The 60,967-nt window shown below is 40.9% G+C and overlaps 2 protein-coding genes across 3 annotated transcripts; one reads left to right on the forward strand and one right to left on the reverse strand.

The window, feature by feature from the left end:
• Positions 1-40,515: 40,515 nt before the first annotated feature.
• LOC110527877 (uncharacterized) lies at positions 40,516-43,805 on the forward strand. Its single transcript, XM_021609459.3, has 5 exons — positions 40,516-40,912; positions 41,275-41,914; positions 42,476-42,712; positions 43,006-43,258; positions 43,377-43,805. The coding sequence occupies exons 1-5, from the start codon at positions 40,737-40,739 to the stop codon at positions 43,451-43,453; spliced, it is 1,383 nt and encodes a 460-aa protein (XP_021465134.3). The 5' UTR covers positions 40,516-40,736; the 3' UTR covers positions 43,454-43,805.
• Positions 43,806-43,839: 34 nt separating this feature from the next.
• LOC110527878 (microphthalmia-associated transcription factor-like) lies at positions 43,840-48,562 on the reverse strand. Of its 2 annotated transcripts, XM_090240963.1 has the most exons (9): positions 48,341-48,562; positions 47,611-47,838; positions 47,289-47,384; positions 46,999-47,101; positions 46,629-46,712; positions 46,190-46,243; positions 46,001-46,076; positions 45,723-45,870; positions 43,840-45,583 (listed from the first exon to the last, which is right to left on the reverse strand). In XM_090240963.1, exons 1-9 carry the CDS (start codon positions 48,371-48,373, stop codon positions 45,194-45,196), a joined length of 1,212 nt encoding a protein of 403 aa, XP_090097089.1. In that variant the 5' UTR covers positions 48,374-48,562; the 3' UTR covers positions 43,840-45,193. The 2 variants fall into 2 exon arrangements, with proteins under 2 accessions (XP_090097089.1, XP_090097090.1); XM_090240964.1 differs by lacking the exon at positions 46,629-46,712 and having other exon boundaries at positions 48,341-48,487.
• Between the last annotated feature and the right edge of the window lie 12,405 nt (positions 48,563-60,967).

Raw genomic sequence — 60,967 nt, forward strand, 5'->3', positions numbered from 1 at the left:
TTAAATAAAGAGAGAAAAAGGTGTGGTAAATAATTTAGAATAGGCGGTAGAAAAATAAACATGTTAGAGCAGTCAAAGCAATACTTCATTAATAAGCATTCAAATAGGTCCATGAAAAGCAGATGAATCAACTTTTCTGTGCTCTGTAAAACCATACAAGATATAGAGAGCCTCCCAGTATCAAAATGAAATACATCAACATCGCTACTTAGCTCTCAGAATCAATAAGTTGTGCACATTGACAAGTTACAAAAAACTCCACTTCTCAGTGACTAGCATTGCTGTTATTGTTGGTACAACATACAGTGGATTCAGAAAGTATTCACAACGATTGACTTTGTTCCACATTTCGTTGTGTTACAGCCTGAATTACAAATGGATTAAATTTAGATGCTGAAATGTCTTGAGTCAAATATTCAACCACTTTGTTATGGTAAGCCTAAATAAGTTCAGGAGAAACATTTGTTTAAGAAGTCACATAATAAGTTGCATGGACTCACTCTTTGTGCAATAACTGTTTAACAGGATGTACGTACAGTCACTGTGGGGACGATGTCCTCGATGCACTTATTGATAAAGCCAGTGACTGATGTGGTGTACTCCTCAATGCCATCGGAAGAATCCCTGAACATGTTCCAGTCTGTGCTAGCAAAACAGTCCTGTAGTTTAGCATCTGCTTCATCTGACCACTTTTGTATTGACCGAGTCACTGGTGCTTCCTGCTTTAATTTTTGCTTGTAAGCAGGAATCAGGAGGATAGAATTGTGGTCGGATTTACCAAATGGAGGGCGAGGGAAAGCTTTGTACGCATCTCTGTGTGTGGAGTACAGGTGATCTAGAATTTGTTTTCCCTCTGGCTGCACATTTAACATGTTGATAGAAATTTGGTAGAAATTATTTGTTTCCCTGCATTAAAGTCTCCGGCCACTAGGAGCGCCGCCTCTGGGTGAGTGGTTTCCTGTTTGCTTATTTCCTTATACAGCTGACTGAGTGCGGTCTTAGTGTCACCCTCTGTCTGTGGAGGTAAATAAACAGCCACGAAAAGTATAGCTGAAAACTCTCTAGAGGCAAGCATTGTGGCCTGCAATTTATCACAATATACTCCACTTCAGGAGAGCAAAATCTAGAGACTTCCTCAGATTTCATGCACCAGCTGTTGTTTACAAATATGCACAGACCAACCGCCCTCGTCTTACTAGAGTGTGCTGTTCTAACTTGCCGGTGCAGCATATATCCATGTTGTCATTCAGCCACGATTCTGTGAAACATAGGATCTTACAGTTTTTGATGTCCCTTTGGTAGGATATTCGTGATCGTACCTCATCTAACCCGGACAACGCCGGGCCAATTGTGCACCATCCTATGGGACTCCGGTCACTGCCAGTTATTACACAGCCTGGGATCGAACCAGGCTGTGTAGTGACTCTGCAACACTGCGGTGCAATGCCTAGACTGCTGCGCCACTCAGGAGGCCTCTACTTCAAAGTATTTTTACTTAGTTACTTTACATAACTGCCTGAATACAAAGCAATATGTTTGGGGCAAATCCAATTCAACACATCACTGAGTACCACTCTTGATATTTTCAAGCATGGTTGTGGCTCCATCATGTTATGGATATGCTTGTCATCAGCAAGGACAAGGGAGTTTTTTTTAGGATAAAAAGAAAAGGAATAGAGCCAAGCACAGGCAAAATCCTAGAGGAAAACCTGGTTCAGTCTGCTTTCCTACAGACACTGGAAGACAAATTCACCTTTCAGCAATAACCTAAAACACTAGGCCAAACATACATTGGAGTTGCTTACCAAGATGACATGTGTTCTTGAGTGGCCTAGTTACAGTTTTTTCTTAAATCAGCTTGCAAATCTATGGCAAGACTTGAAAATGGCTGTCTTGCAATGATCAACTACAAACTTGACAGAACTTGAAGATTTTTTTAAAGAATAATGTGCAAATATTGTACAATCCAGGTGTGCAAAACTGTTAGAGACTTACCCAGAAAGACTTACAGCTGTAATCGGTGCCAAAGGTGATTCTAACATGTATTGATTGACTCAGGGGTGTAAATACTTATGTAAATTAGATATTTCTGCATTTCATTTCCAATACATTTGATTTTAATAAAACAAAAAAAAACATGTTTTCACTTTGTCATTATGGGATATTGTGTGTTGATGGGCGAGAAGAAAATTCAGGCTGTAACACAACAAATGTGGAATTAATCAAGGGTGTATGAATACTATCTGAAGGCACTGACTGTTCTGCCCCAAGAAAAATAATAGACTTACAACAAACTTTTGAATAATCATCTTTTTACTAGTAGTGCTCCACCCCAAACCCATAATGAAGTTGGTACTAGTTTGCACACGGCAAGGTACTGAAACTCCTCCTAGTGAATAACCTAGACCATAACCATCACAAGATTATGTTTTCGCTGGCCAATCTGTAGAGTGGCACCTGCTAAAGCCCCTAACTGCTGGAGGTGCAGGTCTGGTTCCATAACTGTGTAGATCTATTCTGTGGAAAATAGGCTGATGTTGGGGATAGTTTAAAACCAAGCCCAGCTGCTATTCTGTGCTGGTGAAGGGACAGTTGTCAGATTCAAGGGAGGTTAGTCATTCTAAAGTCTTTATAAGAGTTTTCAATCAATAATTTCACCCAACTGAATAGCTATAGTACATTGTTTTTCAGCGTATCTTGCTTCCCTGTAAGTGAGAGAGAGAGAGAGAGCGAGAGAGAGCGAGAGGGAGAGAATACTTATTTGTGTGGGTACTTAGAATACGTTCCTTCTTGTTTGACGGGGGGTTCTGAGTGAGGTCCCTGTCAGTGTCCAGAAGCTGAGCGTCATTGCAGAGTATGAGCCAGGTCCAGGGAAAGGTCGACGCAGACCAGAGCTCCCATGATCCTCAGCAGCCCATGGAGAAGGACAGCTCCACTACCTCTTTGTTCAGCAGAAACTCCTCCTCCTCAGACTCTCTCCTCCTCCTCCTCCTCCTCCTCCTCTTCCTCTCATCAAGCCAACACAGGAGGTTAGCCACACAAGCTTAAATCACATCAGCCTCATGGACTACAGATGTCGTATCTTAATAAGACCCTACTGCAGCAGGAGGATGTGAATAGATAAATATTGAATATTTAGAATTGTTTGTAGGCTATACAATAACTTAGTCTGCAGGTCCACTTTGGCATCAGTTCTTGTAGCCTATGTAGACAACGTACAGGCTACAACACTTCTCGTGTGAATTCTTATGTTGATGATAATAAATTGACATATTTGTATGGGGTAGAAGTATTTAATATGGGTTTGAATGTGGCCCACTGCCCTTTGTATTTTTGGAGGAACTATTACTTTAGTTACTGCTGTACTTGTACCCTTACTCAAGTAATTTCTGAAGAAAGTTACGTACTTTGTACTCCGTTACATTTCACCAAATCACTTCAGTTACATAGATTTATGTTGTTATATCGTCGCTGTCGGATGAAAACCACGTAACTCCACATTTTGTGATTTTCATTTTTACATGAATCGATGGTTCAATGACCAATGAAATGCATTCAAAGGAGCTTTTCATCAACACTCCTAAGTTCCTTGGCTCTCAAAGTCGTCCGTCGAGTGTTGCTGCTCTGTTCGAAACTGATGGTGGGTCAGGGGAAGATGACAGTACAGAGAGTGCGAACGAGTGGGCTACAGTCATGAAAAATAAAGGAAACAAAATAAGTAAAGTTGTGATGGAAACAAAGAAATTCCTAGATTCGTTTATAGTCAGAGTGAGGGTTTTGGATCAATATTAGCTGGGGGATCTGTTCGAAGTCACGAAGAGTATGATGGAGGCGTAGGGTGAGGGGTTGTTGGTGAGAGTCATAAGAGCTGGTATTATTCCGATTTTTTTTTGTGTGTCCGCAGAACAGAAGAAGCTTGCTTTGCGTCTCAAATTCTTTTGGGGGTGTATGGATTTCTGAAGCAGGGCGCCTGTCAAAGAGAGTATTTCTCTTAGGTTGCGCATGACGTGGATGCAGATGGTATACCTGAAGAAGTAGAGGACGTGATTGACTTTGTAGCATTAATTGCAATGGCCATAAACTGCACAGCTCAAACAAAGAAAAAATCAGAGAGCATTTTAATTACTGTGAGTTTGGCATATTGCTTTTTGGTACAGCCGAGGCATTGCATGAAATCATGTCAAAAAGGATATTCCACCCCCACAGGCTCATTTTTTTGTATTTTGTATGATGTCGGTTTTTCCCCCTTTATTTTTCCTATAATGTATATATTTTCTATAGTTTACCACCCGCACTGTAGGTGTAGGCATGTACTTCTAACGCTTGTTTGCCGACTTCCATAATACCATAGAAGAAGAAGAAAGAAGAAGAAGCCCATCAAAGCCTGTATCTTCACCACTGCTCTTGAAGTGAAGCCCTTTGGTTGGTATTGTCATCGGAACAATTTAGTCATTTTTTAATAGACTGAGGGTGATGTATCTATCTGACAAGCATTGGTGGTGTACCCTGGTAAACCTACTGTTGTTTTTTATTTGTTTCCTATTGATGCTATCCAAAAGTGTCTGGCCATTTCATTATCAAGATCGGGGGTAAAATATCCCTGACTGTCCATATTTGAAATGTTTAACTAAATCAATGATTAATGTGTATGGCTGCATTTCAGAAACATTTTGTACATATGAGTGTTGCAGTAAAGGTAACGTTTGAGCGAGCAAGAAGATAATTTGATGATCCCAATGACTCGACTGCCCCCGCATGGAGAGAAAGAGAACTGCTCATTTCAAGGACTCAAGAGGCTCATTTGAATTTCTTGATACAGCAGGAAAATTCTCAGCGAGAAGAGAGTGATCAAGTTAAGACACGACATCTGTATTCTAATACACTCCACAGTCCAAGTGACAAAGACAACGTTCCCTATAGCACTGGCCTCTGATTCATGGCTTGTCTTCTAGAAACAGGAAGTCAGGACATCAGTAATAGGATGTGCTGTAGCTGAAGACAAAACTGTCTACCCAATTCCCATCCTGTATGGTCAAGCCACAGACCTAGGTATTTGTAACCCTCTACTGTAAGAATTTTGAAATGTGACAAATTAGCTTTCACTTTGCTGTAAGCATGTTTAAATGCATTTTTTATGATCAATTATTGAAATGTATAAATCATTTAAATACAGAAACAACAGTAGAAGAAAATCCTATAATTTATAATTAGTCACAACAGTGGAAACACTTTTACCTAATGAATCAACACAATTGATTGCATACGTACTTATTAAAAACATAAATCAGTAAACATGCTATGCAGTGATTAGATAAATATTTGTTATGCAATTTACTCAAAATGATGTTTCACGGCATAGTTATAAAGATGTTGGAGTATGGAATAGATTATGAAAGTTACTCTTGTTTTGTTTGTCGTCCGAGTGTATTTGGACACTTATCCAACATGCCTGACATATTTAGCTAGTTATACAGTATGTGTGTTGCAAAGCTGTTTATATTATAGCATTATCTGCGTATTCTAACTGATTAACATATTTACCAAATCCCAATGCATTTCTCGCCAACTGAAATGATTCTCTCTTCATGGTTATCATTTTAGCCCATTGACCTCATATTTGATGGCACCCAGGGGGGTAGCATTTAGCAAAGGGTAGTGGAAAGGCCCACAGCATGTTGTTTCAGAGCAGCCACGGTGAAACTTTAAATTGTTCCTACTGAGAGACCCATAGAGGCTGATGCTAATTGGTTATGCCTCCAAACAGCTTCCTCAGTTGTCTCTCTGTATTGGAGTGAGAGGTGATTTCCTAAATTATGTAAAAGAACGAGAGAGAGTGGAAGCTTTTAAAATGTTTTTTAAAAAATAAGTGAGGGCAGACAGGTATTTTAGGAGCACAGAGGATCTATGTCCTGAAGACAAATCCCAAGGTAAAGGACTGGCTGTTTGAAGCATATATTACATTGCAGACTTCTCTTGGGAACATGTGCCCGGTTTCCCATCGTTAGAACCTTTGTAGGAGCATCTTTAAATCTCTGAGCTGTTTCCCAAAACCATCTGTATTAACGCTGCACTTGAAAACACTTGTAATCTAACACCTGCCTCAGACCACTCGTAGAACAGCTAAGTGCTTCGCTAAATGCTTATTTGCCCTCCCATATCACTTTATACACAGAAGATCTCCACTATGGTTTATCTGACATTTAAGTCATTTAGCAGATGCTTTTATCCAGCGTTACTTACAGTGGAGCGCATACATTTTCATCCCTTTTTTTCCCCAGACTGGTCCCCCATGGGAATTGAACCCACAACCCTAGCATTGAAAGGGCCATGCTCTACCGACTGAGCCACACAAGACCCTTTATCCAGTGCCGTGACCCTCAATAATTTCAGAACAAAGGTGACTACACGTACAAAGTTGCCCATGTCAGTTGATCCAAACAAGTGATGTATTTGAAGATTCTTCAAAGGAAAAGCGAGATCGAATATAAACAGTTGGTTGTCATATTGAAATACATTCCATGTTCAATCAAGGAAGTTATATTTTTGTTACAGGCTACTGTCTACTATGATGTGTAGTCTAACATGCGCAACGACGTGCCAAATCTGTGATGTAGTGTATTGTTCTTGGGTAAGCACTAGAATAACCGTAGGTGCCAATATCTCTCTGGAAGCTGATCTGTCGTCAGTATTGTGAAATAATGATCATGTTGAGGTAATCTGATCTGATCTGAGAGCAGCGCTACATTTCTTCGATCCTATCTGTATCGATACATGCTCCAACGATGCACTTAGCGACCGTTGTCCATGATATCTTTCGTCATGGTCACTTGAAATTGCATTTGCTGAAACCATGGCTTCTCATGTTTAGCTTAACACCTTCCTCTGTGTCACTGCTCTGTACATCTACAGCATGGCTACCTTGTGTCTGCACGTATAGATATCATGTCATGTGCCTGACCTGGACATTGACCTAGCTTGTTGCTTGTGTAATATTGCAAAGCTAGGCCTATGTGCTGAGGTTCAAACCACAGAGATCACTGAGGTACACAGTGGACAATGCCCGCCCTGAGAGTTGTGGATTCCATCACTGAAGTGTTGTACGGTACATCAACACACACTCCACCTTCTGCATGTCAGTTATTTTTATTGAAACACAAAGCCTTCTATGTTCACTAGGCCTGTTTCAGTTTGAGTGTCATTGTATCAACAGAACCCGTTGGAGACGGCATGCCTAGGACACTCGTCCTTGTGGTTCCCCCTCGACCTCCGTCCTCTGTTCGTGAAGACAGTTCCCTCAAGTGGCGGCTGACTGTTTGGATCACTTCAATCCGAAATGGGTCCTTGTCACATAATAGGAAATGGACACCGGAGTACCGGTGGGTACGTCCCTTTCTCTAGGTAAAGTACACCGCAAAGAGCGGCATGAAATAACGCATCATCTGTTTCACTGGGAGGTCAGGCGGAGAGGGGCCAGTGTACGCTACACCATGATCACCGTGTCGTTATGTTGTCTCCACTCGCTAAACATTTACTTTCCATTATCAGATGTGAGGTCTAACAGGGTAAGGCTTCTGTATCAACAAGAAGAAAGTCACACCCCAGTTGTCTGAGACACTGAGGTCTCATGTGTTGCTGTTATTATGTTTGCCACGAGAAAGCAAGTAGTGCTAGTTCGTCGACATGCATAAGGATGGTATTTGTGAAAAGGCTAAACTGCTGTCCAAAAACTGAACCTTGACGTTTTAAAAGGGTTTAAGAACAGCATGTGAAATGAGTGACACGCCTCCCTAGACCGCAGTACGGTAGCACTGACACTAATACTGTATGCAGACACCTAATGACCATGGATAGTAAGCACACTGTGCAAAATTGTACGTTTCTGGTCATATCTACAGGGAACGCTGCTTGTGACCAATTTGTTTATTACCTGCAGCGGCACAATTACAAAGCTGACTACTCTAGCTAATACGGCACCATAAAATCTATTGGAGGTCCTTTGTGATTTTCCGAACATAAAGTGTGTCTGCATAAACAGATGCCTGGCTTAAACTGAAAACATCTGCATGTCTTAAACTCGCTGGAACTCTGTCAAATTACCTGATAGCTCGGGGAGCAGCATGGGCTTCAGGATCTCTAATGCATTTTAATCACATCCAAATGGCCTGTCCTTTAGAGCCCCGGTTCACAGGATGTCCCAGCTAGATGTCCCAGCTCAGTCCAGCAGGAGAAGAGAAGGTCAAGTGGCTGTCATTGCTGTGTTCTGTACCACATGCATGCTTTCAAATGGCTGCTTAGAGAATAGTGTTGTCCCATTACCTTGCTTTGCCTACACTTTTGCAGAGAGTGAAACATCTTTTAACATCTGCTTTGTTATTGTGGCTGTATAATGATGTGCTGGGATAGTTCTCCGTGATTGTGTTTAGTGATGATAGACTTCCATTAACTCAAGTTGATCTTATTATATGCTGCGTTAGCTGGCATGTTGACATGCACCTCTGCTCTCTAATCGGATGTGAGTTTTTCTTTGGAGTTTGAGGCCCCAATCGCTTCATTAGCATGACGCAGGCTCTTCCTCCAGAGCACGCAGCACTAATACCATCTCCCCTCAGACCCTCTCACACAGCACAGAACGGCCTCATGAGGAACAGCAACATTAAATATTAACATCGTGTGTTTAGAGGGTTTTATTTCAAACAGCGGGTTTGTCAGCACATTACGTACTGTTCTTCAAGACTCGGTCCGTGTGGAGATGTGGTCCCTCCAAGGGGTTTATGTAGCGCTGTGCCTTTGGAATAATTTAGGCATGTTTTTCTAATGGTCTTTCTGTGTTAATATTGCCAACATATTCACTGTGATTTTTTAAAAAAACAAATGGAGCGTAATAAGTGAATTTAGGTAAGGCTCACTGTACCTTGAAGTGCAAAATGTAGCCACCAGAGAAGTGAAGACTGTTTGGGTGTGTCATCGGTTTACATCATCCCCGAGACAAATGTTGATGCATGTGTTTCTCATAAGGCCCTGTGTTTCCTCTGTCAAAATCTCCATTTTTTTTTTCCTCCCAAATTACACACATCTTGAAGAATGCACCGTCCTTATTTAGCCTTAACTGCTGTGTTTCTGAGACTGTTTCTTCACGGAATAGGCATTCTACTTATGGACGTGTAAAAACATCTCGGAGCATAGGGCAAACATATTTTCTAATGTTTCAATTCTTCCTAATACCGGCACAACAGTAATACGAATGAAGACCATTTCAGTAAGGCTTGCCGAAACGCATTAAACACATGTGTACCCCTGCTATTGTCCCAGTTTAGTTTACATGTCTGCTTTCACGATTACCCGTTTAAATGAACTTGACCTTACTCTTTGAGGAATGGCATGTGTGTGCTATGCGCATCCTACCCAATTAGGCCAGGGGCACTGGCGCAGTAGAAACGAACACTCCCACAGCATCCTCCAGGAATTGAGCATGACACTACTGCCTCTCTTGAATCTATATTTGGGCCATGTGTGTGGATGTGTGTCACTCAAGAGCACAGGCCCAATCTACAGTAGAAAAAGTAGAGTGAGCTCTGGGCCTGTGGGCTGCGTGTGCCAAGGCACAAAGGGAGCTCCCTCCCAGCAGGCACAGCCGTACCAACCAGGCCCTGGGCAGGCTTTTATGATACCTTTCAATCAGCAGCTAATTCCCATCTGAAATGACAGGTGATTTGACTCAGCCTCCAATTAATGACCTAATTTTAACAATTAAGAGCAGGAGGAGCAGGAAAGGAAAATACCATGTAGGGTCCGACTCCTGAATGAAGGCTGGAGGCATAGTGATGATCACCTGATAGCGCAGAACACTGCTATCTCATCGTCAGTCTCTCTCGCCGAAGATAACTGATGCCCAGGGTATCCTCCCAGGCTGGCTGACCCTACCACTCCACCAGGCTTTGTCCCATAGCGGGACCCAGATCTCTGTGAGGGGTGGGTAAGGGAAATGGAGGAGGGGAAGGGAGGGGAGCTTGAGTCTAGGGTAGGGGAGTGGATGGCAAACATGGCAGGGGATGATGGAGTGCATCAAGCTCTCCGTGCCCCTCCCGCCCCCACCCCCCACAGCGTAGGAAATTAAAGAGCTGTGTCGCAGGAGGAGGAGAGGGAAGGGGGAGGTGATTTAGAGTGTGGCACAGGGGGATGGGGACCCGGCACATTGGAGTTTATACTGAATAATGAGGAACAATTTATTGTGTTCTTGTTAGAGACATCAAAATGCTGGACGCTGTTAACAGAAAAAGAGCATGTCTCTTTCTTTACACGCTACTCTAAATACAGTGTTTAACTTGGAGTCATTCAAAAAAACGCACTGCCTTGCCTCATTCAGGCCAGCAGGGGAGAGTAGCTTCCCAGGGCTGATGAAGGAAACACTAACACTGTCCTAACACCAGGTACCTCCTAAGTGCCCTGTCCTCCGTTAGGAGAATTTATTCAAAGGAATCATGGGAACTGCATTAGCTGCAGATCGATCTCTCCCGTATCTTCCAGGCTTCTGCTGACGATCATGGCATAACTCCTCCTATTCACCTCCCCACCCGTGTAAATCTGCACAGGCCTTTTGTGCATGGTCTTGTCATTACCTTCAGGGAACGCGCCTCTTGTCATGTTCATGTCTGTTACGGAATCCAGACGCTGTTGGTTTTAAGTTGAAACATGTCGAGGAGAAGTTTTAGAAATACTGTCGTCCAGTTCGGAAGAAAAAAATGTACCATAAAAACCATTGAAGTATTAGCTACTGTGCATTAAAACCACGCCTTGTACCATATCTACTGTTTGTACTGCATTTCATACTTATAAGAAGACAAGCTAGCTGTTACATATTTATCTGATTTGTACAGTTTAGGTCTTTTATTGGGAGCATAATATATGCACCTTTATGATGTATCATAGAGAGGGAGGTCAACACTTCCAATCGTAACCTTGTGTCAGATGTGGCGTGTGAAGCAGCCATACTCTTTGGTGTGTTAAATAGGAGATCTGACCACAGAACAAGCTGTCAGATACAGACTTGATGTCAGAGGCAATCCCCGCCAATTACTATTGAGTATCTGTCACGCATGATTCAGAGGCTCCAAAGCTACTGAGGTCTACCTAAGGAGATTCTGGTAATAACATAACCTTGAGAAACTCTTTACAAAAAAAATCAACATCCCAGCGCTCAGTGATCTTCATCAAACTGTAGCGGAGGCCATTATCTCGTGTGATCAGCTGTGAAGATATTATGTATAGCATGCAATATTCACCTACAATGAAATGAATGGTTATTCATTCAACACTCAAAAACTCCTGTTCCTGTGTACACACTGCACAGTACATAACCGCTCATTTAGTCAATTGTTTTCCACCGCAGCACACAATAACCGTGTCATATTCTCATACAACTTAACGAGAGTTACATTCAATGCCTCCAATGACATTAAAAGAGAGAGGTTGCTGAATGTGGTGTAACCATGCTGTGTAGACCAAATAAGCATGTTCCGTGTGAGGCCGATGTAGCCTACGGAACGATCCCGTTAGACAGATGAGTGCTACTTGAATGTTAATGAGGTCTCCTTTAGACACGCATAAATTAAATGATTCGATGTCTGCAATCATGCAAGGACCTAAGGTGCCCCCTATTTATGGCATTTGAAATGTAGCTGGCTTTATTTACGACGTGTCTCCCTGCACAGGCCTCGGCACCTGAGCAGCCCAATGCTTTCAAAAGACACGGTTTCTTTTAATGACCTGCAAATGAATCACTATGGCAGAACCATAAAGAAGCGGAATCCCCTTTGAAAATGAACAAAACAAAAAGATGAAGATTCTGCGAGTAGATCACAGAAACTAGGCACAGCGGTGCCAAAGCAGAGGTATAGGAGGCAAGAGGCATGTACAAATGCCTTTCAGATATGTTGCTAATTATAATCATGATTCAGTACAGGAAACTACTAACCATTTCTCTACTACAGTGTCCGTCCATTCAATCACCCAGGGGCCCAAATTCCTCTTTGTGTTGGGGTTCCTATGATGCTAGAGAAGCCACGCAAAACTGTAGACTAACGTAGACTACTTGAAGACCTCAAATGGTTTTCAGCACAGCACAACAGCTAGCTTACGTTACTGTAACATAATTACAGCATAATTCATGTCTCTAGGCTCCAGTGGTGTGGTCCCTAAAGGAAACAACATGTCAACATCTCAACCAGGGATGAACACATGGTACAAAAGATAGAGATGGGAACTCATTCATCAAAATAACATATCTTACATAATGCTTTCAGTTTGATACTGTAGTGTAAGCCAAGGAAGTCACCGAATCAACTGCAGCTAAAATAAAATGAACCCTATTCTATTCTAATAAGGCATTTCCAGGAAGTATTGCTCATTAATGTAATAATCAACCAGGGTGCTCAAGAGACGCAGCCATGTGTATCCATATAACCCCAGCAAGCTGAATGCTGAATGCCTCATAGTGGAGAGGTGCTAAGTGATTGCTTTTCTATTGAACCATCAGGCATTTTTTTTTAAAGATGTCTCAGGGTCTTGAGAACACCCTTGTGTGCACAGGCAGCAATAATCAGAAGTGCATAAGTTTTAATTCTCCACTCCAGCCAAATTCAGGGCTTTGTGTGGGGAAGAGAAATTTATCTTAAGATTCTCGCTTATGTCCCTCTTTTTATTAGGATAATGAATTTCTGAGTGCTGTGCCAGTTCCACTGAGCCTGCTCCTCAGCCTAATTCTACGCAACATTTCCTTATTGCCGCTGGGGAATACTATACGAAGGCAGGGCTTACAATACCATCAATATGCCTAGGACGACAATTGGACGTTTCATAGATATTAATGGAAGTGCAAATTAAATCAACGTTGGAGTGGAGCTATCGGGGTTATGATCAATGCCTTTTGTGCAGTCAGATTCAATAGAGCGTTTGTAATTTGAGTATCCAAACAAAATGTGCATCTTAAATGGGGAAGATGAAAGTAATCCCACATGGGGAGGAAATTATACATTAGCAGCATTGTAATTAGAGAACTCACAGTACAAGGTTTCCCTCGTACAGTATTCGTGTTGAATACAAGCCTTATACATCTGTAATGCAGATACAGGATACGGATATTGGAATTGGTTTAAAGCAAAAGTGTCATTGGAGTATTGTATTAGATGCATGACATAGTCTGCCCATATGATTTAGCTAATTCAATGGGAAGCTGAATCAAAACAGCTTTGGCAATGGATCCCACTCATTTTACCGTTATGGTAGGGACAAATATACTGTAATCATCTTAGCTACAGTCATTAAAATAATGATAGAAAACAATAAAAAGGCACAGTAGTTGAATTATTCAAAAGTTTGAATCATTTTATAGAGTAAATTCCAAACGGACATGACAGCAATTTGCTTGGTCAGCAAAGCATTGGTTCAGTTGTTGCACCATTGGTAATGAAAATCATGAATTCATGAGTTTTACTGTAGATTAAAAAAAGAACTCAAAGACAGAAGCAATTCATAAGAGAAATGAGCAGAAAGGTGCCTCTCCAGATTATTTTTTTTTAAATAATGCATGTGTATGCATCTATTTTGCTACCTCCGTTCAAATATAATACAATATCATAACATAGGTTGACAAAATGTTCACCTTTTTATTATTTATTGAAAATCCACCTCACAGTACATATACACAGCAGCCACATAGAATGAAATTATGCAAGTCAGCAAGTGAGCATGATACCAGCAAACAGCACAACTAGGCCCCGATGAATAACACATGAGTTGACAAACAAGGCTAGGTCTACATACCACCACCTATCTATACAGCTAGTGACCACACACACACACACACATGCGCGCACGCGAACACGAACACGCACACACACTCCCTAGAGCACGAGACCTGATGCAACCCTCACCATCAGAGAAAACACAACTCTGTACTGATATAGGGGCAGCATTTCTCAATTGAAAATGTAATGAAATGTACTTGGAAAGAGCTTTAAAAATGAATTAAACAGTCTTGATGGCCATTTCCATCCCCTGGGTTTGAGCAGCTAGGGTTTATCAATAATTGCTCATTTAAACATGCATATAATTAAAACCACTTTTATTCCCAAGTTTGAATCAAGGTCCCTAAAATGTCAACCACTCTGCAGTTTGTAAAGGTTACTTGGCATCTGTGTGTCTATTATTTTCCTGCATTAGTTCCCATTGTTTTATCTCGCTGGAGTTGGTTGCTATTTGCTCAACTTTGAAGGACAAGGATTAACTACTGCTAACCCTTAACAGAGGTATGGCAGATAAAGAGGGTTGTGTCCATTTTCTATTATCACTAGGTTCTTGTTCTCCCCTTTTCTGATCTCCACCCCTTCCTAACTTTGACACAGATCTGACCTCAAATAAGGTGGAGATGAGGGGTTATTAAAAAGCAAATGAATGCAGAAAAACAACTTCTCTGGTTGAAAACAGCCTTATGTGACATCGATATTAGTCTGAAACATTTATTCCAGTGCCAAAATGTACTAAAAAGTTTATGTATGATAATTTTGGTCATAGTCAGTATATTCCAAAACTGATTTGTGCGATTTGTGTAACTGAGGTCGTCACGACTTACATGAGGGTTGGGTTTGGCCATGCCCACTTGCCCACTAACACGAGATGGTAATGCCTAGGGAGAATTGTCATGCACAGAGAATATGCTGCGCTGATTGCGCTCTATCAAATCATAGCAGCAGAACCTTCAGACAGTGAGACTGTCCTGCCCATTGCGCAGCGCCTCTGACTTGTTTACATAAGACGACGCGTTGCCAATGTTCTGTTGAAAGAACACTTGGCCCCTAAGCCCTTGATGGAGTGGCCACTTGTTGATGTGTTTGATAGGGATCACTCCACAGCCTGCCACTGTTTTGGGAAACTGCCACTGTCAATATTCCAAAATGCTAAACCCATTCGCAAGCATCTTGTGTTCCGCCACAACCTGTTTTGTAACATGATTCGCTATGAAACACTGCCAGCCAGATGCACACTGGTAAAAGTTGCACACGGCGTCACTCGCCACTGACTTATAAGCTGATTTAGCTAACGTGGCCTGCCTGCTCAATGTGCCTGCTAGCTACTACTGTGACTAGTGATTTTGAGAACTGATAAACAGTGTGTAGCATGTGCTTATTTACAACAGTTTGACAGCTTGCCGATGAGGAAGTTGTAGACATGTTCTCAGAAGTCTGTTCTGATAGCAGCCAACAACAGCTGACTCAATAACGTCACTGTCTGCAGTGCACTGACTACACTCTTTGAAAAGATTGTGCTATCTAGAACCTAAAAGGATTCTTCAGCTGTCCCCATAGGAGAACCCTTTGAATAATTATTTTTGGTTCCAAGTAGAACACTTTTGGGTTCAATGTAAAAACCCTCTCCACAGAGTGCTCATCATGGAACCAAAGATGGTTCTACCTGGACCCAAAATGGGTTCTACCTGGAACCAAAAAGGGTTTTCCTAGGGGACAGCCCCCCAAAAACTTTTGGGAGTGTAGTTTTTCCCTTCCCCTTTTTTCTACTTGAGAAATACTGCATCAAACACCTTAGCAATTGTATATGTAAAATTGCGTGAGTAAGACCTTGGCAAAAACATCAAAATGAATTACATATATCTTGATTTATCTTTCTTGACTATTTTGAGGAAGTGGTAGTGGCTATGTCAAGAGGGACAAACAACAGTAACTGCCAGGGTATGATATGTGAAAATAACACACCCAAGGAACACCCACATGAGCAGCAGAAAAACACGGAATCGGTGCGTTCGTACATTTAACTGAAATAAAGTAGGTTTTACTGACCTGTTGGAAATTAAAGCATTCAAAACATATTAAAAGCATGACTTTGTTAACACTAACATATTTCCTGTGTTGTATACAATGAGATATGTGATGACAGGCAGGCCACAGGTCTACTGCATTGGGAGCCTTTACAAGGCTATACATTTCATTTTCAAATATCTCACTCACTAGACTAGGCCTAAGGAACGATAAAATACATCAATAAAAGGGTATTGATGTTGTCAAATGTTAATATGTCATCTATAAACCCTGACATACTCTGTCACCCAGATACAGGCTGTGCTCAGTCCTGTGTTGTCTCCTCCTGTTGTCGCATCGACCCAGGGCTACTCATGAATCGCTTCTGCTGTAAAACGTTGCATGCCAGGACAGGCATGGACATTAATCAAAGTTGATTTGAAGTGTGAGGGCACAAGTGCTTTTGTGCCGAAGAACTGTTTAGCACAACACCGGCATGTTCGCGGGGCCCGCTCCTGAGTGTAATTGCAGCACAAGGAGGTCATAAATAATGTATCCAAGATCACTTACACCTCATGAAGCAAGCCATAGGTTTAGAGAGAGACCCCATTTTCAGCGGAAAATACTAGATTTGGCTCTTGTGGCTGCACTTTCCAGGGAAAACAAGACCTCTAAAAAGGTCTTTGAAACAGTTTAGGGCAATACGAAACATAATAACATCAAAACAGTTTAGATGGTGCCGCAGTTATACCATTTTTTGGCAGTTATACCATTTTAAAAAAACATTACAATACATTCAAAACAGATTTCACAACATATTAAGTGTGTGCCCTCAGGCCCCTACACTACTACAGCATATCTACAGTGCATTCTGAAAGTATTCTGACCCCTTGACTTTTTCCGCATTTTGTTACGTTACAGCCTTATTCTAAAATGCATTACATTGTTTTTTTCCCTAATCAATCTACACACAATACCCCATAATAACAAAGCAAAAACAGGTTTTTAGAATATTTATCACATTTGTTAAAAATTAAAACCAGAAATAACACATCTACATAAGTATTCAGACTCTTACTCAGTACTTTGTTGAAGCACCTTTGGCAGCGATTACAGCCTCAATTCTTCTTGGGTATGATGCTACAAGCTTGGCACAACTGTATTTGGGGAGTTTCTCCCATTCTTCTCTGAAGATCCTATCAAGCTCTGTCAGGTTGGATGGGGAGGGTTGCTGCACAGCTATTTTCAGGTCTCTCCAGACATGTTCGATCTGGTTTAAGTCTGGGATCTGGCTGGGCCACTCAAGGACATTCAGAGACTTGTCCTGAAGCCACTCCTGTGTTGTCTTGGCTGTGTGCTTAGCCATGTAGTCATGCCTCTATGTAGTATTGTGTGCCTTCAAGCAGTTTAGTCACCTCAACTTGCTCAATTTCCACATTATTCATCACATAATTTAGTTGAGGTTTAAGGTTTAGTGAATGATTTGTCCCAAATACAATGCTTTTAGTTTTTTATATATATATTTAGGACTAACTTATTTCTTGGCACCCATTCTGAAACTAACTGCAGCTCTTTGTTAAGTGTTGCAGTCATTTCAGTCGCTGTAGTAGCTGACGTGTATAGTGTTGAGTACTCAAAGCCAGTGTCATGTCGTTAGTAAAAATTGAAAAAAGCAAGGGGCCTAAACAGATACCCTGGGGAATTCCTGATTCTAACTGGATTATATTTGATATGCTTCCCTTAAAGAACACCCTCTGTTTTCTGTTAGACAAGTAACTCTTTATCCACATTATAGCAGGGGGTGTAAAGCCATAACACATAAGTTTTTCCAGCAGCAGACTATGATCTTTCTTGTCAAAAGCCGCACTGAAGTCTAACAAAACAGCCCCAAAATCTTTTAATCATCAATTTCTCTCAGCTAATCATCAGTCAGTTGTGCAAGTGCTGTGCATGTTGAATGTCCTTCCCTATAAGCGTGCAGAAAGTCTGTTGTCAATTTGTTTACTGTAAAATAGCAATGGTCAAACACAATTTTTTTCAATAGTTTACTAAGGGTTGGTAACAGGCTAATTGGTTGGCTATTTGAGCCAGTAAAGGGGACTTTACTATTCTTAAGTAGCAGAATGTATTTTTGTTTCGCTCCAGGGTTGAGGGCACACACTTTCTAGTAAGCTTAAATTGAAGATATGGCAAATAGGAGTGACAATATCGTCCACTATTATCCTCAGTAATTTTCCATCCAAGTTGTCAGACCCAGGTGTCTTGTCATTGTTGATAGACAACAATAATTGCAACAATAGATAAAAGCAGTTATTCCAATACTCAATATTAACTGGTTAGGTAGCATTTCAATTGCTCTGAACCTTGACAATTACTCTCTCATCTCATATATATATATATATATATATATATATATATATGTATATATATATATATATATATATATATATATATGTATATATATATATATATATATATATATATGTATATATATATATATATATAACAGACCAGTTGTTATTGCTCTCAGATAATGGCATACATCCTTTATAGCCCAACATTCAAACAGCTAGTATCCTGACTCTAGACCGCCCCTTTGTGGCCATCTGATGAAATGCCTAACAAAGAACGTGCTCTAGGCACATTTACATGTTCATTAGCTCATTCTCAATATATTCTCACATTCACTGATTACAGGAATCTCATTTCTGATATTTTCCTGTGAGGAAAATAAAATCATTCAAAGTTCAGAGTTGTGTATCTACCAAGCAGGTTTGAGATGTCTTCTACATCAAATCCAACTGAAATGCAGCGATCATCAGATCTTTCCATATCTAAATGGGATCCTCTCACTCACTAGCTCAGTTAATGACCAGACCCCATTATGTAAATCTGAGTACAGCCACTAATAGTGAGAAGTTGCTCACACAAACACGAGCACTGTCTCATTGCATAGATGGTGCTAATTGGACACTCCTTTGGTATAATTACAGTGACTGAGGCCGTGCCCTCAGCTAACCTCTCCTTTAAGTATTGTTTTGCAGCACATAAACAGTACAGGGAGCAATTAAGATGCAAGCACCACTTGGGGGACCAATCAGCAAAACCATGAGAGAGACGAGCTGAACAGGGGAGGGACAGGGATATGCTATGGTACCCAGAGAAACACACAACCACAGCCCAGGAGCCTGTCAAACAGGTAGATATTACACATTTCTATGCAACAATGTCTAGCCAGTTTAGAAACCTTACTTAAGTGTACAGTCCCCGTAAGGGTTACGTTATAGTAAGTAGAAACCATTTTCTTTTGATGAAAAAAAAAGAACGTTTATTTTTTACAGGTTTGATAGTGTTTATTTGAGGGACAGACTGTCTTGTGTACAGTATCTTGCCATACACATCTCAGTACAGTGGAGCCACTTTATAGGATCCCCTTTCTTCATTTACTTTGCCCAATCCAGTGCGTACTGTACTTGCTTGCACAGTCGAAAAGAGCATGAGTTTAGCGTATTAATATCTTGAACTACTGTATGAATCACTTTCAACAACTTGGCACCGACGAAACAAAATACCTCTGACGAGGCCAATGGTTTGAATACTTGTTTAGAAGAGTCACTCAGAGGCAAGCGAGTAAAGGGTTTCTGTATGAAAAAACAGATTTGCACCATGTAGAAGGGATACGATCAGCGTGTTAAGGATGTGCAACAAGGTGTGCATTACTGTCAAGAAAATCGATCATAGATATAATATAAGAGCACAATTGTGTCTAAATAAATATGACCCATTTATTGGAAGAGCACCGTATGAAACTTAACAAAAACCATCTCCAATCTGACATAATGCTAAACCAGTGAGGTAATCACCCTGACCTAATCTCTCAATGTTATTCTATTCTATTCTCCCCTGTGGAGATCATTCACAGTAGGTGCCTATTCCCAAGAGTGATCCAAGAGTGGAACAAAGAAAGTATCTCCCTCGCTGTGTGATCCAAGGGTGGAACAAAGAAAGTATCGCCCTCTCTCTACCACAGACTTTGCCCACCCTCTATGACTAAGTTATGCCCTGTCATGTAGTCGGAGGCGTCAGATGCCAAGTAGACCACTGCAGCTTGCAGGTCTGTCACTAGAGCCAGTCGTCCAGCAGGGATATCTGACAGCCAGCACTGCACCAGAGGCCTCAGACTCTCTGAGAGGATGAGAGGGGTGTCAACAATCCCCCTGAAATGAGAGAGGGAGAGACAAGGATGGAGGGAGAGAAAAAAAAATCAACAAGAGGAATCAGAGACATCAGACTTCAGAGCCAGGAGTGACAGCGGCATCGTGTTTCAGAGCCACCGCTTTGGTGACAAAAATAAACCCAATTATCCTCAGAGAAAGGGCACGGCGCAGCATCTCTGATGGTATTTACAGTGGGACTCGTGCCGTTTAATGACTGGCACATCGCAGGAAGCGCCACCGGGTACGATGGGACCCTGGGTGTAATTTGCCTTCAGGAGCCTGTAGATAAGCACTTTCTCTGCGTCTTGCTCACAATCTCACTTTGATTCCTGCCTGATATGTGCTTGAGCTGGTTTGATTTTCAGGCAGAGTGCTTGAGTGGCATTTAAAGGAAACAGGTGTGTTGGTACTGTAGGCATTTCCTCGTCTGATTTCCTCCTCAGAGACATAGGCACTTTCAAGTCTAGACGATGCCTCTTCCAGTCTAATGTCAGCATTAGTGTATCATGACCAATGATTTTCTCTCCACCTAATTAAATATATAACTTGGATAAACATGTCAACACATCTGTGTCTAATGTGAGAAGACTTCAGGCTTTTCACACAATCAATATGACAGTAGCTAAAAGCTTCACGGTCCACTCATCTTTAGCCCAGACCTAACATGTTTGGCCTACAGTATTCCAGGCTGTGCCTTGATACAAATTCCAACATTTGGATAAATTAGCGCCTCCAAGGAGCATGTGACACCATAGTTAACATATTCCACCTCAATTATATTTCTCTTCAGCGCCCTGTTATCTGGAACCTTTCCTGGCAATCAGAGGTGCTGTTTTCCCTCAACCAATTTTGTAGATAATGCAGCTTATCACCGGCGCGGCTAAAGTTGCCAATGAAATCAGGCTGCAGTCAACCTCGCCCTCCGCTAATTGTGTCCCTTTTTTTATGCATATTTACCGACTGTCACTTCAAAGAAATCAGCGGCCCATTGAGACAGCCAGTTAGCAGGGGGAAAGAATTGCTTCTTTGCAAATTAAAATGAGCAAACAAGCTGGCAATAAATAAAGCAAAGCGGCGACTGGCGCATGAATGGGCGCTTTGTTCTGGGGCCGTGAAGGGCCCGCCGAGCCGACTCACTGGACGGATTTGCTCAGGGATGGCTGTGGCTAAGGGATGCGCCACCGAACACACAGGCAGAACTCTTTCTCAGCCCTCGTCTTCCCACCGCACGGCTTCACAGGCAAACATACACAAACAACAAGCTATTGTTGTGGAGCCACTTGTAGTGATGATGCTAATTTGATTCCCTAATTGAATATAACAATTAGAGCAAGTGTTTGGTTGATTCATCCCTCAAGACGTCATCCAATTAAGCTGGAGCACATTGTTTGAGGACTTAAACTGGTGCCTCATTCTCAAATGGAGCCATTCCAGAGGAGGAAACCACTCAATCACTGCTCAGCACTATAGTTCTGTAATGATGTGATATACTGCACTTGGCAGCTCAATAAAAAAAAACAATGCATGGACTTTTTGTATGTGTGCATTCTTAATACAAGTGAGGAATGAAATCTTCTCCTTTTTATCCGTGCCTATAAGTGATGTGTAAACTGTTTTGGCATGTGGATACAGTCCCTGACATTGATACTATACTGTAGGTCTATTCTGTTTATAACAAACATGGGAGACAAACACTTGCGGCGAGATGCAGTTGACTCGGACCCCTCTGTCTTTCCACTCTGTGCCAAGAGACTGTGTCAGTTTGAGCACTCCTGCCTTTGAGGTGTTGTAGGCAAGCTGCTTCTGTGGATGGGGCACTGCAGAGGAGGGGGACAGGCAAAAGAACAAAGAGACCACTGTCAACCAACGTGAACATGTCACCTGTTTTATCTCTGACCATGTAAGTTGCACTCAATGTCTAAAAACCAAACCTTACCCCTTTAACAACCATGAAACACATTCAATACACACTTTCTCAGAGAGTACCCCTGCGTGTAATTCATTTGGAGCGTTGCTTCATTTCAATCATAACTCAGCTCCCTGCTTTCATACTGGATGCTACATGAAAACACCTCCATTAGCTGCTGGGGACCCCGTGGATGAAGCCATGTCAAATTAATTGCTTGTAATGTCCGGTTCTGCACCGTGTTCAGCAACAAAGGCAACACACCATTTGTTTGCCTTGACCATCACAGATGCTGCACACTGCATGGGATGCTGGGACAGCGGCTCATTTTCCTCAGGTTGATTAATCATCACAAGGAAGCCTCCAAGTTACATACAACTTTAGTAGTTAACCTCGTCGCCCCGTGATCTCACTGCCAAATTGCTTCGGTTGGGACTGAGATGATAAATATGACACAGCTGCAGAGAGGCAGGGGCCGGTCCTGGGGAGACAGACTGGACTGGAGCTTCTGTTTAGAAAGTAAAATAGCTGATGTGAGAAGAGAATGCTTCCATGGTGGAGTGAGGAGGCTGAGGAGGAGGTGCAGGCCCCTGGGTAGGGCCCCAGCCCAGGAGGAGAGGAAGAGCACGTGAGGAGGAGCAGAGCCCAGGGCTTACACCCAGATTGAAGGTGAAAGCCGATTTATCAGGACAGGAAAAAAAGCCTAACAGTGCTAATCCTCACTGAAGACCTGATGATATGGCTCCAAAATACCATTCAAAACAGGCCTTCATCCTTCAAATACACCTGCATTGATGTTTTCCGTCTTTAAGAGCAGTAATCCTTAGAGAGGTAGAAAGAGAGGCAGAAGGAGAGCACTCTCTAAAACCCTCTAACATTCACCCTGCTACTTATTGCCCATTCTAAGTGGGGGAAAACAAGCCCTTTCATCAGGCAGGCCTACACAGAGTCAAGTCCTCGGGACAGAATGATTGGCTCTTTATAAGAAAGGATACCTTGTGCTTATGTACATTAACATGCTGATGGCAACTGCAGGTACAGTGGGGCAAAAAAGATTTTAGTCTGCCACCAATTGTGCAAGTTCTCCCACTTAAAAAGATGAGAGAGGCCTGTAATTTTCATCATAGATACACTTCAACTATGACAGACAAAATGAGAAAAAAAATCCAGAAAATCCCATTGTAGGATTTTTAATGAATTTTTTTGCAAATTATGGTGGAAAATAACTATTTGGTCAATAACAAAAGTTTATCTCAATACTTTGTTTATATACCCTTTGTTGGCAATGACAGAGGTCAAACGTTTTCTGTAAGTCTTCACAAGGTTTTCACACACTGTTGCTGGTATTTTGGCCCATTCCTCCATGCAGATCTCCTCTAGAGCAGTGATGTTTTGGGGCTGTTGCTGGGCAACACGGACGTTCAACTCCCTCCAAAGATTTTCTATGGGGTTGAGATCTGGAGACTGGCTAGGCCACTCCAGGACCTTGACATGCTTCTTACGAAGCCACTCCTTCGTTGCCCGGGCGGTGTGTTTGAGATAAACTTTTGTTAATGACCAAATACTTATTTTCCACCATAATTTGCAAAAAAAATCATTAAAAACCCTACAATGTGATTTTCTGGATATTTTTTGTTTCTCATTTTGTCTGTCATAGTTTAAGTGTACCTATGATGAAAATCACAGGCCTCTCTCATCTTTTTAAGTGGGAGAACTTGCACAATTGGTGGCTGACTAAATACTTTTTTGCCCCACTGTATATCTAGGGCTGTTGCGGTGACCGTATTACCGCCACACAGGCGGTCACGAGTCATGATGGCAGTCAAATTCCACGTGACCGTTTAGTCACGGTAACTGGGCTTCTCCAAGCTCTGATGCTGCTGCTGGACATTAGTATCCTACCAAACTTGCTAACAGCCTGGTTTTCAGCACCCTATTGTCCCTCTAATCACTCTGACAATGCAAATGTAAAATAAATGCAAATGTTATCGAAAATCTAATCAAACACTTCATGAGAGCCCATGAGCTCAGGTTGCACAACATTTCTATAGGCTATGCAATTGTGTGAGAAAACAGGAGTCATGGCCTTTCCTAAAAAGAGGAGGATCCCATCAGCTTTCTATAGGCTAAGCCTATTATATGTATTTCTCAACATTCCTTATATTAAGCACATTGCTTATATTTACAACAGGAGTATAGCCTACCTAGTTGGCATGAAAATGAACCACTGGAAAAGCGTCCTCCATTCGCTATTTAAGTGCATACTGTAGATACATTTTTTTCCTGCTGCCCCTGTTTCGATACAGGTGTATGATAATGGTCCATTCTAAATCAAAACAAATTTCACTCATATATTATTTAGTATATGTAAAGACAAGATTAAATCAAGAATAGTCTGATGGGTGACAATATTAGCCTATCACTTGTGAATTATATATTATCACTTGTGAATTCTGCTTTTTTCCCGTGACTTTTTCGAATCATTGTCACACACACCATGTAGTCTAGCATATATACCTATATGTTTTAATAAGGTTTGTATCACAACTAAAGTGGCCAAATAATTTCTTAAAATGAAGAACATTAATCCACTTTACAAGGGGTGTAGGACCTAACTAGCATACATAAGCAGCGCATTTCAAGTTTGGGGAAGATCATTTGCACCATACATTTTTTTACCTTTATAATAAAAGCATTGCATGCATAATTGCATTTGTGGTCACTTGTGATATTGGTGTTTTTCCGCTAATGGAACATTCACGCTTATAGCTTACTGCCATTTGTGCATCGCTGAGCTTATAATGTGAAGAAATAGCCTAATAGTTGATCAACATTTTAAGCTAAATATTCTGATCTGTTGCGTCAGCCACATTGAATACACAAGGTTTTTGATACTAGGGGTTGTATTAATTTGGGATCTATCACATCGCACAGCTGTCCCAGACTCTGTTTGGAATATGTATTTCTCGCACAGAATAGAATAGGTCGACTTCTGTACTATGGGGGATAGTGTATTGACATAGGCTAGTGCTTTTGCTGTTCATTAAGCCTACTCATCTTGTTGGCTGACGAAAAGTAAATGTGGACAGTTCTTCCAATATCTTCAATGCGCATGTCAGAATTGGATAAGGACGCGCGCAGTTGCGTCCCCGGTGTCTGTCTTCACTTGTAGCCTATGAGAAAGACCCAATCACGTGATGGAGAGCCATGTGTGTGAGAACACTTAGGTCAAAACAAATCAAATCAAATTTTATTGGTCACATACACATGGTTAGCAGATGTTATTGCTAGTGTAGCGAAATGTTTGTGCTTCTAGTTCTGACAGTGCAGCAATATCTAACATGTAATCTAACAATTCCACAACAACTACCTAATACACACAAATCTAAGTAAAGAAAAGGGCACAATGGGCACTGGCCGCAAAAGGCATGTATTTTTTTAGGGTGCATTACGGCCATACAAAGGAGATGTCGCCGTGAGATTTGAGACATTATCAAGTGCTTGTCAAATTGTGAATGAGTGACTGATGAAGTGTGTAAAGACTGTGCCGTGTCTTTGGCTACGCCGGATTAAGTGATATGACATGATATTCTATAAAATAATTTCTCCGTAATTAATATTACCTGATTGAGCTAATCATGTAAATGTAATTAACTAGAGAGTCGGGGCACCACAAAATAATATTTATAGAGCTGTTATCTTCCGAATAAACTCTTAAAGACCTAGTAATATTTTACATCAATAGCAGTCAATATTAATCGTCATCTTAATTCAGTCTCATCTGAAAGTTGTACATTCTTGGTTATCTGCACAAACCCTGGCCTACAAGTTGAATCAGAAATACAAAATTGGGTTTAATTATTTATTTACTAAATACCTAACTAATCACACAGAAATACACATACACATAATTAAATCATAACTTGATTACAAATTATGTCATAAAGGAAAACGTCCCTAGCGGGCGGAACAGATAAGACAGCTTGTTACACAAAAGAAAAGGGATGGATTTGAGTGAAAGAGCGGGAAGACTGAGGGACAAAGGTAGAAGCTGTGCTATCGTAAATACAGTATCTTATGCATTCTAAATTACCGCCCTTTTGGAAAAGGAAAACGTAATAAATATTTACTCTGAGCTGCGCTTCGGTAGGTTGGTGGTAGATGGAAGGCCGTGTTGCCAAACCGAGTCCTTTGTCCTTTGAAGAATGTCTCTGGTGGTCAATTGGAGACGTTGTAGTAATGTCGTTGTGTGGTAGACGGGATACTCTGTCTGTTCCTTCCTAACCTGCATTTGCAGCTGCTGTTGCTAACTCAACGGCTAGGAGGTATCACTTCTGTAGTGAATAAGAGTTCAAAGTTCATGCCATTCGCAACCAAAGCTCACGCTGATGTTGGCTTCGTTCTGTAGTTATTATCTGAACCATTCTGACATCGGACCGTCGTACTCACATCCTCGGAACAGGAGGTTATATTGTCGTCAAGGCTTTATATAGGAAGGGAGAGGAGGGCGTGTTTGATGGTTTTATAGCCCATGTCCCTTCACAGGGGCGGGCCACTGATTGAGCAGAGAATGAAAACCCAAATCTCACATTTTAGAAGATAAAATCACATTTCATCCCATCACGAATAATTTCATATTCAAACATTTAAATTGAACAACAATTCCATGTAAATCCGATAACTCTGATGTGTAGACTTTCCACTGTAAAGTTTATGTCATCTTATCATTGATGAGAATGTCTCAGATGACAACCGAACTGACTTAATTCATATTCAATAAGTACCACCTCATATGTTCAATTGGTCAGTTTACCAGAATATAGTTCATTTCCCTCCACCTTCTGATGTTCCCAGAATCTCTATGTTAACCAAGGGTTTTGCACATGTAACATCAGTAGGTTAGAGAGAGGAAAAAGGGGGGAAGAGGTATTTATGACTGTCATAAACCTAACCCCAGGCCAACGTCATGACAACTGTGTGTCACAACTTTCCCTGAAGTCGCTCCTCTCCTTGTTTGGGCGGCGTTCGGCGGTCGACGTCACCGGCTTTCTAGCCATCACCACTCCATTTTCACGTATCCATTTGTTTTGTCTTGTTCCCTGCACACCTGGTTTTCATTCCCCAATCATCATATGTATTTATTCCTCTGTTCCCCATCATGTCTTTGTGTAGGATTGTTTTGTGTTAGGCTGGTTTGTTCCGTGTTTATTGTTTACATGAAGATTGTTACTTTGTTAACTTTATATAGTTTATAGTCTATTTTGGCGCATTTACACTTTTGCCTAATTTTGGTTGGAGGTTTTTGACACAGCTGCGTCTCTCCTGCCAAATAAAGTGGACTGTTCACACCTCTCTGCTCTCCTGCACCTGACTTCTCCACCAGCAGCGCCCAGCCTAAACACTGCAAAAAAACAACGCAGAGCTCGTCTTTCAAGCAACTTTTTTCTAATCATCACTAGTCGCATCATGCAGCCTTACAATGTATTATCAAAAAATATATCACAACCTTTGTAGAACAACTAAAGTTACATTAATAACTAAATTAAGCATATAGGAATACTTATTTATTGGTTAACCGCTCAACACAGAATAGTTGCATGTGTGCACTCCCTCAAATAATTTGGAGAAAATATCCTATTTTATTCAGCTTTGTTCAATTGCATTCTTTTTACTATAAAATACTGCCATGGAATTCTAAGCAAATCTTGTCTGCTAGAGGAACTAGTGTTGCCCACAGCCATTTGGCATAGGCATATCAGGACATAACATAACGACAACTATTTCTTCATATCATGCTTCTTTATACCTGTCTAAAATAAGTAATGGGTTTATTGTGAAGGAGAAGGCTATATTACATTGATTTATTAGACTTTTTTAAATGTAGATATTTTAAATGTAGATCTGCATCAGTGGCTTGTAGGCTATGTGTGGAAGCCAGGAGATGCTAAATGTGTTTATGTTAATTAAACGGTCAATTACCATGAGACCGAAAGTTATTTGCTTGACAATCACTGGCTGATGAAATTACGTGACCGCCACAGCCCTAGGTATATTCATTTGAATGACAGTTCCACTGCAATGACTCCCTCTATTCTGCTCACTCAGGTCAAACACTGCACATCCTCTTCCCAATACAGTCAAACAGCATGAAAAATATGACCATATATATTGGAATATATATTGTTAGCATGTATAAATGCACTATATATACAAAAGTATGTGGACACCCCTTCAAAATTAGTGGATTTGGCTATTTCAGCCACACCCGTTGCTGACAGGTGTATAAAATTGAACACACAGCCATGCAAACTCCATATGCAAATATAGAATGGCCTCAGTGACTTTCAACGTGGCACCGTCATAGGATGCCACCTTTCCAACAAGTCAGTTCGTCAAATAACTGCCCTGCTAAAGCTGCCCCGGTCAACAGTATGTGCTGTTATTATGAAGTGGAAATGTCTAAGAGCAACAACGGCTTAGTCGCAAAGTGGTAGGCCACACCAGCTAACAGAATGAGACCGCCAAGTGCTGATCGCGTAGCGCGTAAAAATTGTCTGTCCTCTCAACACTTATTACTGAGTTCTAAACTGCCTCTGGAAGCAATGTCAGCACAAGAACTGTTCATCGGGAGCTTCATGACATTAGTTTCCATGGCCAAGCAGCTGCACACAAGCCTAAGATCACCATGCGCAATACCAAGCTTTGGCTGGAGTGGTGTAAAGCTTGCCACCATTGGACTCTGTTAAAGCATGACAATCCCCTCGTGCACAAAATGAGGTACATACAGAAATTGTTTGTCGAAATCGGTGTGGAACAACTTGACTGGCCTGCACAGAACCCTGACCTCAACCTCCATTGAATACCTTTGGATTGAATTGGAACGCCGACTGCGAGCCAGGTCTAATCACCAAACATCAGTGCCCGACCTCACTAATGCTCTTGTGGCATAATGGAAGCAAGTCCCCTCAGAAATGTTCCAACATCTAGTGGAAAGCCTTCCCAGAAGAGTGGTGGCTGTTATAGCAGCAAAGGGGGGACCAACTCCATATTAATGCTCATGATTTTTGATTTTGGAATGAGATGTTCGACGAGCAGGTGTCCACATATTTTTGTTAATGTAGTGTACATTTAATGCTCCTCATCCTGTGTGTCTGACCATCATTCTCCTGAGATGGGGAGGGGGGAAAAACACATTTTATTCAGCAGATGGACAAAAAGCTGTCATTGTGCATTTTAATTGGACATTCACGGCTGCTTTTTGGTACCCTACTTGGCTAAAACAAGTCCCATCTGATTATGCATTATGACAATATTATAACAGATGTCCAGACCAATAAAGTAAATTCCTTCAGGACTGCTGGTAATGTGAGTAATTGATCACTTTTTTTATACCGGCCTCTATTTACCAGCATGGTCCTGTTTTACAGATTACCCCTGTAGTTGGGACTGAGGCCCATATGGTACAGGAGTTTATTGGCGATTTGACTATACTGCTGATGAAGTGCTGCTGTTCCTCTGGAGGAACCTGTAGTAGGATTTCAACTGGGCTGTGAATAACTCAGATTTCACAATGCACTCAGTAAAATCTGAAAGCATCTTCCGCTGCTTAAACACGGCCCTTGGCACAGGCAGGCAGGGTTGTTGCACAGGAACATCCTTTACATGTTGGACCTCAGGTTGCCTTTCTTCCACATCCTCCCCACAGCTCAGGAGACGGATGTTTATTATGATGCAAAACTGCCTTTAATGAGCAGCAATCACAACTGTGCGTTTGCAGCGGGAGAATAATGGGGGGGGGGTTGGATAAATCACTATAGCATTGGCCTGAATAAACAGTGATACGATGAAGATTAGCAGTAGTAGCAATTATACTGTTAGACATAGATTGCATTTGAGAAATGGGTCACCAAGTTCTCTTCCTCTAATGTCACTTTAAGCTCACTAAAAGACACTGACATGGCAATACTATAGAAGCCCAGTCAAGTCTGTTTGCAACGCTACAGAAACAAACGGTATACAATGGTGTTCTGGTGCAAAACAGCACTGTGATGTGTATTACATGTACTTCTCAGCGTAGGAGACATCAGTGCAGCAACAAAGCTCATCTCATTATTCTTCACTTGGCTCACCATTCTTCACTTGGCTCACAATACATGGAGATGAAAGGAAGACAAATATACAGGATAGATAGAATCATCACTCACCTATTAGACTGGCCATGGACGCTGTGTTATTAATCGTCCCATATCCTTGCTTCAGCATCACATGACCTGCAGCCTGAGGCAAGAATTCCGGGGGAATGGATGCATATTAGGAACATTCTTCACACTTTTAGTATTGACACCCTATTGCTGCATTTCCATTGAAGATTTACCCCAGTGTTTTACCCAAAAGGCTCAGACTTTTCTGTTTCCATCTTTGCAGGCCGGCACCCGTGTCTCACTGGACCATGGCTCTGACGGGAACGGATCTAACTTAAAGGCAAGGCCCTTACTACTTTTCAGCTTGCATTTACATAACAAGGGCTAACTGTGAACTTTGACACCTTCTCACGTAGCAACATTCCTGAAAGGAGGTTGTTGATTCTGCTCGCCACAAATCTTTAGTGGCCGACCACAAGTCTTTAGTCTTTAGAGCGACAGGTAGACTAGCGGGTAGAGTGTTGGGCTACCTGACGCTACCTACCCGAGCCACATCTGTCGATGTGCCCTTGAGCAAGTAAATTAACCCTAATTTACTCCAGCTGAACCTGTAAAACAACACATTTCACTGCACCTATCCAGTGTATGTGACAATAAAACATAATTTTTGTAAGTCCATTTTTGTGTGTGTCACAGTCCTGATAGAAACACAATATCACTAGAGCTGACATTAACGTAAAACCTTAGCGACCCACTGGTGTGGGGGTAAGTCACAATGGAAAAGCACCATTAGTGCACACTTTTCATTATTATTCATACTTACTCAAAGACCCTAACTCAAACTCTCCTATATATTTCATGTGTAATTTACAGGCCAAACATTCCCCCCAATACACTTAGACATGTAAGCTGAACTGAAATGCAAACTATATTTTTCTATGACACAGTTATGACTCTCTGAGTGATGGAATAGATCAAACAGGCCTACAGTAGTATACAGTAGAGGAGTTAAACACCTGACAGGACATGAAAGTCTCCTTCAAGTTGACATCAAAGGTTTGGTCCCACTCTTCCTGACTGGTGTCTTCACTGGCTGAGTTCATGTGTATCCCTGCATTGTTGCATGCTATTTGGATCTCTCCCCATTTGGACACAATGCTGTCAATCATCCTCTCAACATTCACGGATTTGCTGATGTCAGCAGTAATCACAATGCAATTGATCCCGGTATTAAATAGTAGTGGCTGTTTAAAATGTGACAATAGGCAACATGTCTAGACTATGGATTAAAAAGGGTAACCGGGGTCCCGGGACTGTCCCGGAAAACAATCTCCACATTTCAGCTCAAAAAATTATGACAAGACACAGGAAATTACAACATTTCCCCCAAACGTTGCACTAATGCAATTCCACAAAATGAACAACATGCGCAGCAGTAGATTATCAAAAAAAATTATAGCATATTATCCAAACAGGTTGTCGCATGGAAGCCTTTAGCCTAGTGTATTTACTTCACACAAAGTCACCATAAATTCAAAGCACACGCATAATTGACAGTGCCGGACTTCACATGCAACCTGAAAAAAGTTAATAAACCCTACAGGAAACCACTACAGTATAGCTCATAAAATAACATATCTCTTTGGGCTGTCATTGCGACTCTTCAGACAGTCCCAAATTTGACAGGCCTATGCACATTTCACTACATAGGCAAGTCTGTTAAGAATTCAGAGGCATGAGGGAAAATTCTATCATCTTCTCCTGTCCTAGAGCCTAGGCTATTTTTCTATCCAGTTCCAATCTAACATGAATCTCGCATGAAAATTCCTAACTTTATTCTGTAATCCATAGGTAGCATTATCAAAACAACGTCTCTCGCCTATGCATGTCAAAATCCTGGTATGACATTTCCCCTGCTTCTCTGCGCTGTCTCGTCCTTGCTGCCCATATGAGAGCTTCGGTAGAGAATGTGTGATCAACAAACTGTATGAGAGTAGACACAGATATTATTAAAAACAGAGTTGGTCCCCGATAAGATACCTTGATATTTAAACTATTTCCACTTTTCATCTCCATGTTATTCATGAGCTAATATGCTATCTGTATAATCATCAACTTGATCTGGACAAATATAGGAGATATTCTGTCATTAGTTCAAGGAGGTTATCTAGCAAGCTTTTTAGCAACTTTGGTCATTTGACTTTAGTTTGACTGCCGTTACAAAGTTTGTATGATTCGACAAAGCTATATTCGGGGTGCAATCTGTGTGTCCTGAGTGCGCTCTGTGTGGAGATAGTCTACTGCTGAAATGTGCTGAATTTATTGAGGAACATGATAAATAAGAATTTATGAAAGGCCTGTTTCGCAATTCACAACAATGTCACTGGCAATGAAAGATAGTTACTTTATCACTACGAAATATACATTTGATTTGCTCTGAAATCATTACATAGTGGCCCAGCCAAGCCAACAAGATGGCACATCGCCTCACTTATTTTGGGAGAACCCTGGCATATTGGCCATATCTTGGTTTTAAACACTTTAAATGGGCACTTCTTGTTTTTCCCTGGGACTCTCTGGATAAATATGAATTATTCCCGGTATTGAAACTTGGTAGATTTTTGGGAAAATATTCATCCCTAGTCTATACTGATAATATTGAAATATAATTTATATAATTCTTTGTCTCCATATGTAAAATATGGTGCACATGAAAGTTTTTTTGACATATAATATAGTCAGTTGGCCCTGGAATTTTACAATATACAGTATTTCCTCTACTTGTCCGTGAGAGTAGAGTACCATCTGCTGGCAAATACGTGGAAGTGTAATATGAAATGCCAACACTGTAACAAACAATCATAGTGTTGTTTTCTACTGACAAGTCCTTACCTTTCAGCCACGCCCTGAGCCTTCCCTTGATCCATGTCCACGACAGCCACCTTGGCTCCAGCCTCTCCCAGAGCATGTGCGAACGCCCTGCCTATACCCTGGCCTGCCCCTGTCACATAGGCCACCCTGCCGTCCAGACGCATCCGGTCCAGGATCGACCGCCCATTCACACCACGGAATATCACATCGTATGTTACCTTGCTCTGAGACACAAGTTGTGAGTAGTAAACGATCTGGGAAAAAGTCTGTATGAGCTGTTAAGTACTGTAAAGGCACCATTTGACTTATGGTAGTAGTAACCACCGTTGCCAATGAACAATGGAAGTACCAATGCTAAAAGTAAACTTGGACAAAAGATTAACTAAATGTGGTTCTGAGAATGTGTCTTACACTACTTGTACCTGCACCTACTCCGCGGATGATGCTGATCCCATCTCCGAGAGGAAGAATGACCTTGAAAACCAAACGCTTCCTCATTAACACAAGAGAAAATACCCTGTAATCATCCGCCACTTTACAAGCCACGTCTCCCCTTTGGCCTGCTCCACACGAGGATCACTTGTGACAAACTGGTTAAAATCTCAGAAGCGCCAGTCCATTTTCATCAGCGGTGTCCTTTAGGTAGACCTTAGCTTTGAACAGAGAGTTATCCACACATATCACACCACTCAGCCGTAGGAGCTTGTGGTCCAGGATGAACTTGTAGTAGTTGATGTAGTTGTTCTCGTCGGCGCCGACGAAGACCACGTCAAACTACTTGGCTGCTGCAGCCATTTCCTTTAAAAAGAGACAATATTATCGGAGCACTGAACCATTCACTGTCATTGAGCTAAATGTACGTGATGCAGTGTATTTTCATTTACCCCTACCAGACACGCAACTAATGGTTATGTTATATAGCATAGCCTACATACTACACTCATTTAATATTAATATTACACTTTTAATATAAATAGTTGTTTCCATTAAGTGACTTGGTTTGCATTGTATATCCACATGACATCATAACCTGGTTATTAAACAAGCAGATCAACACGTGAAATCACTGCAGGCTTATACAACATGCTTTAACTAGTCACCTTCATGGTATCCATGGCAGAACATATATTTACTGTTTCCTTCCTGCCATGTGGAGACTTGTCAAATATGGGCTGAGCAAATTCTTTAAGATGTGGCTCGAGCTCACAGGCAACCGGTGAACCATCCTCGGGCAGTCCTCAGCCATTGACAGAGCCCCATAGCCTGTGAACATGCCTATCTCAAGGATCATCTTGGCTTTACTCATGTGAACCAGCATTTTCAGAGTCTGGCCTGCCAATTAAATATAATGAAAGATAAATATTTAGCACATTTAAATATGTATCTCTCTAGCCATGCATCCACTCAACTCTACCCAATGCAGGTAATAAAGACAGCTCACCTTCCACATGCCCTGTGATGTGACGCACTCTTTCGAAAAGCCGAAACTGAGTTTTGCCCGACCTCGAAAACTTTCTCCCAGTTGTGTTCCATCGTTGTGTTCCAAGAGGTTCAGTAAGACTTGTGCATGAGAAACCATGCATGTGCACTGTGTTTGTGGGACAGACACAGGAAATACTCACTGATACAGTTCGGCAAGAGGTGCACTTTACTGGCTGCTCATTTCCTCCAGGTAGCCGTCTAGACCACACGCTATGTCCAGGGCCTTCTGTAGGTTGACTCTCAGCTCCTCTGGAATGTTGGCACTGCTATCTCTTTGGCTTTGGTTAAAAAATCCACCATGAATTCCATTAGGGTGTCAGAGACTGCAGAGAATACAATACAAACAAACTGTACACAAGCCTATACTGCATAGGCCTAATGAGTACTGTAGACCATTATTAGAGACAGGGAGGCAAAATTAGAGACAGGGAGGCAAAACAAAAACAAGGTGATGATTAAGGTGAAGGAGTGATTCTAATGATAAAGACGTGTTATAATCTGACAATTCAGACTACTCTGTGTCATAACAGAACTACACCACTAGGTGGACACAGAGCTCTACCAAAGACTGATGAGACCTGGAAGGAGGACTAATGAATTACCAAAACAGGTTGGGTTATAACCTTTGCATATTTGGAGCCTATTTAATTGAATTCAAATCAATATTATAATGTTTCATTTTTAAAAGCAAATATAACCCAGTGAGTACCGTCCGACACCCACATCCATGGACGTTGAAAAGATATTGTCATTTGGTCCGTCCTCCCTGGTCTCTATTTCAATGTCCACAGGTGTCGTTTTTCCCCCTTCTATAATTGGTTCAGATTTGGTCCGGTCCAGACCGGCCTTGATTTCAACATCCACAGACATCTGGTCCGGACTTGATTTAATGTTTACATACCCTACATTTTTCATCTCATATGTATATGTATATACTGTACTCTATATCATCTACTGCTTCTTTATGTAATACATGTATCACTAGCCACTTTAACTATGCCACTTTGTTTACATACTCATCTCATATGTATATACTGCACTCAATACCATCTACTGTATCTTGCCTATGCCGCTCTGTACCATCACTCATTCATATATCTGTACATATTCTTTATCCCCTTACACTTGTGTCTCTATAAGGTAGTAGTTTTGGAATTGTTAGCTAGATTACTTGTTGGTTATTACTGCATTGTCGGAACTAGAAGCACAAGCATTTCGCTACACTCGCATTAACATCTGCTAACCATGTGTATGTGACAAATAACATTTGATTTGATTTGATTTGAACATAGACGTTTATGACCAAATCTGAGCCAATCATAGATTTCTATGTTTCACAAGTTTGGAAAGTACAATAATGTAGAGTATAGTTCAATATAATACAGTAGAACATAGTACAGTACAACACAGTATAGTAAAGTACAGTATAATGTATTATATTGTACTGTACCCTACCGTACTTTACTGAATGGAATAACGGTGCCGGAGGGGATGGCTTCCGTTTTACGTGCTCCTAACCAATTGTGCTACTCACATTGTTTGTAAATTATTTTGTACTTAATGTTTCTGCTACTCTCTCTTATGACGACTGAAAAGAGCTTATGGATATCAAAACAGCGATTACTCACCTTGAACTGGAGAAATATTTTTTTTTATGAGTCTGACGAAGGATACACTGGTGCTCCCCGACCAGGCCCAAATCCATGAGTGGGTATCCCGCCTCTACTATCCGTTCTATTGGCCAACGTGCAATCACTGGAGAATAAACTGGAAGAGCTCCTTCAAGACTATCCTACCAACGGGACATTAAAAACTGCAATATCTTCTGTTTCACAGAGTCGTGGCTGAAAGACATCATGGATAATATACAGTTGGCTGGGTTTTCCGTGCTTCGGAAAGACAGAACAGCAACCTGTGGTAAGACGAGGGGTGGTGGTGTGTGTCTATTTGTCAATAACAGCTGGTGTGCGATGTCTAATATTAAGGAAGTATTTCGAGGTATTACTCGCCTGAGTTATAGTACCTCACGATAAGCTGTAGACCACACTACCTATCAAGAGAGTTTTCATCTATATTTTTCGTAGCTGTCTATTTAACACCACAAACTGATGCTGGCACTAAGACCACACTGAACCAGAAGCGGTGCTCCTAGTAGCCGGGGACTTTAATGCAGGAAAACCTAAATTCGTTTAACCTCATTTCTGCCAGCATGTCACATGTGCAACCAGAGAAAAAATAACTTCCACCTTCACTCCACTCACAGAGACGCATGCGAAGCTCTCCCTCGCCCTCTATTTGGCAAATCTGACCAGTGACTCGCTCAATACGGAAATGGTCATATGACACGGATGCTACGCTACAGGACTGTTTTGCTAGCACAGACTGGAATATGTTCCCGGGATTCATCCAATGGCATTGAGGATTATAACACCTCAGTCACAGGTTTCATCAATAAATGCATCGACGACGTCGTCCCCACAGTGATCATATGTACATATCCCAACCAGAAGCCATGGATTACAGGCAACATCCTGCTATGCTCTCAGACGAACCATCAAACAGGCAAAGCGTCAATACAGGACTAAGATTGAATCCTACTACATCGGCTCTGACGCTCGTTAGATATGGCAGGGCTTGCAAACTATTACAAACTACAAAGGTAAACCCAGTCGCGAGCTGCCCAGTGATGGGAGCCTACCATACGGCTAAATGCCTTTTATGCTTGCATCGAGGCAAGCAACACTGAAGCATGCATGAGAGCACCAGCTGATCCGGGCGACTGTGTGATCGCACTCTCCGTAGCCGATGGAAGCAAGACCATTAAATAGGTCAACATTCACAAGTCCGCGGGGCCATACGGATTACTAGGACGTGTACTCAGAGCGCTGACCAACTGGCAAGATCTGGGGACCCATGCCAAACCTTTTCAATCTCCTGAGGGAGAATAGGCGTTGTTGCACCTTCTTCCCAAATGTCTTTGTGTGTTTGGACCATGATAGTTTGTTGGTGATGTGGACACCAAGGAACTGGAAGCTCTCGACCTGCTTCACTACAGCCCCGTCGATGAGAATTGGGGTGTGCTTGGCCCTCCTTTTCCTGTAGTCCACGATCACCTCCTTTTTCTTGATCACGTTGAAGGAGAGGTTGTTATCCTGGCACCACACTGCCAGGTCTCTGACCTCCTCCCTATAGGCGGTCTCATCGTTGTCGGTGGTCACTGTTGTGTCGTCTGCAAACTTAAGGATGGTACTGCAGTCATGCTTGGCCATGCAGTCATGGGTGAACAGGGAGTACAGGAGGGGACTGAGCACGCACCCCTGAGGGGCCACTGTGTTGAGGATCAGCGTGGCAGATGTGTTGTTACCTACCCTTTCACATGGGGGCGGCCCAGGGTCCTAACCTTAGTGATAAGCTTTGAGGGAATTATTTGAACGCTCAACTGTGTTCAATTGATACCATTCTCACGTGGCTGTTCATTTTGTCCAGGTGGAAAAATGCAGTGTAGAGTGCAATAGAGATTGCACTTGATTTGAATTGAACTCTACTGTACTGTACCGTGCTGTCAAACTTGTGAGACTGACTAAATCGTTTTACATTTACATTTTGGGCTTTTAGCAAACGTTCTTATCTAGAGCTACTTATGGTCAGTGCATTCAACTAAGGTAGAACCAAATATCACAGTCATAACAAGAAACACATTTCTGTAACCGTTACTGAGAATGTTATTGTAGTGTTCTGCAATTTTTTTCTGTTGGTCTGAAAACTTTGAACATGATCATTGCCAGTTCTAAAGCTTTTGAAAAAGTTAACATAAGTGCATGTGACAAATGGGTGTAATAATACATATTCCATAATGCAATCTCCAGTTTGCTCCATTTTCCTATATATATATATATATATATATATATATATATATATATATATATATATATACGGTTGAAATTTGCCCATAGAAATAATGACGAAAAATAAAGTATTTTCAAGGTCAGTCAAATATGTATTTTCAATGTCCGGAGAATATGGATTTTCAACATCCGAAATAAAAGTATTTTTAACATCCGGAAAAGATGTATGTTCAACTTTCATCCAGAGACGAAAATGAACATAATTTCAACGTCTGGAAAATATGCATTTTCAACGTCATTTTGCTAACTGGGAATCGATTATGTGTAGACTATGTTCAAGTTTCCTGTCATCTTCCCAGCTGATATTTGCCCTCCTGCATCCTAAAGACAGCAACTATGTAGCCTAGCCTATCAACAACATCAGCTCATTCATGCCAGCCTGGTCTCATAGGCTAGACAGAACATAGTAAATGTAAATCAAGGACACTTAAATTAGTATTATATGTTACGTTTGCTATGGTTACAAAGACAGATGGTTACTTAAGGCAAAAACGAAAGAACGGTGTTTGGTCGGGTGGATGGGTGGACGTATATCCAAAGGTTGCGAGTTAGAATTTCTTCTTGGACAACTATAGCGTTGTAGCTAATTAGCAACTATTTACTACTTTTTACCTACTTTGCATGTTAGCTAACCCTAACCTTAAGAAACCCTTTAACCTAACTCCTAAACTTAACCCTAACCCCTAGCCTTACATTAGCCAGCTAGTTAATTTTAGAAACCTAGCCAGAATTCGTAACATATTATACATTTGACATATTTGTAACATAGTGTACGTTTTTCTACTTTTCTAAATATTGTACATTTAGTAAATTCGTAACATATAATAAATACTAAGATATACTAAGTATTGGGGAATAACGTACAAAATCATACGAAATGCTCTGAAACCAGGTTGTTCATTCGAGTTTCTACAATCACTATGTTGGAAAGACCGACAGAGAAAAAAAAAGACTGACAGAGGCATTTCAAGGGTGTACGCTCGGCTACGCAACGCTGGGATAATAATACATTAAAACGTCAACATAATGACATTGTATCTCGACCATACCTTTGGCAGCGTGCATGGTGAATGCCCACGACGTTCGTAAGACAAAATGCACAACAAGTAGTCAACTCAGTTAGGTCCCACAAAAGTGGCTTGCGAATCAGCAGAGACTCTCTAACGTTACCTAAAAACCCGTTTCTGTTTTGTAAATTGATTTTAATTGATGGCTTGCGAAACACGTCGAAACAACTATGCATTTTTCTTAGAAAACCGTTCCGCTCACGTGCCCGTTGACGAAGATTCTAACAGTAGCAAACTTTTAGTGTAAACCAACTAAATGTATTCTCCATAGTGAGGGTCTTTTTTACTGACATCGAGTGGGCACAAACCATTATTCTGTGTCAACGGAGCTGAAAGACTGCATACTTGCATGCCAAGTCATGCGCTCCTGTATCTGTCCTGCGACATTTGAACGTTACGAGCTGTCCCGTCGATCAGGCATCCACAAGTGCGACAATCCAAGTGTGTAAACAGAATTAGCTTGTAATACATGGCATCCACAAGTGCGAAAATCCAAGTGTGCAAACAGAATTGGCTTGTAATACAGTGGCTGGTAAGGTTGACCTGTGAACATGAATATCGTGTCACAAACACACACTTTGTCTTGTAACTGTTTCTATAATTTAACATACATCAACTAAACTAAAATGTTATTACCTTATAGAAAATTTGGCACACACAAAAAAATGGTAGACTAGAGCTGATAGAAAGATGTCAAATGATCCCCCAAATCTTTCTCTCATGTTCATCAGTTACCCTACTGATAGCAGATTTCCTGGATATAGGAAGACTGAATAGGGTCAGAAGTAGTTTAAATACATGATCCTCATATGCTGCCTACCAGCTATTCCATTTAAAAATATATATTTTCCTGTGTAATACATGTTCATTTATTACAAATGTTTGTACCTTGCATTTTGCATATTTTGAGGGAATTTAAAGACTTGACTTAGATATAGATGTGTGATCACATGCAATTACACATTAAATACGTATTGAAGTATTGATGTGGAGTAAGAAACTGCTTGCAATTAATTGCATTGTTTAATTTATTTAAAAAGCCTTAATATTTTCTATATAAATGGTAATTCCCTCTTTACATAAATCTCTACCTTCTTTACGTCACTGAACCAAATTGTATAAGAACCGATCACGTGGGGCCACGTGTAAGGTCCGTGTAGGCTACATTTGAACCGTTTCAGGGTTTTGGTAACACTTTCGTAAGCGCACTGATCATTATAGCTCCTCCCTTGGTGATCTTCTGTCGAGTGGCGAGTATATATACAGACAGTAATAAGAGATGGATATGATGCTCTATTTCTTGACTCCGCATCTGTCACGCATTGTCTTCCTATTCATAAGATGTCGTATGTTGCAATCACCGGGAAGACACATGTGGAAGAGCCACTGCAATGCCACAATATAGCAGTGGTAAAGAATAACGAGTTTCATTTAGTTCAAGTCAATGGTACATGGAAACGCAAAACGGTAAAGAATTTTAATAAAAACTTGAAAGGTCGAGTATCAGCTGCCAAAATGTGAGTAAAACTTTTATGAAAATATAATTAAGGTCTGCAATTGATTAAAACGAATAAAAACGTTATACGGTATAAAAGGTATAACAAATCTGGTTTATGGTTTATACATCTAAATTCGTTCTTTCTTAGATCCACTAGACAGTGATATACAGTGAATATTTATTTCACCATGTGAAGAGTTGTCACGATGTTTACCCATCCAGACAACACTATCATAGTCATTTGCAAACACATTTCTTCCACATTATTTAGTTACCACCACAGAAAAGTGAAATGGTGTGAAGTTACATTTACCCCCAGGCTTTGTGCTCCAAACATATACTGTACAATTTGGCAACTCAAACCAATACATCATGTTCCAGCTATGAGAGCACCATGGAGCAAGGCACCTCCTGGACAGTGATCAGTCCCATCGTCTTCACCTACAAGGTGATTGAGTCCCTGGGCCTGCTGGACCCCAGCAACGACACCCTGCTCCTGGGCCACATCAGGGACCCCCAGCAGCAGGAGGCCCTGAGGAGCAGCATCAGCACCAAGCCCCTGAGGCGCTTCGTGGTCATGGACCAGACCGTCTACAACCTCTATGGCTGCCAGCTCACAGACTACTTTGAGGCTCGTAATGTTCTCTACAGGATCCTGCCCTTGACCACCACAGAGGAAAACAAGTCCATGGAGCTGGTGATGAAGATCCTGGAGGAGGTCCATAAGTTCTCCCTGGACAGACGCACAGAGCCCATTATTGCTATTGGTGGAGGGGTCTGCCTGGACATCGTGGGCCTGGCGGCTTCCCTCTACAGGAGACGCACCCCCTACATTCGTGTCCCTACCACCCTCCTCTCCTATGTCGACGCCAGCGTGGGGGCAAAGACTGGGGTGAACTTTGCCAACTGTAAAAATAAGCTGGGTGGCTACATCCCCCCGGTGGCTGCTTTCCTAGACCTGTCCTTCATTCAAACGGTTTCCCGAAGACACATCTCCAATGGGCTGGCCGAAATGTTAAAGGTAGAGTAGCGATGCCTGACAGCAAACACATATGGATTGGATATATGACTGTACATGAACTTAAAAATAGAATCTTTCATTTAAACAAAACACAAAAGCGGTCACCCCTGCCTGTGTTTTGGTAAAAAAGCTGAGGGATGTAACCACTCGCAGATTCATAGACCCGGCTATGGATGCAAGGACTGGCCATCCATGATATCAAACGTGTAGTTTTAACTATACGTTTTGAGGCTATACGGTGTTTTGTTGATATTTACATTGTTTACAAACATTGGAGCTTGCATTTTGGGCTTTGATGGGTTATGACAGTTGAACTTAAAAATGCTTCATGAGCTTAGTTATCTTCTTTAACAAAAATCAATGGGTATATATACTTATTCAAAGTCCAAAAATGTATGTAACAACTAAAGATTTTAGCTTTAAGATACAATAATGTGCAATCTGACTTTATACTGTAGAGAGCAATATATTCTTAGAGAATATGTTCATGCTCATTTGGCTCTGTAGATCTGATTTATGTACTATTTCGTGTAAATGTAATGTAAACATATGGCCCTACAGATGGCCTTGATGAAACACAGAGGTCTCTTTGAGCTGTTGGAGACCCACGGTCCGTTCCTGTTGGACTCCAAGTTCCAGTCTGACAGCGGTCTTCATGGGGACAACAAAGACGCTGCCTCCGTGTCCACGCGCGTGGCCATAGAAGCCATGCTAGAGGAGCTGGCCCCCAACCTGTGGGAGGATGATTTGGACAGACTGGTAGACTTTGGTCACATTATCAGCCCAGAGCTGGAAATGGTACAGTAGAATCAATTATGTTCCTCTGCACCTTAAATAACCACAAAGCCAAATATTTACATGATCTACTGCATGTAACTGGGTTTGAACCATTATGTCACCCTGTCACGTTTGTCACCTCTTGTTCCATTTTGAGTGTAACTATGTGCCAAATGAGAATGGTGTCAAGTTTACTCACGCCTGTTCATGTTAGCTAGTGACTAGAAACGGTGTGGCTCTGTGCAACACTCCACTCTAGAGAGCTGTGCATGGATATAGTACTGAACACTGAACACTGACCCTCTTGATTGCAGAAGGTGCTCCCATCCTTGCTGCACGGAGAGGCGGTCAACATCGATATGTCCTACATGGTGTATGTGGCCCATGAGAGAGGCCTCATGACAGAGGAAGAAAAGCTGCGGATTATAGGCTGCATGGTGGGGCTGGAGCTGCCTGTGTGGCATCAGGACGTTACTTTGGCACTGGTGCAGCACTCACTTTGTGAGAGGCTGAAGCACTCTGGTGGACTGGTCAGGATGCCTCTACCCATTGGCCTAGGGCACGCAGGTAAAGGAGATAGAAATGAATTTGTCAACGAGAGTTCAGCATATTAACAAAGATTTTTTTAAAATGCATATATATTCAAAGATGGTGTTAACAATCCCGTTCCTCTCTCCATCTGCAGAGATCTTCAATGACACGGGTGATGAAAGCCTGTACAGAGCGTTTGAGAAGTGGTGTGATGAGCAGCGACTACAGTGACCTGAACTGGTCACAAAGACTTTGTATTGCTGTAGATGATTTATGTTGAATGATTGAAATGATTGGAACAAGGATGTGTCATTTCTGCATGACACTTTGGCCCAGATATCTGGAATGCTCAACCATTTTTCCATAGTTGTAGATGATATTTGTTGGTGCTGTTGATTTTTCAGATTGACTTGATTTGATTGGAAATAGCATGTCCTGTCTTGTCATATTGAACAAAATCAACCCCACAGTTTTATTACTATGTTACAAAAAGGGATTTTCATCAAAACTGTATGTTTTATGACTTTGTATTGCTATTGATGTCACTTTTTCGTCTCCATTAAATCATTTTTAAGACCTTAAATCACTTTTGTCTTACATACATCATTACAAACACATTTTTAAAGCACAATGCGCTTTAATATTGCACAAAATATGTATATTGAGGCTCATTAAATGCATTTTTTAACTCCCCCTAACTTTTCTGAAATGAAAGGCACTTGTTCCAGAGCTCCACTGATACTAAATTGTATAATGTTTTCAGCTTACCTGCCACCGAAGATAACACAATGATAGACAGTACAAAAAAATCACTTCATACCTCTGACCCTCGTACACGGGTCCAGCAACCACATGATTAGCGCAAGTCGAGGACTGAGTGGCACAACACAATAAATAATAACATTCATATTCAGGTTAGGTCAGATAAGTGGCTCAGAAGACATGAAATAGGGGAATGTGTTGGTTACATCAACTACATTATTTTATAAATGGGCTAGCTCCTACAGTCAACCATCTTATAGAAAGTTATTTAAGGAAATAATATTAGTAATTATAAAGTAATATTAGGGATAGTATTTCAGTACTTCACATACAAGAACAATGCTGGCAGGTGCTCCTTCTGAGCTAAATAACTGTTTGAACTCTTCAAAATATTATCTTCATGTGCATTACAACTTTGTATGGGATAAGAGCACAGATGTAAATTATATGGTAATAGCCAGGGGAATAAAAATAAAAATCGATTCACTTAATTTAATACTTAATTAAAGACCTACTCAATAAAAAAACAAACTCCCAAAAAAATCACAAAATGTTTATATTTACAGTGTCGTTTTGTACAAATATCTTCACTTTAGCTATCACCATGTAGGGGAAAAAAGTCATTAAAAGGGCATTCATTGTTCCTGCAAGTTGTTTCTTATTCGCAAAAATAAAATTGTGGCTTTCAAACCATTGCTTCTGAATTTAATTTAAGGGTAAGAGGTATTAGCTCATCTTAAATGCTTAGTACAATGTTATTATCAGTTAATGAACAAAGTATTCAACTAAATATATATTTCTGTATGATATCATATACTGTCATAAACAAATGTTTTAAACTAATTTGACAAATAGTCATGACATGAGAAAAATATCAAATCTTGTCATGTTATTGTGCACTTTCTCTCAAATAATTCACCCATGAAAAGTTCATCTTATTGTACAGTAAATCTCAGCAGCCAGCTAAGGAGCAGAGTAGACTAATCTGAACCGTCCGATTTGGTTCCAGACAGAGACACAATGATATTGCAAAACAAACAAAAGCAAAATACAGAATGTCTGTAGACGAGGGAAGGAAAGCTGGAGGACATCTTAGGATGCCAGCACAGAAGTGTCTCATGGAATAGATCAATAGCAGAACCTAGTAATAACAATCACAGTAATAACAATATGCTAAAATGTGAGTGTGACTTGAGCTCGTGGGCAGTGCTAACAACCAGGATTATTCTCCTCCATGCTTGAGCTGCTGCTACGCCTGCTGCTGCTGTTGGAGGCGTCTGGAGACACGGAGGACAGAAGGGATGATATGGGTGACAGGGTGTTGTCTATTATGTCCTTCAGTTTAGTGGAGGCCTTGTTGGAGCCATAGGCCCCTGGTTCCCCTGCATCCAAAGGGCTGTCATTGAAGTGGATGGTGCCGTTGTTGAGGTCTAGTGTGGTGGTAGGGGACATGTCGGGGCCCGACTTCTGGTACAGGTCTGACGGACAGTCTCCTAGGATGGGCTCCTGCTTGATGGCTCGGGCCATCAGCTCAGAGGAGCAGAGGGAAGGGGACGGCACAACCGCAAGACCATGAGCCCGCGCCTGCATCTCCAACTCCTACACAGACACACAGAAAACACAAGAACACATAGATACTTATATTGGCTATACATTTCCAGAGGATTTAAGTATAATTTTTCTTTCTTCTCAAGGTGCCCTTGTGCTACGCTCACTGGCTCCCTCTGGTGGTGCGTACCTGTATGCGGAGCATCAGATGGCGGTTGGCATGCTCCAGCCTCCTCTGTCTAAGCTCCAGCTCCTTGGCTCTCTGCTGCTCCCTCTGCAGCTTCCTGATGTAGTCCACCGAGGCCTTCAGAATGGTGCCCTTATTCCAGCGCATGTCCCTAGGGGACAGCAGGGGACAATAGTCTACAGTCAGCGCGTAGCGACTAAGCAGCTGATCCTTAAACTGCATGAGCACGTACGTCCTAGGGAGGACGGCAACATTTTTGGTCGATAAACTGGCCTACTCACGGATCATTTGACTTAGGAATCAAGGTTCCAAGCTCTTTGATTCGATCGTTGATGTTGAACCTCCTCCTTCGTTCAACTACAAGGTGAAGAGAAGCGGAAAAGCAGAAAATAAGGAGTGAGTTTTAATATCATGTGAGGGACACATGTATCCCAAATAACTGATTACTCCTCTTTGCCGAAGAAACTCACTTAAGTTGTGGTTGTCCTTTTTTTGTCTCTCCTTGGCCATCGCTCGGACCTCAGCTTCTGGCCGGAAGGGAAACACTTTTGAGTGGCAAGTGAAGGTGTCTTATTTCTTACCTACTCAAGATGATTTACAACCCTTTTCTAGCTAAACACCTTTCATGTAACCCATTGGGTATCTAAGCTACATTTCTACTGATACATAGATCTAATTTGTCAATACACACAAAATACTTTACAGAGGCAATTGTAAATACCTGCCTTTAATGCTGCCTTTCATATCACAAAAATATCCAATCTGAATCCCCACTGAATCCCCACTGAATCCCCACTGACATTTTGGTTCAGGTACGTTAATGAGCCACCATGAAAATAGTTTAATAATGTGTTTCAAAAAAGGAAATAAACAATCGTTTGAAAATGTGAAAATCTAGTGACAACGTACCAACTGGAAAGCCCTCGGGCCTTTGGTAGTTGTCAAACTGGCCACAGGATGCAGTCTTGTCAAGTATGTTCATCATGCCAGGAGCTTAAGTATTGGTAAATTATTTGTAATTTTTATTTTATTTATAGCTAACAGTATGTTATGCATTTTACAAATTGCACACAATATTGACGCATATAAGCTTCTTTAACTGTTGGTATTAGTATATCATTAGTATACTATTGGTACATCACTACGATGGTTTCATAAACAAAGTTTTTTTTTAAAGATCTATTTGTGATTTGACAGGGTTGACGATATTTAATATGGAGATGCTTGGCTGATGGTGTCTTGTAAATAATTGGTTGTACTCGGCAGACCAAAAACGTACCTGAGAATTCCCTTTTTATGTTGGATAAACTACCAGGGCAGGCGTTACTGCTGGTAAGTCCGTGGTTTCCATACATGTCCAGAAGGTTACCAGATACAGGGAGCTGAGGAAAGGAACAGAGCATTCAATGATTGCAATGCAACATGTATTGATATTGATATTCTAAAGCATGCAAAGCTGTAGTTCCTTTTCAGTAAATGTGTTGTGTACCTTCCTGAAGATTAGAGTAATTGTTATTGCACTTTAACATTTGAAAAAGTTGTTATGTATTGGGAAGGATGTACATTTACGGTATTTGTAATCTGGAGTCCGGGGTCCATAAAGCCAAGAATATCATCATTATAACTGGTTTCCAAGCTAATAATGTCATCGATGACATCGTCCATCTGTAATAATAAAACAAAAACATTATAAACCAACCTAAAGTACCAGATTTGTATTCAAGTAATGTTCTGAAAGACAACATTGAAAGATGTACCAGAAATCTATATGCATTTTGTACCCAGTTCGCCCATATTCCTGAATAAATCCATTGTGAGATCAAAATGAAAGAAAAAGAACAGTGGAAATGGTACATGCATTGGATCTCTGTGTCCTCTCTTTTATGCCTACCTCCTTCTCACAGTTTGAGGTGAGGGTCAGCAGGGCCATGGGGCTGTTGGGGGCAGTGCTGCCTGGGCCGGGGGGCATCCCGTGCTCTGGGGGTTGGCTGTGGCACTGCAGACTGCTGGCCTGGCTGCCAGGCTTACCCCCGAGGGTGGTGGACAGGTACTGCCTCACCTGCTGCCTTTGGGCCTGCTGGATGTGATACTTGGTGGGGTTCTCCAGATGGCTCTGCACCTTGGTGGGGGGAAATGAGAGACGTTTGAAGACGGCGGAAAATGTTTCCAAAGTTAGTTTTGTTCAGTGTCGGTAATGAGGTTCCTGGGGTTAGACCATCTCATCCTATGGAAACATATAGTTATCCAGTGAAATGTGGCTTTGCTCTTTGTAAAATGTCTCACAATTAAGATCTGTGAGATTCTGTGGATTGATCTTCAGACTTGAATGCATGTCTGAAGAGCAACACATGGATTGTACAATCATGAACAATAAACCAAACCTTTTCAATCACAGCCTCTAATTATACGCCCCTTTCTTTCTTCTACTCAATGACAGTGAATTATACAGTGCACCGAGGACAATGTCATGAATACAATGCATTTATTTATGTTTGTACAAATATAGTACATACATAAATATGACATTATACTAATACAAGTGACACTAACACTCATATCAATACTGCATACTGATAGGAAACCAAACCCCCCAAAAAACAGTTGGTAATGGTAAAACTCACCTGGTAATGGCTGTATTCAAGCATCTCCAACATATTGTAATTTGTATGATAGTATGTATCAGATATCCCTTTTGTCTGGACAGTCAACTGTGAGAATACAAGGCTACCATGTGCAAACAAGAGGACAGGCTTTATCAGTTTAACTTATTAAAGGCAAACCCCTAATTAGTTATACAAGTTTGGAGACAGGGGGAGGGTACTAGGGCTCATCCTCTCTATGTTGTGTTGTTCTAGCTAAACTACGAATTTATGTCTTCACAGCGTTCATTTGACGTCAACATCTCCGTCTCACAAAGGACTCTTTCTGCTAGTGGGTTACTAGTTTCCAAATTGAAACTCGCTCCCGGCTAACTAACGTTTCATCTTTAGTTCCGCTCATCTAGTATAAAACATTATTTTTTCTGAGAACCCGGAATACAATTGACACCACTGTTCCATTACAAACATTGCGTAACAAAAAGATTAATCCAAAAATGTAGCAGGATTTTTAGAACAGACCATCCCACTACCAACTTTCGGATTGGTGTTGCGTGTTAAACCTAGTCTCCCAGTGGTTCCCAAATGGTGTGCCAGGATCCACTAGTCTACTAAGTCATAGCCCGTTCCTAGTTAGTCTGCAGCTTGACTAGGGTTAAAAAGAATAGGGGATCACAAATCCAGCTTAAAATTGATCACAGGCATGGCACAAAAGTAGAATCACTGCTGGTTTGACACCTTAGGAATATGACATTATCAGAAACAAATATTACTGTTTAATTAGGAAGATGAATATATGTCAATACAGTTTAATAGTTGATCTAGACCATTAGACCTGTATGCCAATAAAGTTCAACCCTGCTTAGAAAAGTTTCTGGCTTTCAGAAGACACGTGCCCATTCATGTTTCCAAAACCATGTCAAATATGAAAAAATAAAAGACACTGTAAGTAGTTGTATCTAACACAAGGGCTAACTGTACTGTATATAAATCAGTTGAGATCCCTATCAACCGAGAATATTATCTCATCCTCACACCCTTGTACAGGAAGATCATTTGTTTTGACAGCTTTTGGTCTGTCTCTACATGTACAAGCTATGAGCAGAGTGCCAACTGGGATTTCCACAATGCAAAAAAACTCAAACAGTTATTAGCTCATTTATAGAGCTATTCATTTATACATTTTTGGTATAGACAAGTGTGTTACTAAAATTGTTAGAAAAATCTTTACATTCTCAAATCGTACCAAAATTCCTCCCTAAAATCCACTACCAGAAATGTTAAGCTCACAACTGACCATTCGATTTTAACAAAGCTGGCCCATTATTCTGGGGCAGTCATTTAGTTAAAACTGCAGGGGTCATACCTGGAGCCAACACCTGTGATGCAGAGCAACCTGGTCTCAGAGCAAAACAAATGATACTTTACTAAAATCCATGCCATTCCATAGAGTACCACAGTATGTGTCATAATACCCATAAAACCTAGGAGTCAAACAAGGAAATGGTTCCAATCGTTTTCCCACCATACAATTTTCTCATAGGGGATTTTAGAAACACTTACAATAACGGCTGTGTTTTGAGTATGCTTACTCTGGCGTGACATTTTGATAACTGTGTAAATCTCTCTAGGACAAGGTGACTTTTATCAATATATTTGCCTGTATCCACTAGGCAAACATAACTTATTTTAAGTGTTTCTAAAATTCCCTATGGGAAAAACTAACGGTGGAAAAACGATTGGAACCATTTCCTGTTTGACCGCTAGGTTTTATGGGTATAATGACACCTCCACTATGGGGCTCTACTTTGTATGAAATGTTACTTTATCTTAGGTTACATTACATTGGCTTACTAATGAAATAGTGGTCGTACAATATAATACGAATTGCAGGATGTATAGTATCCTACGTCTTGATTGTTTAAGATGATATATTATGTTTGACTGCTTTAGTGTGATATATTACGCTCTACTGCTTTAGTATGATATGCTAGGGGGTAAGGTTAGGGTTAAGGTTAGGTTTAGGAGTAAGGTTAAAAGGTTAAGGTTAGGTTAGGGGAAGTGTTAGTTAACATACAAAGTAGTTGCAGAGTAACTAAAAATAATAAAGTAGTTGAAAAGTTGCTAAATTCTGATATTGTCCATGATGAGATTCAAAAACGCAACCTTTGTGTTGGTGGACAATAGCGTTATATACCAACCCATCCACCCTGACCAACCAGCCTCCTTTTGTTTTTGCCTTACGTAACCTATGTTCATACCAAACGCAATATATCATACTAATTTGGGTGTCCCGGATTTACGTAGGCCAATGTAGTGTTATCTAACGTAAAGTAACATATCATACTAAATGGAGTGGCATGAATTTTTGTCAAATATACTAAGTTTTGCAGAGAACTGTGCAGAGCGCTGTAGCTAAGCCTATCCTAGTCTAATGTTGCAGACAACTCCTCCCTCTCGCACCTAACATTTGTAATTAGACTCTCTTCTCTATCTACCTGTCAAAAACACCTTGTACCCTTAAGCGCATACAGTGGGCTGCTAGACATTGCTTTCACATAATGTGGGATTACTTGCCCTTTGAGCCATACACACCATATGCTACACGAATTGAGATGTAGTTCTTAGAAATAACCTTGAAAAAAGAGACCTGAACCTTGAAAATAAAAATGGAGATCCATAACATGAACATTGAATGTCCTTTTCTAATCTAGGAACTGCTGTTTATCAACCTGTTCAACGCTGTACACCATTACATCAAAAGGACCAACATTGTTCTGAATGGGTGTAAACTGAGAATGGACATTTCTACTCTTGGGAGAAGATAATTACATTATTTGCCAGTCACCAGTAAATGTGTATTTCTCTGACAGAAAATTCCAAAGAGATGAGGATACAAGACACTAAACTTCTTGTCGGGACATGCATATTTCCCCATTACATACTACCAATTACATACTCATGTAACTGACTAGAGGAGCATTCAAAAGGATGATGCTAACAGTGCCAGTTCTCAGAACAATTCCACAGATGTGGTCTATGAATGAGGTGACGAAGTTGGCGAACGAACTGCTTAGCCATGAGTCCAAATTGATGAGGATCCTCACATGAGATAAAGCGATATCAATAGCCCTCTCACAAACATGATGGATTAACATACCCCAAACCCTAAACATAGAGAGCCCAGCTAACAGATCTAGGGAGAGCAATGTTACCCGTAATGTTATCCGTAATGTTCCCCTAATGTTTGAGTGTCCAGTTTTCCGTTAGTTAGGGTAACATAAAACATTCTGAGAACCTTTTTTAGCATGTTTTGGTGTTAAAAGGTAGGAGAACATTCCCCTAATCCCAAACAGAACTTATCTTGAACGTGGTTACAACAGTAATGCTCTAGGCAACTTTTATGGGACTTTGCAAGAACATTCATGTGTCCAGTACTCTGAGGGTTCGGAGAATATTCCCTAGCCACTCTCCCAATAATGTATATCTCTAGGACGTGTTTATTGGGCTAGTGATAGTTATGCCCTGTCCAGAAGAAACCCTAACCCCTTCTCCCTAGGCACGTGTAGATCTGAAACGACTTGATAGGTGTAAGCAATAGGGTGAATGCACTATGAATGAAATCTCAGCTCTGTTAAAAGTACACTCAAGAAAATATTTTATTGATCAAAGTGATTCAGGAGTATCATTAAAACAGGTTAATATGCCCCTCCAAGATTAAACAACTACACAGAAAGCCCCTAAATAGAAGAAATAAGTACTGTGAACTAAGAGGCTATAAGATCAAATCCCAGGTCAGGATATGTTGAATAATAATTACTAATTGAACATGCATAATGTAATCATGTATGTCAAAGTGTGTCAAACATGTAAGTTGAAAACTTTGTATCTTATAAACACTGTGCGTATGAGTATCCCTAACCTGGAAAACAGACAAAGAGCTGTGAATCGATCAGTGATTCACCAATCAGAGCCTTGATTGGCTCAGCAACAGTAATAAGACGTGATGTGTATTTATTTATTTTTGGACACATAAATATTCTTGCAATGTTCACGTGTCTAGAACATTAATATCTTATGTTCTGTGTATATGTTTGGTGGGACATTGATAGAATATTTTCCTAACCCTTGTACCCTTGTACACATGAATGTTCTTGCAATTTTCCCATGAAACATGTCTAGAACATTAATAACTTAAGAACTCAGAACATGGTAACCACGTTTTGGGTAAGTTCTATTTGACATTAAGGTAATGGTCTCTTGGAAACATTTCAGGCACACCACATTAGTGACCTAATGAGACTCTTAACTTCACTTTTGGATAAATAGCGTGCCCAATTTCAACTTCCTGCTACTCATGCCAGGAATATAAGATATGCATATTATTATTAGATTTGGATAGAAAACACTCTGAAGTTTCTAAAACTGTTTGAATCATGTCTGTGAGTATAGCAGAACTTATGTCGCAGGCAAAACCCAGAGGACTAACCGTTCAGAATTTTGTTTTTGTTGGTCTCTGAGTTCTCATTGACAAATTATATTTCTTAGGAACCTGTTTTCAGTTCCTACTGCTTCCACTGGATGTCACCAGTCTTTGGAATTTGGTTGAGGTTATTAACTTGTGCAATAAAGAAGTAGGCCATCTAGGAACTGTGTAACACTGTTGAGAGTGCGCAAGACGTGAAAAGTAGCGTTGGTTTGTTGTCTTCCTGTATTGAACACAGATAGACCAGTCTACAATTTGATCGATTATTAATGTTTAAAAATACCTAAAGTTGTATTACAAAAGTAGTTTGAAATATTTTGGTAAATTTTATAGGCAACTTTTGAAATATTTTGTAGTGATGTTGTGTTTTTTGGAAGCAGTTTTTTTCTGGATCAAACGCGTCAAATAAATGGACATTTGGATATATATGAACGGAATGAATCGAACAAAAGGACCAATTGTGATGTTTATGAGACATATTGAGGTGCCAACAAAATAAGCTCGTCAAAGGTAATGCATGTTTTATATTTTATTTCTGCGTTTTGTGTAGCGCCTGCAGGGTTGAAATATGCTACCCTCTTTGTTTACTATTGTGCTATCATCAGATACTAGCTTCTTATGCTTTCACCGAAAAGCCTTTTAAAAATCTGACATGTTGGCTGGATTCAGAACGAGTGTAGCTTTAATTGAGTATCTTACATGTGTGATTTAATGAAAGTTAGAATTTTATATAATTTTTTTGAATTTGCCGCGCTGCATTTTCACTGTTTTTTGCCCAAGTGGGACGCAACCGTCCCCTATACCATAAGAAGTTCATCCTGATATAGTGTGCGTGTCAGGAGTGTGCGCTAGTGGGTTGGAATAAACCTTTGAACCTGCTTTGTCTTGGTCGAGAGGAGGAGATTCAGTTCATAACCAATGACATCATATTTGATATATAAACTGTTGTACATTGTTCTACGGGTAGCATGCTCCGAGAATAAATACTATTATCTAATTTTGATAAGACTGGTCTCTGTCTATTTTATGCAAATAAGAATCTTACAAATTCTTAGAAACAGACAGAGTGATTTTAATTGAATTGGTTAATGAACACGTATAGGAATTATGAAATTCCCTTGACAATTGGTCCTTCGAGCGGATTTCCAAACCTCTGTCGTCCGAAGGTATTACGCCTGAAAACCGTGCATGGGCGGGTCTTGACCCGTTATTTAAAGACCTGGCCTCTGAATTGGGGTTCAAAGAACAGGCCGGTATATACAGTGCCTTGCGAAAGTATTCGGCCCCCTTGAACTTTGAAATGACTAATGATGATAAATACAATCCACCTGTGTGTAATCAAGTCTCCGTATAAATGCACCTGCACTGTGATAGTCTCAGAGGTCCGTTAAAAGCGCAGAGAGCATCATGAAGAACAAGAAACACACCAGGCATGTCCGAGATACTGTTGTGAAGAAGTTTAAAGCCGGATTTGGATACAAAAAGATTTCCCAAGCTTTAAACATCCCAAGGAGCACTGTGCAAGCGATAATATTGAAATGGAAGGAGTATCAGACCACTGCAAATCTACCAAGACCTGCCGTCCCTCTAAACTTTCAGCTCATACAAGGAGAAGACTGATCAGAGATGCAGCCAAGAGGCCCATGATCACTCTGGATGAACTGCAGAGATCTACAGCTGAGGTGGGAGACTCTGTCCATAGGACAACAATCAGTCGTATATTGCACAAATCTGGCCTTTATGGAAGAGTGGCAAGAAGAAAGCCATTTCTTAAAGATATCCATAAAAAGTGTTGGTTAAAGTTTGCCACAAGCCACCTGGGAGACACACCAAACATGTGGAAGAAGGTGCTCCAGTCAGATGAAACCAAAATGTAACTTTTTGGCAACAATGCAAAACGTTATGTTTGGCGTAAAAGCAACACAGCTGAACACACCATCCCCACTGTCAAACATGGTGGTGGCAGCATCATGGTTTGGGCCTGCTTTTCTTCAGCAGGGACAGGGAAGATGGTTAAAATTGATGGGAAGATGGATGGAGCCAAATACAGGACCATTCTGGAAGAAAACCTGATGGAGTCTGCAAAAGACCTGAGACTGGGACGGAGATTTGTCTTCCAACAAGACAATGATCCAAAACATAAAGCAAAATCTACAATGGAATGGTTCAAAAATAAACATATCCAGGTGTTAGAATGGCCAAGTCAAAGTCCAGACCTGAATCCAATCGAGAATCTGTGGAAAGAACTGAAAACTGCTGTTCACAAATGCTCTCCATCCAACATCACTGAGCAAGGAGGAATGGGAAAAAATGTCAGTCTCTCGATGTGCAAAACTGATAGAGACATACCCCAAGCGACTTACAGCTGTAATCGCAGCAAAAGGTGGCGCTACAAAGTATTAACTTAAGGGGGCTGAATAATTTTGCACGCCCAATTTTTCAGTTTTTGATTTGTTAAAAAAGTTTGAAATATCCAATAAATGTCGTTCCACTTCATGATTGTGTCCCACTTGTTGTTGATTCTTCACAAAAAAATACAGTTTTATATCTTTATGTTTGAAGCCTGAAATGTGGCAAAAGGTCGCAAAGTTCTAGGGGGCCGAATACATTCGCAAGGCACTGTATGTCGATATAGGACTTGTTTTACTGTGGATATAGATACTTTTGTACCTGTTTCCTCAAGCATCTTCACAAGGTCCTTTGCTGTTGTTCTGGGATTGATTTGCACTTTTCGCACCAAAGTACATTCATCTCTAGGAGATAGAACACGTCTCCTTCCTGAGCAGTATGACGGCTGCGTTGTCCCATGGTGTTTATACTTGAGTACTATTGTTTGTACAGATGAACGTGGTACCTTCAGGTGTTTGGAAATTGCTCCCAAGGTCTTGGCTGACTTCTTTTGATTTTCCCATGATGTCAAGCAAAGAGGCACTGAGTTTAAAGGTAGGCCTTGAAATACATCCACAGGTACACCTCCAATTGACTCAAATTATGTCAATTAGCCTATCAGAAGCTTCTAAAGCCTTGACATCATTTTCTGGAATGTCCAAGCTGTTTAAAGGCACAGTCAACTTAGTGTATGTAAACTTCTGACCCCCTGGAATTGTGATACAGTGATTTATAAGTGAAATAATCTGTCTGTAAACAATTGTTGGAAAAATGACTTGTGTCATGCACAAAGTAGATGTCGTAACCGACTTGCCAAACTATAGGTTGTTTACAAGATATTTGTGGAATGGTTGAAAAACAAGTTTTAATGACTCCAACCTATGTTTATGTTAACTTCTGCCTTCAACTGTATATTTCTTAATTCCATTATTTTGCTTTTATATATGTGTGCATTGTTAGATATTACTGCATGGTTGGAGCTAGGACCACAAGCATCTCACTACACCCAGAATAACATCTGCTAAATTCGTATGTGACCAATAAAATAGTACTTAATTTAAAAAAAATCTGAGCCTAGAGGAAAGTCTTTGTTCTCAGGCCTAGAGGGATCCTAAGTCATTCCGCTACCCAAGAGTGGCCTTTATTGGTTCTAACAGCAGACCTATCAGCTTGCTGCCAGCTCTTAGAAAACTGAAGGGAGAAATTGTGTTTGATCAAATAGAATGTTTTTTCTTCGTAAACAAATTAACATCAGACTTTCACCATGCTTATAGAGAAGGGCACTCAACACTGACACAAATGACTGATTGGTTGAAAGAAATTGAAAACAAGAAGATTATGGGAACTGTACTATTAGATTTCAGCGCAGCCTTTGATAATACTGACCATAACCTGTTGTTGTGAAAACGTATGTGTTATGGCTTTTCAACCTCTGCCATATCATGGATTCAGAGCTAAACTACATTACTAATTATAAGTGGGCACCAGCTTCATTCCAAAATCATGAACATTAATATGGAGTTGGTCCCTCGTTTTCCGCCTCCACTGTTTTGGGAAGGCTTTCCACAAGATGTTGGAACATTGCTGCGGGGACTTGCTTCCATTCAGCCACAAGTGCATTAGTGAGGTCAGGCACTGATGTTGGGCGATTAAGTCTGGCTCGCAGCAGGTGTACCAATTCATCCCAAAGGTGTTTGACGGGGTTGAGGTCAGGGCTCTGTGCAGGCCAGTCAAGTTCTTCCACACTTATCTTGACAAACCATTTCTGTTTGGACAATGCTCTGTGCACGGGGGCATTGTCATAAAGTTGGAAGCATAGAATTGTCTGGAATGTCATTGCATGCTGTAGAATTAAGATTTCCCTTCACTGAAACTAAGGGGCTTAGCCCTGACCAAGAAAAACCGCCCCAGACCATTATTCCTCTTCCAACAAACTTTACAATTGGCACTAGCATTGGGACAGGTAGCGCTCTCCTGGCATCCTCCAAACCCAGATTTGTCCATTGGACTTCCAGATGGTGAAGCGTAATTCATCACTCCAGAGAACGTATTTCGACTGCTCCACCACTTCAGCACTCGACGGGCCTGTTCTGTGAGCTTGTGTGGCCTACCACTTCATGGCGGAGCCATTGTTGTTGTTTCCACTTCACAATAACAGCACTTACAGTTGACCGGGGCAGCTCTAGTATGGTGCCACGTTGGTGCCACGTTGAAAGTCACTGAGGTCTTTAGTATGGGCCATTCTACTGTCAATGTTTGTCTATGGAGATTGCATGGCTTTTTTGTACTTGATTTTATACACCTGTCAGCAATGGGTGTGGCTGAAATAGCCGAATCCACTAATTTGAAGGGGTGTCACATACTTTTGTCCATGTAGTGCATCTATCTAATAGAACTGAGGGTTTTCTTTAATGGAAGCTTATCTAATTTCAGACATGTAAAGTGTGGTGTACCGCAGGGCAACTCTGTAGGCCCTCTACTCTTTTCTGTTTTTACCAATGACCTGCCACTGGCATTAAACAAAGTATATGTGTCTGTCCATGTATGCAGATGATTCAACCATAAACGCATGAGCAACCACAGCTACTGAAGTCACTGAAACCCTTAACAAAGAGTTGCAGTCTGTTTTGGAATGGGTGGCCAGTAATAAACTGGTGCTGAACATCTCTAAAACTAAGAGCATTGTGTTTGGTAGAAATCAATCCCTAAGTTCTAGACCTCAGCTGAATCTGGTAATGAATGGTGTGGCTGTCGAACAAGTTGAGGAAACTAAATTACTTGTGCTACTTTAGATTGTAAACTGCCATGGTCAAAATATATACGTTCAATAGTTGCAAAGATAGGGAGAGGTATGTCTGTATTAAAGAGATGCTATGCTTTTTTGACACCACACTCCACAAAGCAAGTCCAGCACACTAGTTTATTCTTACCTTTATTATTGTCCAGTCATATGGTCAAGTTCTGCAAAAAATACCTAGTTATGCTGCAGCTGGCCCAGAACAGAGCTGCACGTCTTGCTCTTCATTGTAATCAGAGGGCTAATATTAATACTATGCATGCCAGTCTCTCTTGACTAAGAGTTGAGGAAATACTGACTGCGTCACTTCTTGTTTTTATAAGAAATGTTAATGTGTTCGAAATTCCAAATAGTTTGTATAGTCAACTTGCACACAGCACTGACACACACACTTACCCCACCAGATATGCCACTAGGGGTCTTTTAACAGTCCCCAGATCCAGAACAAATTCAAGGAAACATACAGTATTATACAGAGCCATGAGTGCATGGAACTCCCTTCCATCTTATACAGCGCAAGTGAACAGCAAACCTGGTTTCAAAAAACAAATAAAGCAACACCTCACAGCACAATTCTCCCCCATGTGACCTACTGGTTGTGTGTATGTACTGACATATCTGTGCAACTGATAGATGCCTAAAATGACATACCCAAATCTAAATGCCTGTAGCTCAGGACCTGAAGCAAGGATATACATATTCTTGATACCATTTGAAAGGAAACACTTTGAAGTTTGTGGAAATGTGAAATTCATGTTGGAGAATATAAAACATTAGATCTGGTAAAAGATCATCCTGTTTGAAATGCAAGAGAAAGGCCACAATGTATTATTCCAGTTTAGGCGCAATTTAGGTTTTGGCCACTAGATTGCAGCAATGCACGTGCAACATTTTTGACTGATCCAATGAACCACTGCATTTATGTTCAAAATGTTGTATAAAGTCTGCCCAAAGTGCCTAATTGGTTTATTGATACATTTTCAAGTTCACAACTGTGCACTCTCCTCAAACAATAGCATGGTATTATTTCACTGTAATACCTACTGTAAATTGGACAGTGCAGTTAGATTAACAAGAATGTAAGCTTTCTGCCCATATCAGATATGTCTATGTCCTGGGAAATGTTCTCGTTACTTACAACCTCATGCTAATCACATTAGCGCACGTTAGCTCAACCGTCCCATGGGGGTTAACCGTATGTAAAATATAAAGTATTTTGTCTGTAATGTCTTTTTAGTTACGCGTCAGACCCTAGTAAGATTAGCTGTCGCCATTGGCGTCGGCTAATTGGGGATCCTAATAAATCAAATCAAACTTATCGCAGGCATTTTGCTGATATCGTTCATTGCAATAAGTAGCCTACACCAGAGAAATGTCAAGTTTGAAATTAAATAAGTTTGCTAATATGGCTGATTGTTAATGGGACAATTGATGGCTTCAACCATCAAACTAGTAGTAGTAGTTTAAAGGATAGCTAAAAAAAAAACTGTGGTGCAGATTAATGTTCTAAACATATTTTCTTATTGTTATCGCATCAATTCAGGCAATTTATTGCGATATGGATTCTTGTCCATATCATCCTGCTAGCCAACTTAGCTAAAGCCTATAGGGATACGTTTTTTTATTTATTGTATTTTTTATTTAACTTTTATTTAACTAGGCAAGTCAGTTAAGAACAAATTATTGTTTACAATGGCGGCCTATCAAAAGGCAAAAGGCCTCCTGCAGGGATGGGGGCCTGGGATTAAAAAAAAAAATATATATATAAATATAGGACTAAACACACATTACAACAAGAGAGACAACACAACACTACGTAAAGAGAGACCTAAGACAACAACATAGCAAGGCAGCAACCCTTGACAACACTGCGTGGTAGCAACACAACATGACAACAACATGGTAGCAACACAACATGGTAGCAGCACAAAACATGGTACAAACATTATTGGGCACAGACAGCAGCACAAAGGGCAAGAAGATAGAGGCAACAATACATCACGCAAAGCAGCCACAACTGTCAGTAAGAGTGTCCGTGATTGAGTTTTTGAATGAAGAGATTGAGAAAAACCTGTCCAGTTTGAGTGTTTGTTGCAGCTCGTTCCAGTCACTAGCTGCAGTGAACTGAAAACAGGAGCAACTCAGGGATGTGTATCCTTTGGGGATCTTTAACAGAATGTGACTGGCAGAACAGGTGTTGTATTTGGACGATGAGGGCTGCAGTAGATATCTCAGATAGGGGGGAGTGAGGCCTAAGAGGGTTTTATAAATAAGCATCAACTAGTGGGTCTTGCGACGGTATACAGAGATGGCCAGCTTACAGAGGAGTATAGAGTGCAGTGATATGTCCTATAAGGAGCAATGGTGGCAAATCTGATGGCCGAATGGTAAAGAACGTAAGTTCATGAAGTTAATGTAAAGGACGACACGTTGCTTGCTTAACCTTTTGCGTGTGGGGGGCAGTATTTTAGTTTTTGGCTAAAAAACGTACCCATTTGAAACTGCCTATTTCTCAGCCCCAGAAACTAGAATATGCATATAATTGTCAGATTAGGATAGAAAACACTCTAAAGTTTCCAAAACCTGTAAAAATATTGTCTGTGAGTATAACAGAACTGATATTGCAGGCAAAAACCAGAGTAAAATCCAATCAGGAAGTACCTCTTATTTTGAAACCTCTCTGTTCCTATGCATGCCTATCCTCCATTTAAAGGGATATCAACCAGATTCATTTTTCTATGGCTTCCCTAAGGTGTCAACAGTCCTTAGACATAATTTCAGGCTTTTATTTAGAAAAATTAGCGTGAAAGATCACATTGCGTAAGTGGATAGGTGGGGGCTCTCAGAGTGAGATTTGCGCTACTGAGTAAAGCGGCCATTGTTTCTCCCGGTGTTATTGAAAAACCTACACACCCGGTTTATATATTATCGAATATATATTTTAAAAACAACCTGAGGTTTGATTATAAAAAACATTTGA

Source organism: Oncorhynchus mykiss, chromosome 7, assembly GCF_057628025.1.
Source record: "Oncorhynchus mykiss isolate SJ-2025 chromosome 7, ASM5762802v1, whole genome shotgun sequence".
NCBI classification, from domain to species: Eukaryota; Metazoa; Chordata; class Actinopteri; order Salmoniformes; family Salmonidae; genus Oncorhynchus; species Oncorhynchus mykiss.

Coding starts and splice junctions, on each gene's coding strand:
- LOC110527877 (XM_021609459.3), top strand. CDS start 40,737: ATGTCGTATGTTGCAATCACCGGGAAGACACATGTGGAAGAGCCACTG. Junction 42,713..43,005: donor TCAGCCCAGAGCTGGAAATG/GTACAGTAGAAT, acceptor TCTTGATTGCAG/AAGGTGCTCCCATCCTTGCT. Junction 43,259..43,376: donor CATTGGCCTAGGGCACGCAG/GTAAAGGAGATA, acceptor CTCCATCTGCAG/AGATCTTCAATGACACGGGT.
- LOC110527878 (XM_090240963.1), bottom strand. CDS start 48,373: ATGTTGGAGATGCTTGAATACAGCCATTACCAG. Junction 45,871..46,000: donor ATTCCTAAGTCAAATGATCC/GTGAGTAGGCCA, acceptor GCTGTCCCCTAG/GGACATGCGCTGGAATAAGG. Junction 45,584..45,722: donor ATCTGATGCTCCGCATACAG/GTACGCACCACC, acceptor GTGTCTGTGTAG/GAGTTGGAGATGCAGGCGCG.